Source organism: Xenopus laevis, chromosome 4S (genome assembly GCF_017654675.1).
Source record: "Xenopus laevis strain J_2021 chromosome 4S, Xenopus_laevis_v10.1, whole genome shotgun sequence".
In the NCBI taxonomy this organism is placed as follows: Eukaryota; Metazoa; Chordata; class Amphibia; order Anura; family Pipidae; genus Xenopus; species Xenopus laevis.
Window position 1 is genome coordinate 7822908 of NC_054378.1, and position 50862 is coordinate 7873769.

Sequence of the window (50862 nt, forward strand, 5' to 3'; positions counted from 1 at the left end):
CCTGCTATTTATCCTATAAAGATTACACTATCATCAAGCTAAAGTTTTTATTTGGACAGCAATGTTAAAGGGATACTGTCATCGGAAAACATGTTTTTTTCAAAATGAATCAGTTAATAGTGCTGCTCTAGCAGAATTCTGCACTGAAATCCATTTCTCAAAAGAAGAAGCAGATTTTTTTATATTCAATTTTGAAATCTGACATGGGGCTAGACATTTTGTCAATTTCCCAGCTGCCCCCAGTCATGTGACTTGTGCCTGCACGTTAGGAGAGAAATGCTTTCTGGCAGGCTGCTGTTTTTCCTTCTCAATGTAACTGAATGTGTCTCAGTGGGACATGGGTTTTTACTATTGAGTGATGTTCTTAGATCTACCAGGCAGCTGTTATCTTGTGTTAGGGAGCTGTTATCTGGTTACCTTCCCATTGTTCTTTTGTTTGGCTGCTGGGGGGGAAAGGGAGGGGGTGATATCACTCTCACTTGCAGTACAGCAGTAAAGAGTGATTGAAGTTTATCAGAGCACAAGTCACATGACTTGGGGCAGCTGGGAAATTGACAAAATGTCTAGCCCCATGTCAGATTTCAAAATTGAATATAAAAAAATCTGTTTGCTCTTTTGAGTAATGGATTTCAGTGCAGAATTCTGCTGGAGCAGCACTATTAACTGATTCATTTTGAAAAAAAAAAAATGTTCCCCCATGACAGTATCCCTTTAAGGGTCAAAATGGGCAGATCCTCTGACTGAGCACCCTGGCCAATACTACAATCATATGCAGACCCATCAAGAGATAAACTTGACTATGGTCTGATGCATTTCTCCCCAAGATATCAGTAAGGGAAACTGTCGTTTTTACAACATACACGGACCAATAAGCTGTCTGTTGACATGCCAATGTCACTGCCAGAAATCTGAAAACATGATCATCAAGAGGTGATTTTTTAACTTCATGTTTGTTAGATTAGATCCAACCCTATAAAGCCAAACTGAAGCAATATAGTAAACTGAATACTCTTTATAGGGGACCGATATAGCCCACATAACCCCATGTCTACTTTTATGCCACTTTAGTTTCCAAGCTAAGATATCCTGGGCTTCTGCTGAGCTATGTATTTTATGGAGTCATGTATATTCCTTAGGTCTTATGCTCACCAAAAATGACTCAGCAGCACGGGCAGAATGTGAAAGGGGAAGTAAAGTGGAATTGGGAAATACACCACAGTTTGCTGATGCTGACATCTATAGTTTCTCAATGTTGCAGCAGCTTCCAGCTCGACTGTAGATAAATACACGGTGTGCATTTAATTTATATTCCTATATAAAGTCAAAAAAAAGAAATAGGTTTACATTAATTCGCATTATTAGGCTTACTGATAAGGGTGGGAGCAGCCATGATTGTTTTAAAGAGGTAACCTTGTTTGGAATAATAATTTTACCTATTCAGAGAAATCATGGCTGCTCCCATCCTAATTATGCAGTTAAATTACAGTTGAATCCCCAAATTGAACAGAAAAATTGTGCATGCATTAACACTATTGATAAAATTACTTGCACCAATACACACACCTTGTGCTTGCGACCACTTTTTTTTATTTTTTTTGAAAGCCCACGGTCGTGCATTTATCCAACCCTTAAAGGGATCCTGTCATCGGAAAACATGTTTTTTTTCAAAACGCATCCATTAATAGTGCTACTCCAGCAGAATTCTGCACTGAAATCCATTTCTCAAAAGAACAAACAGATTTTTTTATATTCAATTTTGAAATCTGACATGGGGCTAGACATATTGTCAATTTCCCAGCTGCCCCTGGTCATGTGACTTGTGCCTGCACTTTAGGAGAGAAATGCTTTCTGGCAGGCTGCTGTTTTTCCTTCTCAATGTAACTGAATGTGTCTCAGTGGGACATGGGTTTTCACTATTGAGTGCTGTTCTAAAGCTGGCCATAGATGCAAAGATCCGATCATACGAATCATCGTACATCGGACTTTCCCATCTCCCGACCTGCCACTAACCATTCAGATCAAAGTCTTACCAGTCAGATTAGTAAAAGAACAGATCAGCAATGTTCTGCCCCTGACAGCAATCGTACGATATCAATGTCCAACCAAAGCTAGTGACAGTCTCCCACTGAAAATCGTACGATCGGCAATACACGCAGAGATATTATCAGCAGCCGTCAGAAATTTTCTACCCTGTCCGATCGACCAAACGACCGATCTCCGCCGGATGAAAAGTGTCGGGACACTACACACACGTTCCGAAAATCGTACGAATCCTCGATTCGTACGATCAGATCTTTGCATCTATGGCCAGCTTAAGATCTACCAGGCAGCTGTTATCTTGTGTTAAGGAACTGTTATCTGGTTACCTTCCCATTGTTCTTTTGTTTGGCTGCTGGGGGGGGGAAAGGGAGGGGGTGATATCACTTCAACTTGCAGTACAGCAGTAAAGAGTGATTGAAGTTTATCAGAGTACAAGTCACATGACTTGGGGCAGCTGGGAAATTGACAAAATGTCTAGCCCCATGTCAGATTTCAAAATTGAATATAAAAAAATCTGTTTGCTCTTTTGAGAAATGGATTCCAGTGCAGAATTCTGCTGGAGCAGCACTATTAACTGATTCATTTTGAAAAAAAATGTTTTTCCCATGACAGTATCCCTTTAAGTGCACAGAGCAAAGTGCAGTAAGGTTGCCACCTGTCCGGATTTCACCTGGACAGCCCAGTGTTTGAAAGGGCTGTCCAGGTGAAACCTTCCTGTCCGGATTTCCAAATTAGGAAATAATAGGAAATTGGAAATAATGACATGGCGATCAGCTGATTTTCCGGCCCCAGAAATGGTGGCGAGGAAACTTCGGGCCGTGCCGCGCGTGCTTTAGCGCAGACGACTTTTCATCATAGCGGATGGGAATACACGAGGAGGCAGTTCGGGGAGATTGTCGCCCAGAAGAAGAGACGATAAGTCGTCAGGCGACAAAATCTCCCCAAATCTCCTCGTGTGAAGTAACCCTAAAGTGCAGGGTGCCCTGAGTCCTACCCGAAGGCATGGGCTGCAAAATACTCAAGAGCCCCAGGCTGAAAGAAGCTGAAAGCATCTACAGTCTGTGGGCTAACTCTGATATATAAACTGTGCACCATGCTCTCTTTCCTTTTAAATGTTTACTACTAAGACATTGCATTTGTAGACACTTCATTTTTTTACTGCCAGGGCACTGTTGTTTCTGCATTTGTACTGCAGGGGCTTTTATACTTGTGGGACAAACAGGGGAATATTCAGGGTAGCTACTGTGATGAATAGGGGATAGACTTAAATCCTTTTAGTGCTACATGAGAGTACATGAGGATAAATGGAGAAGGCTAGATTTTGCTCCGTAAGCAGGAGTTATGGAAGATAATTTGGGTGAGGGGCTTGGGGGTAGGGTTGCCACCCGGCCGGTAAAACACCTGCCGAGGCCGGGGCCGGTATTACAAATTTACTGGCAATGTAGCTGCCGGTAAATTTGTAATACCCTTAAAAAGACCCCCTCAGCCAGCCCCCAATCCCCTGTAAACTTACCTTGTCCTTCGGTTCTTGTCCTGTCCGCGCCGTGGCCTCTCCCCTTTGCGGCACAACCCCGCCCCTTTGATGTCACGCCACGCTACCCTTGTGTACCCGCCCCCACCAGCCGGAATTTTTTTTGGCAAAAGGTGGCAACCCTACTTGGGGGTCATTTTTGCTGCTGTGCAAGCCTATAGTTTGCCTCCTGGCTGCCTCCCACTACCAATCCACAGTTCTATAGCTACATCATAAAACTGGACAACTCTTGTTATGAGCTTATAAAAGGAACATTGGGAATCTGGGATTACAGGCAAAACAACGGATAATATTTCCCATGTAAAGAAGATTCCATACAATAAAGGGCCGATTTACAGGTATGGGACCGGTTATCCAGAATGCTCGGGACCTGGATCTTTCTGTAATTTGGATCTTCATACCTTAAATCTACTAGAAAAGCATTTAAACAGTAAATAAACCCAATAGGCTGGTTTTGCTTCCAATAAGGACTAATTGTATCTTAGTTGGGATCAAGTACAAGCGACTGTTTCATTTTTACAGAGAAAAAGGAAATCTTTTTTTTTAAAATTGTATTATTTGATTATAATGGAGTTCATGGGAGATGACTTTTCCTGTAATTTGGAGCTTTCTGAATAACAGGTTTCAGGATAACGAATCCCATACCTGTACTAACATTTGTTTTGTTTTTTTTAGTTTCCCCAAACTGAACTTTTAAGCACTAAATATTGTGTATTGACTGTGAAAAATATAAAATTAATTAAATGTAATAACCACAAAAAACTCAAATACAATCTACAAGCTGGCAAGGTCATGTAGAAGTCAATGAAAAGAGTACTTCTCTAATTGTAAAATCTTTTTCTTTGCTTCAAGGTTTTAAATGTTTTGATGGTTTTATTTGGCTGTAATCAAAAGAAATTTCTTCTTCTTTCATATCCTAATTTGTATTTATTACGCGTTTTTGTCCTTTTTTTTTGTTCATTCACACTTTTTATAGTCAGATCTTGATACATAACCCTCTTAAAGGAAAAATCACTAGTGTCACAACACAATAAAAATATAGAGAACTCTCACTTATCTATTAAAGGGGTGGTTCGCCTTTAAGTTAACTTTTAGTATGTTATAGAATGGCTGATTCTAAGCAACTTTTCAATTGGTCTTCATTATTTATTTTTTATAGATTTTTTAATTATTTCCCTTCGTTTTCTGACTCTTTCCAGGTTTTCAAGCTAAATAGCCACAAATAATATAAAATGAAAACCAATTGCAAATTGTCTCAGAATATCACTCTCTACATCATACTAAAAGTTAATTTAAAGGTGAACAACCCCTTTAATCAATATATATATATGTAGAAAGTGATATTATGAGACAATTTGCAATTGGTTTTCATTTTATATTATGTGGGCGTTGAGTTATTTAGCAGCAATCCAGTTTGCAATGTCACCAATCTGGTTGCTAGGGTGCAAATTACCCTAGCAACCACGAACTGATTAGAATAAGAGACTGGAATATGAAAAGGAGAGAACTGAATAGAAAGATGAGTAATAAAAACTAGCAATAACAATAAATTTGTACCTTTAGAGAGCATTTGTTTTTCAGAGAGGGTCAGTGTCCCCCATTTGAAAGCTGGAAAGGGTAAGAAGAAAAAGACAAATAATTAAAAAAAAAAAGGGGCTTAACTAAAGAGGAAGCAGACCCTGTGGCTGCAGGGAGGCCCGGAAGGTATTGGGTGCCCCATAAGGCACTAACTAACAAGCAATCTCAATGTATTGGTAAAACCAGATATCCTCAGGATATTTTGGGGGGTCCAGTAACATCTAGTTACGCTACTGTAAAAAAAACAAAAACTATAAAGATAGGACTACACGGGCGTTTTCTGTGCGATCCGACGCACTGCGCAAAAACGCAGGCGTCAAATCACATGCAACGGAAATAAGGTAAGTGAATGCATTGTCGGATGGTGTTGCAGCATTGATCTGACATGACACGACTGTTGAATGCAGATGCAGCGCCATCGGACAATGCATTCACTTACTTTATTTCCGTCGCATGCGATTTGACACCTGCGTTTTTGCGCATCGCGTCGGATCGCACAGAAACGCCCGTGTAGTCCTACCCTAAGAAAATAAATGATGAAGACCAATTTAGAAGTTGCTTAGCCTTGGCCATTCTATAACAAACTAAAAGTTTACTTAAAAGGCGAATCACCCCTTCCAGCCCGAGCCAATTAACATACACCTGTAAATAATTCCCTTTTTTAAAGGCTAAGTGGCAGCTATAGGCAATATTTGGCTACCATTTGTACATGAGAAGCACCGTTGTGCCAGTGATCGGTCTAACCCACACTCCGGAGTTGCCAAACTACTATAAACGATTAAAAAGCCGATATTTGTATACAAAAAGAGAAAAATTGCCAGCACACGGTTTGCCTTTAAAAATCATTATTACAAAAAATGAGGTGTTAGTACCACTCTTTGACCAAAATATGTAAGCTCACATGCCACGTAAAGGCCCCTCATTGTACGTCAGTCCTACACTATCCATTAGCATATGTAGTGTATTTAAAATCAAGTCCTCCAGCAAACACTCTCCTCATTAGTATGCCAAGGAGAAGGAACCCTGGGGGAAAAATGTCTTTTCTTCCAATATTTTCAAACAAATGGAATTCTCTATAGGCCTCTGGGTTTTAAAGAACAGGCAAATTACATTGCAGTTCTCTTGCCAGTGGCATAAACAGATATTACTGGGGTCCCACAGCAAATTATTTTTTAGGCCCAAAAATGTTTAAAGGTTGACGTGTTTTACCAATATTTATTGAAACTGTATATGAATCATACCTCCCAACATTTTGAAAAAAAGAAAGAGGGACAAAAAGATTTTTTGATCATGCCCATTTTGTGACCAAACCCCCTAATAACCATGTCCATTTTACACAATTTGAAAAGTTTGAACACATTTCTATGTTTTTTTTGTGTTATTACAGTTTTGCTAATGAAGGTAAATTGCCCTTTAGTGTAAGGTTACACTGGGAGATTCGGGGAGATATAGTTTCCGTGTGCGGCAACTTCGGAAAACGAAGCGCCGTGAATGCCATGACGCAGGCGATTTTTCATTCTAGCAGGCGGACGACAGGGGGAAGCAGTTTGGGGAGATTAGTTGCCACAAAGAAGAGGTGATTAGTCGTGGGCGACAAAATCTCCCCAAAGCTCCCAGTGTGACCTTACCTCTTAGTTCTTATCTTATCTAAAACTGTTACAAAAGTATCTTAAAGGAGAAGTAAACCCCTTATTGAAAAAAAAACCCCTACTCCCTACCCCCCTCCCCCTCAGCCTAGCTGCTACCCCGGGCAAATGGCCCTAACTTTTTACTTACCCCTCGGTGCAGATTCACGGCACGAGTTCACGGGCGCCATCTTCTTCTTCTTCGGTCTTCATCGGGTCTTCTTTTGGGGTTCAGCAATTTTCCTGACTTTTGGCTTTGGGGAATATGTAGGGTAGGGTGTTTTTTAATAAGGGGCAGGTCCGGACTGACAATCTGTGGGTTGTCAGAGGGGCTGCTATAAGTAGGGTTGCCACCTTTATTAAAAAAAATTTACCGGCCAGTGGGGGTGGGCACCAAAAGGGGATGGTCCGTGATGCTAAAAGGGGCGGAGCTATGCGGTGTGCTGCAAAAGGGGCGGAGCAACATCGCACAGCGCTGGAAAAAAGGTAAGTTCCTTGCGATCTTTGCGAATTGGGGGCAGGCCAGGGGCTTTTTTTACAGGGTATTACAAATTACCGGCAATGCACAAATTTGTAATACCGGCCCCGGCCTTGGCAGGTGTTTTACCGGCTAGGCCGCTAAAATACCGGCCAGGTGGCAACTCTAGCTATAAGGTGCCATAGAAAGTCACTATTTAGGGGGCTGGTGGGGGATGTTTGGGCCTCTGTGTGGGCTGATTGGGCCTCTGTGTACCTAAAATGCCAGGGCCTAGTTTAATTCTCAGTTCGGACCTGATAAGGGGTTTAATTCTCCTTTAAGTATCTATTATGGGCCCTCTGCCAAGAGTTAAAAACTTTGAATCTTTTTCTGGCTGTTCAGTGCAGGAGATGAAAGAGAAACAAAGGACATATCAGTACAAATCCGGGACTGCCGGTTAAGCTGTCAAAAGTGGGACTGTCCCTCGCAAAACAGGACAGTTGGGAGGTGTGTTAAATGAATTAGGGCCTCATGGGGCCCCTATACCTTCTGGGCCCCCTCTGCAGCCGCAGGATCTGCTTCCTAAATGGTGAAGCCCCTGCCTCCTGCCCTGATGCTTGGGACTCAGTCAGGCCTGGACTGGCAATCTGTGAGTTCTGGCAAATGCCAGAGGGGCTGCTGTAAGATGCCATAGACAGTAATTATTTAGTGGGCTGGTGGGGGGATGTTTGGGCCTCAATATACTTGAAATGCCAGGGTCTATCTTGAATCCCAGTCAGTGTTGGACTGGCCCACCGGTATACCTGGAAAAGTCCCGGTGGGCCAAGGTGTCAGTGGGCCCTTATGCTGCTAGACATGTGGCCTTTTTAATGGCCATTCCCTATTTCTATGAAAACAAAGTGGCTAAAGAGATGGAATATTATATTATAGTATTATAGTATGTAAAGAAAAGAGACTAGGAGAATAGAGGTTGAGTGAGGAGAGGAATAATAATGCTACTAAGAGTGGGCCCCTGGTCTAAGATTAATTGGTGGGCCCCTAGTCAAAGGTTTTTGGGTGGGCCCCTGGTGTCACAATCCGACACTGATCCCAGTTGGACCTTGAATAACTATTTCTGCTCCAGGGCCTGCCTCTTGTTCCTTTCCTGTCTCATTTGGAAATTCACAATACATTTGAAACCCATTTTATTTTAGCATGTGGAAAACATTCCATTCAATAAGCGACAACAGGTTAACACCACACAGACATAAACAAGCTCCCTCTGTGTCTGAGCCGGACACAAACTGTCGCCTTTAGCCTACAGGCCGCGCCCCCTCGCTCACGTGACTGGCCAGTCAGCTGACACATCTCATGAGCTTCCAGAATGCTGGGTCATTGCAAACACCCTCACACACACATAAATAGACTGAGCAGAGACCGAGTCACGCACTGGTACCGTTATGGCTTCCTTGCAGCTGCTGTTGTGGGGAGTTCTGCTGGGCAGCTCCCTCCTGCACCCTGGCTCTGCTCTCATCAGGTGAGACAACAATGGCTGCCATGTGGATATTTTGCACCTAATTGTATTTGTGTGTGTTCAGTTATTTCTCATTATAGATTGCCCTCTCCTTGTGCTTTTGCTTTACGACTCCCAGCATCATCATTCCCTGGCAGACAGAGGCTGCTGGGAGTTGTAGTTCAGTTTAGAGGGATAAACTTGATTTTGCTCATGCTTTGTTATTTATCTGCATAACTCATCCCCATGCCCAAAATTCCTGTCTTGCCATATTATTATTATTATTATTATTAGTTGTTATTATTATTATTAGGAATTATTTATTATTATTATCATTATTATTATGATTATTATTTATTATGATTATTTATTAATATTATTATTTATTATTACTGTAACTGAAGATGCCTCTTAAAGGTTAACGCACATTATCAGGCGCTAATTCTCTCACCGTTATGTGTCGCCTAATCCTTTATAAATAGCTCCCGGCAGTAGACAAGTGTATGATTAGTATAATGTAAAAAAAAACTGCTGCCGGTCATCGTATGTTGTGCTGATAATTAAAGGGCAACTAAATGTGCAACGTAAGCTGCTGTATAAACTGATTCATTGGCATCATTCACCAATATATATACGCAAAGTTATATTGGAGATATGAAGCTTTCTATGAATATCAGACTTCTACGTAAAGGCAGCCACACACTGGCCAATCGGGTGTGTGTTCTCATCCGACGGGTTGATGGACAGACAGACACACATGGCATTGACCCTTTCTATTGTTTTAATCGGCAGAAAGTAAAGAGCACCGTCTTCTTTACTAGGGTCTAGTTTGGAATCGCCACAAATGGTTTCCTTTATGGAAAGTAAAGAAGTAGGTATAAATGTTGTACATGATGTTTTGTGCTTTTGTACCAGCCCAAGGCAACCACAGCCCTTTAGCAGTAAAGATCTGTGTCTCCAAAGATGCCCCAGTAGCTCCCCATCTTCTTTTCTGCTGATTCACTGCACATGCTCTGTGCTGCTGTCACTTACTGAGCTTAGGGAGCCACTCACAATATACAGTACACATAGAATAGAAATGTCACAATATAAGGCTGATTAGTAATTAATACACATAATTACTACATGGCAGCACAGAAACCAGTGCAATTAGCATCAGAATTGAATAATCAGCAAACCTGTAGCATCAGCTTATATTACAGCCAGGGAAGCTCATTTTCTGCTGGATAATTAGTGACGAGCCCTAAGCTTAGCTTCTCAACAGCCAATCAGAGCCCACTGAGCATGTGAGTGTCACAGACACTTTCCAAGATGGTGACCCCCTGTGACAAGTTTGAAGTCCTGGATCATTGCTGCTATTGACAAGCTCAAACTTAAGCCTCGTGCAGTACGTTCACTATATAAAATATGACCATTTTTAACCATATTCATTTTTAGGGTTTAGTTCTCCTTTAAAAAACCCAATAGGCAGCTAAGTTGTACAAGTAAGCAGCTGCTAATCTCCGGGGTTCAGGGGGCCTCGTTTAAAACCTGCTACCCTCACTGATGTAATTATTTCCCTACATTTACAGGTATGGGGGGGGGGTAAGCATTATTGTAGCAGGAATATGTTGGCACAGTGTAAAAGATAATAATATTGTGTTATGAGCCAGGGAAGACCATGACCCAAAGTGGAACTGAAACCCAAAATCCTGCTTTTATAGTATACTCATACAGTGTGAAATATATATATATATATATATATAATATATGTTTTTTTTTTTTATATATGAAGTTATAGGAATCATTACAGACACATAAATTATAAGTGAAATGTACCATTTTCTGTAAATTATATAGGGAATAATGTTACATAATTACATAGTTAGTTACATCGTTTTCAAGGGATGAAAACATAATTCTGCCTCTTTATAGGTCCCTGGTGAGGCCTCATCTGGAGTATGGGGGCAGTTTTGGACTCCAGTCCTTAAGAGGGATATAAATGAGCTGGAGAGAGTGCAGAGACTAAGTGCAACTAAACTGGTTAGAGGGAGGGAAGAGTTAAATTATGAGGGGAGACTGTCAAGGTTGGGGTTGTTTTCTCTGGAAAAAAGGCGCTTGCGAGGGGACATGATTAGACTTTACAAGTACATTAGAGGACATTATAGACAAATAGCAGGGGACCTTTTTACCCATAAAGTGGATCACCGTACCAGAGGCCTCCCCTTTAGACTAGAAGAAAAGAACTTTCATTTGAAGCAATGTAGGGGGTTCTTCACAGTGAGGACAGTGAGGTTGTGGAATGCACTGCCGGGTGATGTTGTGATGCTGATTCAGTTAATGACTATAAGAGGGACTTGGATGATTTCTTGGACAGACATAATACAAAGGCTATTGTGATACTAAACTCTATAGTTAGTATAGATATGGGGATATAGAATTTATCTGAGCATATGGAGGGGTATGTGTATGGGGCTGGGTTTTCATTTGAAGGGGTTGGACTTGTCTTTTTTCAACCCAATTTAACGATGTAACTATATAACTCTTAATTGTTTATAAGGATGAATGGAGTGAGGCTAGCCCAGGCTCTGATATAAAAGCTCAGAGTTGCAGGCTGGGCTACGAAGGTCATGGAATACGGAGGGTTGATTGGCAGTTTTCCAGAGGACGTTGCCCTCTCACTTATAACACAAGTGCTACTTATTGAACCAAGTACTCCGGTTAATTATTAGTAAGGACATTCTGCGTTTCACACTAGGCAACTTATCTGTCTGCAGAGCCAGGTTTTTATAAAGAGCTACAGACTGAGAGTCATGTGAACTACATCTCCCAGCACCCCCTAACAGCTGAAGTTCAAGAGGAGTACAGGTTAATAGTCCTGACTTACATGCTTTCAAACATCATTTATGTTGCATCTAAGGATTATCTGAACTGTCGTCCAGCAACACTTTTGAGGCTGCAGGTTGGACCTTAGTGTTCAGAATTTGACAGTTGGGGGGTTAATGATCAAAATCCGAAAATATCTTAATTATTTTCTGAAAGCTACTCCGATCAATTCCGTACAGGTTTTTTCCCCCCCCTTATTTATCAATACATTTTACCGAAAATTTCTTGTTTGGGGAAATCTGAAAAACTCAGTAAAATGGTGAAAAGAAATCTGAAATTTTTTTTTCCGTATTTGATGCCAGAAAATCACAAAATCTTCGGATTATTGCAGGAAACCCAGCGCAGATCAGGATATGTTCGGGATTTCTCCCATTGACTTATACATGAACTCAGCAGGTCTCAGTTGGGAGTCCTTTTTTATCCAGACATTTTACGCCGTTGGGGTTTAATAAATCCTGAAAAATTTGAGGTTTTTTTTTTCCCCACGAAAAAATGGTGTTTTACCCCTTTTAAAAGGTCAAGTAGATAAATTTGGACTTTGATAAAAAAAAAAAAACTTGGTCTTATTAGAGAGGCCCTGGTTTGAATTATATTGTTGGTTGCATGTGACTGAGGACTTCTTGTGCGCCCAAAGAAGTCATCCCTTGTCCTTGTAAAATGTGCTGTCTAAATGTTCTCCTTTCCTCTTTACTTACAAATGGGGGTTGTAGTTTCCCTTTAGACTATACAATAAAATTGTCTATGAGCGCAGGAAGTGAGTGGATCCCAACTGAAGCAGAAAGCACTCAGACAAGCTGCATTGTGTGTGCTAAACCCTATGACTTGTGGTTTCATGTTGCCTCGCCTCATGCTCACTATCTGTCATCTTCCCCGTGACTCCTCTCTTCGCAGCCGATGTGTAAAGTCGCCACACTCACACTTCTTGTTAAAAACATCAACATTTTTTAAAGACTTCGTTTAATCAACTTCGACCAATCCCAGTGTATGAGAAATAATCATTTTCTTTATCTTCATCATGTAGATCTTGTTGCATCAAGAAAATCCATGTCAGAGGGATGGTGGTAGCTGTAGTTCTGCAGCAGCTGGAGTATGAAAGGTTAACTATCCCTGTAATCACCTTGTTTGGAATTAACATAATATATCATGCTCTGGACCCATATCCGTGCTTAAAGAAATAGTAAAACCAAAAAAAGAAAGTGTTTTAATGAAAATATAGTACTGCACTGGGTAAAACTGGCTGCTGTGTAGCCATGGGGGCAGCAATTCAAGCACAGGATACACAGTAGATAACAGATAAGTACTACTATAGTTTATATAAACAAGCTGCTGTGTAGCCATGGGACAGCCATTAAAGTGCATGATACACAATAGATAACAGATAAATACTACTATAGTTTATATAAACACGCTGCTGTGTAGCCATGGGGGCAGCCATTCAAGCACAGGATACACAGTAGATAACAGATAAGTACTACTATAGTTTATATAAACAAGCTGCTGTGTAGCCATGGGACAGCCATTAAAGTGCATGATACACAATAGATAACAGATAAATACTACTATAGTTTATATAAACAAGCTGCTGTGTAGCCATGGGGGCAGCCATTCAAGCACAGGATACACAGCAGATAAAAGATAATCTCTGTAGTATACAATGGGATTCTTCAGAACTTATGTTATCTACTGTGTATCCTGTGCTTGAATGGCTGCCCCCATGGCTACACAGCAGCTTGTTTATATAAACTATAGTAGTACTGATTTGTTATCTACTGTTTATCCTGTGCTTGAATGGCTACCCCCATGACTACACAGCAGCTTGTTTATATAAACTATAGTAGTACTTATCTGTTATCTACTGTGTATCCTGTGCTTGAATGGCTGCCCCCATGGCTACACAGCAGCTTGTTTATATAAACTATAGTAGTACTTATCTGTTATCTACTGTGTATCCTGTGCTTGAATGGCTGCCCCCATGGCTACACAGCAGCTTGTTTATATAAACTATAGTAATACTTATCTGTTATCTACTGTGTATCCTGTGCTTGAATGGCTGCCCCCATGGCTACACAGCAGCTTGTTTATATAAACTATAGTAGTACTTATCTGTTATCTACTGTGTATCCTGTGCTTGAATGGCTGCCCCCATGGCTACACATCAGCTTGTCTATATAAATTATAGTAGTGTTCCTGAAGCAAACACACCAGTTTTACCAGTGCAATGCAATACTACGTTATATTTTTATTAAAACAGGGATATTGTTTGCAGGGTCAAAAGCATGATATATTATATTAAGGCCAAACAAGATAATTACAGGGATAGTTAACCTTTCGTGCTCCAGCTGCTGCAGAACTGCAGCTACCGACATCCCCTGGCCTTATCCCTCTGACATTCATTTTCTTGATGCAACAAATCTATATGATGAGATAAAAAAAAATATATATTTCTCAGACACTAGGTTTGGTCGAAATTGGCTACGAAATGTTGCTGTTTTTATATATATTTTCATTAAAACACTTTATTTTTTTTGGTGTTACTATTTCTTTAAGCATGGATATGGTTTGCAGGGTCCAGAGCATGATATATTATATTAATTCCAAACAAGGTGATCACAGGGATAGTTAACCTTTCATACTCCAGCTGCTGCAGAACTACAGCTACCACCCCCCTCTGACATCTATATGATGAAGATAATGAGTATTATTATTTCTCATACACTGGTATTGGTCGAAGTTGGTTAAACGAAGTCTTACAAAATGTTGCCGTTTTTAACAAGAAGTGTGAGTGTGGCGACTTTACACATCGGCTGCGAAGAGAGGAGTCACGGGGAAGATGACAGATAGTGAGCATGAGGCGAGGCAACATGAAACCACAAGTCATAGGGTTTAGCACACACAATGCAGCTTGTCTGAGTGCTTTCTGCTTCATTTGGGATCCACTCACTTCCTGCGCTCATAGACAATTTTATTGTATGGTCTAAAGGGAAACTACACCCCCCATTTGTAAGTAAAGAGTAAAGGAGAACATTTAGACAGCACTTTTTACAAGGACAAGGGATGACTTCTTTGGGCGCACAAGAAGTCCTCAGTCACATGCAACCAACAATATAATTCAAACCAGGGCCTCTCTAATAAGACCAAGGGTTTTTTTTTTTTTATCAAAGTCCAAATTTATCTACTTGACCTTTTTAAAGGGGTAAAACACAATTTTTTTTGCGTGGGGAAAAAACTAAAAATTTTCTGGATTTATTAAACCCGAAGGGTGTAAAACGTCTGAATAAAAAAGTACTTCAACTCAGACCTGCCGAGTTCATGTAGATGTCAATGGGAGAAGTCCCGAAGATATCCTGATGTCATATATAGATAGATAGATAGAGATATATATTTATTTTGCACAGCCTATATATTTACCCAGTTTTTATACTGAACAATTCCTTTAAGACAGCAGACCCAGCAGCTGCTTGGGACCCGTGGGTTAGAGTCCTGCGCGGAACCAATTTGTTAAACCCAAACCCGCAACACGCATACTTACCCGCTACCTGACCCGCAAGTACCTTATCCGCAATCTAATTTGGAACCTGCTGATCATCAAGAAACGGGAAGGGCTGTCATTGTAAACCAGAAGTAGGCGTGATCAGAAAAAAAGGAGTAAAACTCCCTATTGAGAAGATCCGCAAACCTGGAGATCCGAGTCTATACCTGCTTCCGAAATTTCTACCGGCAACCCGCATGGTACCGCAGGTTTTTGCGGGTAACTTGTGGGTACCCGCGGGTTCCCTACCCGCTGCAGGACACTACCGTGGGTGCAGTGGACATTACTGCGGTCTTAATTAGTTTGCATTCCAGTATTTGTGTGCGTAACAAATCCCATTCATTCAAACTTGGGAACTGGGGTTGGGGATAAAAGATATATAAAAAAGGATTCATTCTTGAGACTCCGTGCTACAGCTGCTCTCGTGTACCCCAGTAGTGCTGGCTGAGATAATGAATCTTGCCGTTATCTCTTCCTGTTGCATCTCGGCAACGCAGACCACAGATCCTGATGAGAACAAAAAAATAATGTTGTTCACATTCTAGCCTTGGGCATTCGTTTGCCCCAACTACATCAGGACAACCAATTAAAAATGGCTTTACATTAATCAGACTTGACTAATCAGTTTTGTTTGTTGCTGTGGGTTACAGTAACTATACATTTAGCAACGTTTTATTGTCTCTATTGAACTTTAATAACATAGAACCGTGATCCCCAACCAGTGGCTCATGAGCAACATGTTACTCACCAAGCCCTTGAATGTTGCTCCCAGTGGCCTCAAAGCAGGAGCTTATTTTTGAATCCCAGGCTTGGAGGCAAGTTTTAGTTGCATAAAAAACACATTTAATGCCATACTGAGCCTCCTGTAGGTTGACCGTCCACGTAGGGGCTTCCAAATAGACACACAGCACTTATTTAGCACCCCAAGAACCCCATTTTTCATGTTATGGTTGCTTTTCACCTCCTTTTACATATGAATGTTGCTCATGGGTTCAAAAGGTTGGGGACCTCTGACAGAGTAAGCTCAGACATGTTGAGCTCAGAAGGTTGTGGAAACTGGAGGTTTGGTGTCCAAAGACCTGGCAATTGTACAACTGCTCTACCTATTTATCCAGGACGTGGGGTTTGAAGTTAAAGAGAAATAAACCAGACAGGGGCCTTGGGGAGACAGGTGTTTTAGAAGTATTGTCTCCAATCAGAAGGCTTTCTACCAACCTCCCATTGAGACCTTGAGAAAATTGCCTTTCTTGGATTTTTGCAGAAAGAATTGACTGGTTCCTCCGGGGAACCAGAAGCTTCATCATTAATGGAGGGAGAACCACCAAGTAAAGATGATTGGAAATCAGGGTAATGGAAATTGGTAGGGCTAGGCTAAGCCCCTTTCTTTGTGAAGGCCATAATGGTGTTGAGGCTTATGCTATTGTGCAGAGTTGTTATTGGAAGGCCATGCCAGAAACAAAAGGACAACAACAGTATTAGAAGAGTGCAAGTAATGGCGTCTCTCTCTTGTTCTTCCATATTTCTATAGAATTTTAACACTAGATTCAAGTTATTCTGATCTTGTAGCATGGTGCAACATGCCTAAGCCAACAACTGTTTTCTGTCTGCAGGATCGCATTAAAGAAATTTCCTTCTATCCGGCACACCTTGACTGAAGCTGGTGGGGATGCGAAGGAATTACTGGGAAATGGGATGCCTTTGAAATATTCCACTGGATTCCCTCCCAATGGGAAAGCCACACCCGAGGCTCTAATGAATTACTTGGATGTAAGTACTAGATGGGATGACATTGACTTCTGACTTTGGAAACCAGGCAATAGCTAAAAGTGTCAATTGTTTGAAAAGATCAGCCAATTAATTCTAGGGGTTCATTAGAGGAGATGTTAAACTTGATTGGGGCCCCCTATCCCTGCTTATTAGGCAGCAGGAATGTAATTACATATGCAAGAGAATTATCCAATTAGAATCTGAGAACACTGAGCTCTAACACACCATACAGCAGAATGGTACAGCTCAAAGCAATCCCATACTAGATGAAGGCAGTGACTAGATACTCTTAGATGATCTATGTAAGAAGATGTACAGAGATATTTATCAACGACACACAAGTTGCTGTTTACATGTTGTTGTTTTTATCTGTAATAATGAAAATCAATAAAGTGCCAGATCTTTGCTCAGAAGTGTCTGATTTGGGTTATTTATCTGCAGGCTCAGTACTATGGCGAGATTGGCATTGGCACACCTCCCCAAACCTTCACAGTTGTGTTCGACACAGGATCCTCCAACCTCTGGGTGCCTTCAGTCCACTGCTCTATGTTTGATATTGCTTGTTGTGAGTAACCTGATCAGCTGCAACAGTTGCTTACTCCATGCAATTAATTTTATGTCTCATAAATGCCATATCCAAATAACATGTAGCCAAATGTGTAATTTAGCTTGAGCCTCTGTGAACAGAGCAATTATTTATGCTCCAAAAGCCCTATAAGAAGGTTGTTTCTTTAAATATAAAACACCCTAGGTTGTAGAACTATACATAACCAGATGTAGTCCACCCACTCTCTCTCCTTTAAATCCGCAACTATTGGCCTATACATGGGCCCGACATGAAACGCCTTCCACGACTTCTATTTCATCATGGGACCATTCTGATTTTGATTGGGCTGACCAAATGTCAAAATGATAAAATCAGCCCAATATGGACCCACCACTTAATTGGCCAAAGACGGCTCATTTGGAGATGAGGTCACATTTCTGCTAGGTTTAGTGTCCCTTTAATTTAGACACACATGTCTGTGCTATACCTTTGCTGAGCCTTCTCTTTCTACTGCAGGGATGCACCATAAGTATGATTCTTCCAAATCCTCCACATACGTGAAGAATGGCACAGAGTTTGCTATCCAGTATGGCACTGGGAGCCTCTCTGGATACTTGAGTAAAGACACTGTAACGGTGAGTCGGATGTGGCCCCTAAATGAGAACTAAAGCTTAACTAATGAAGTAGGTAGAAATGTTTTGGGCTTGTGTACCAGCCCAAGGCAACCACAGCCCTTTAGCAGTAAAGATCTGTGTCTCCAAAGATGCCCCAGTAGCTCCCCATCTTCTTTTCTGCTGATTCACTGCACATGCTCTGTGCTGCTGTCACTTACTGAGCTTAGGGAGCCACTCACAATATACAGTACACATAGAATAGAAATGTCACAATATAAGGCTGATTAGTAATTAATACACATAATTACTACATGGCAGCACAGAAACCAGTGCAATTAGCATCAGAATTTAATAATCAGTAAACCTGTAGCATCAGCTTATATTACAGCCAGGGAAGCTCATTTTCTGCTGGATAATTAGTGACGAGCCCTAAGCTTAGCTTCTCAACAGCCAATCAGAGCCCACTGAGCATGTGAGTGTCACAGACACTTTCCAAGATGGTGACCCCCTGTGACAAGTTTGAAGTCCTGGATCATTGCTGCTATTGACAAGCTGAAACTTTAGCCTCGTGCAATAAGTTCACTATATAAAATATGTAATTTTTAGCCACATTAGTTTTTAGGGTAAAGTTTTCCTTTAAGGAGATTTTATGGCCCCGGTATGCCTTATTTACTTATTTTTTTTGTAGTAAACTGGTCCGGAGTAGTTGACCCATGGGATGAGTGAGAAAAGAGAGCAACCCCAGTGGGCCAACTTCTAATTAAAGGATAAAGGAAAGTAAGGTTATTTCTGTCAGTGGAGATGCAGAAGGGTAGATGGACTGTCAGATGAATGAGTACAAGTAGCAGTCAGACTATTAATGGACATTTAGTCTACCTTCTAACACTTTTTCTCTTTCACTCATGGAAACAGATCGGAAACCTGGGCATAAAGGAGCAGCTTTTTGGAGAAGCTATAAAGCAGCCTGGTGTCACCTTCATTGCTGCCAAGTTCGATGGCATCTTGGGCATGGCTTACCCCATAATCTCTGTGGACGGGGTCAGTCCTGTGTTTGACAACATCATGGCTCAAAAGCTGGTGGAGTCCAACGTCTTCTCTTTTTACTTGAACCGGTGAGAAAATCTGCTATTAATACGGAGCAAACCGTCTAAATGGGCGCTTGGATAAGTTAAGTTTAAAGGGCATATAGTATTCATAAATAGTAGAATTTCATACTTGCTTTAGCGCAAGTACCAGCATTGCCAGTTTTTGATGTCCTCAACATGAGTTCAATGAAATCGGGATTGTGCTGAACATAGTTTTTGCCTAATGTTCATTCATAGAAATCCAGACAAAATCAATTTTTTATTTCTTGGGCAATAGGGAGATTGAAGTTGGTCCTTGTGAGATCGTTGCAAAGATAAACTAATATCCATTTTGCAGGGGGATTATCTGTGCCCTGGTAATCCAATTATTTTTACTCGCTAAGCGCACACCTGGAGCAGTTCCAACGTCCCTGTTTGTCTTACAAAACCCAAAGATTTTGTGATTCAAGTAAAAAGAATGTTCACAAGCCCTATTCATTATACTGAACAAGGGCGTTTACTGTCCATTTAACAGCAATTCTCTTACTGATGAGCAACAAATATAGTACAAATCAGATTCATGTCGTTATGCTTTAGAATGATTAATTCTAAGCAACTTTTCAGTTGGCCTTTGTTTTACCTTTTTTATAGTTTTTGAATTATTTGCCTTCTTATTCATTTTTCAGCTTTCAAATGAGGGTCACTGACCCAGTATAAAAACAAATGCTCTGTAAGGCTACACATTAATATTTATTTATTGCTCATCCTTCTATTCAGTGCCTCTCCTGTTCATGGTTCCGTGTCTTCTTCAAATCAATGCAAGGTTGCTAGGGGAATTTGGATCCTAGCAACTGGATTGCCAAAATTGCAAATTGGAGAGCTGCAGAATGCTAAAAAAATAAACACACAAATAAAAAACGAACAGCAACTGCAAATTACACTCTACACCATACTAAAAGTTAATTTAAAGGTGCAACCCCTTTATATAATATAACAAATGGCTATTGGAAATATTTGCTTATTTCACAACACAGGAAGGGTTTTCTAGAGAAGGAATGAACACTGCACATGGTATGTTCCCAAGGTGAATAAAAGACTGATAAATCTTCCTTATTACCCTTGAGTCTTATGACGGTTTATGATGGTTACTGATTAACCAAGATGACTTACATTTCTGTACATAGAACTTCATATTTAAGCTCTTAGAAATTGAATAATTTTCTACATGAAGGAATCTCACACATTCTTAGATGTGGTTCTTTGCGGTGCGTTATAGCCAAAAAAGGAACAGAAACCTTGGTGCCAAGTTGATTGATAGGATTTTACCATGTATGGCCAGCTTTAATAATACAGGTTTGGTATCAGTTATCCGGAAACCTTTTATCCAGAAAGCTCCGAATTACGTAAAGGCTGTCTCCCATAGACTCCATTACAATCAAAAAAAAATCCAGATTTTGAATTGATTTCCTTTTTTCTCTGTAATAATAAAACCGTAGCTTGTACTTAATCCAAACTAAGATATAATTAATCCTTATTGGAAGCAAAACCAGCCTATTGGGTTTATTTCATGTTTCCATGGATTTTCTAGTAGATTTAAAGGGATACTGTCATGGGAAAAAACGTTTTTTTCAAAAAGAACCAGTTAATGAAAATCCATTTCTCAAAAGAGCAAACAGATTTTTTTATATTCAATTTTGAAATCTGACATGGGGCTAGACATATTGTCAGTTTCCCAGCTGCCCCTGGTCATGTGACTTGTGCCTTCACTTTAGGAGAGAATTGCTTTCTGGCAGGCTGCTGTTTTTCCATCTCAATGTAACTGAATGTGTCTTAGTGGGACATGGGTTTTTACTATTGAGTGCTGTTCTTAGATCTACCAGGCAGCTGTTATCTTGTGTTAGGGAGCTGCTATCTGGTTACCTTTCCATTGTTCTTTTGTTTGGCTGCTGGGGGGGAAAAGGGAGGGGGTGATATCACTCCAACTTGCAGTACAGCAGTAAAGAGTGATTGAAGTTTTTCAGAGCACAAGTCACATGACTTGGGGCAGCTGGGAAATTGACAATATGTCTAGCCCCATGTCAGATTTCAAAATTGAATATAAAAAATCTGTTTGCTCTTTTGAGAAATGGATTTCAGTGCAGAATTCTGTTGGAGCAGCACTATTAACTGATTCATTTTGAAAAAAATGTTTTTTCCCATGACAGTATCCCTTTAAGGTATGAAGATCCAAATTACGGTAAGATCCGTTATCCGGAAAACCCCAGGTCCTGAGCATTTTGGATAACAGGTCCCGTACCTGTACAACAATTGTGCCCACCAGGTGGGCCTTGCTTACATAAAAAAGATGGCTGAACATAGCAGAGTTGCTGCATTATAAAAACAAACCTACTTAATAAAATAAAATATTTTTGGCCCCAGTGCTTTCTTTCTATTTTTCCCTTTTTAAGGATCCGGATCAAAAACTACCTCCCATTTATCTCCTAATTTGGAGTGGTGAGGGTTTTTCTAGAAGTTGTTAGACCCTATCCAACGTTGCTACAGCTCTCGAAATTGCTTCTTGGAATATTCCTAATGTTTGCTGCTTTCATTCATAGAAATCCAGACACGCAACCTGGGGGAGAGCTGCTTCTAGGAGGCACAGACCCCAAATACTACACTGGAGATTTTCACTATTTGAACGTGACTCGTAAGGCATACTGGCAGATTCACATGGACCAGTAAGTAATAAATGCTTCGACTCTGTGCTTCCTCGTGCAGATAATTGTGCAGATAATTTGGCTAGTTAATACCAGTTTGATCTGTGGTTCCATATTACAGGTATGGGATCTGTTATCTGGAAACCCTTTAGCCAGACTCCATTTTACCCAAATAATCCAAATTTCTTTTAATTTCCTTTTTCTGTGTAACTTGTACAGTAGAACCCCCATTTAATGTTTTTCAGGGGACCAGGAAAAAATTATTTTAAATACGGGAAAAATTGAAAATCAGGAAAATGTGCTAAAGGAGAACTAAAGCTTAACTAAAGAAGTAGGCTAGCAATGTTGTACATTATATTTTGTGCTTCTGTACCAGCCCAAGGCAACCACAGCCCTTTAGCAGTAAAGATCTGTGTCTCCAAAGATGCCCCAGTAGCTCCCCATCTTCTTTTCTGCTGATTCACTGCACATGCTCTGTGCTGCTGTCACTTACTGAGCTTAGGGAGCCACTCACAATATACAGTACACATAGAATAGAAATGTCACAATATAAGGCTGATTAGTAATTAATACACATAATTACTACATGGCAGCACAGAAACCAGTGCAATTAGCATCAGAATTTAATAATCAGCAAACCTGTAGCATCAGCTTATATTACAGCCAGGGAAGCTCATTTTCTGCTGGATAATTAGTGACGAGCCCTAAGCTTAGCTTCTCAACAGCCAATCAGAGCCCACTGAGCATGTGAGTGTCACAGACACTTTCCAAGATGGTGACCCCCTGTGACAAGTTTGAAGTCCTGGATCATTGCTGCTATTGACAAGATGACACTTTAGCCTCGTGCAATAAGTTCACTATATAAAATATGGCATTTTTAGCCCTATTTATTTTAAGGGTTTAGTTCTCCTTTAAAGTATATTTTTCATCAAGTACTGAAAGATTATAAGCACAGGAGTCGGTTTTACTTTGAGATACAATATTTACTGTGTTAATAACAAGGGTAAACATTGCAGTGTTAACGTTACACTATGGGGGGCAAGTGCAAGACTCTGTCACAACCTAAAGCAATAAGTGATTGGTGCAGGACTGTATAAGGGGCAGAACGGAGTATATACTGTACATCTGGTTAGTATTTTAAACCTTTTTCACAAATAATAACATTTATAGAGGAAAAAAGCAGTTTTTGGGTACATCTGGACAGCATTTTGATGTAAAATCCAGGAAAAGATAACTTAAAATCATGGAAATGCACCCGTTAAAATGCATTATAAATTAGCGGGACCACAAATAAAAAATGTAAAATGCGGGAAAACTCAAAATCGGGGGACTTTAGGGTAAGGGCACACCTGGCAAGAAGATTTAGTCGCCTGGCAACTAATCGACTCTTCTTTGGGGCTACTAATCTCCCCGAACGGCTTTCCCCTGTCTTGCGCCGGCTATAAGGAAAAGTCGCCTGCGGCATGACACGCGTCGATTCGTATTCCGAAGTTGCCCAAAATTTCCTTGTGAGGCGAAGCGCCGCGTGTGCCATGTGGCAGGCGACTTTTCATTATAGCTGGCGCAAGACAGGGGGAAGCCGTTTGGCGAGATTAGTTGCCCCAAAGAATCTTCCCGAATCACCAGGTGTTTCCCTTAGCCTTAAAATCGAACTTTCACTGAACTTGATTCAAACGAAGATATAATTAATCCTTATTGGAAGCAAAACCAGCCTATTGGGTTTATTTAATGTTTACATGATTTTCTAGTAGACTTAAGGTATGAAGGTCCAAATAAGGGAAAACCGCAGGTCCCGACCATTCTGGATAACGGGTCCCATACCTGTTGTACTTCCTTTTAACCAATGCCTTATGTTGTCATGCACTCCAGTGTAATCCAGTGCGTAATGTCATGTAATGCACCACAATGTCCTTGGATAACTCTCCATGGCGTTACTTCTACAGGTTGGGAGTTGGGGATCAGCTGACACTGTGCAAGGGGGGCTGTGAGGCTATTGTGGACACCGGGACTTCATTGATCACTGGTCCTTTGGAGGAAGTGACAGCCCTACAGAAAGCTATCGGTGCCGTCCCGTTAATCCAGGGACAGGTGAGAAAGTGTTTGCATTAGGACAATGGCCGACATGGTGTATATTTGTCACAGATATGGTTATTGCTGAGATTATTCCATTTCCATGATCTGTAATGGAGGCAGACTGAGACAACCTTTGATTTTATGTTCTCCTCTTGAGCTGAATGAATCACCAGTGTAATCTCTTTTGCAGTATATGGTGCAGTGTGATAAGATCCCCACGTTGCCTGTTATCAGCCTGACACTCGGGGGACAGGTTTACACCCTGACAGGGGAGCAGTATATAATGAAGGTGAGTACATTTCAGCTTTAGTGAGTAGGGAGCAGGCCTGGACTAGCATTACAAATAATTAGGGTTATCCAGGATTCCGTTCGGGATTCGGCCAGGATTCTGCCTTTTACAGCAGGTTTCGGAGTCGGCCATATCCTTTTTCCCGGCAGAACCGTATCGGAATCCTAATTTGCATATGCAAATTAGGGACGGGCGAGAAATTGCATTTTTCCCTTCCCACCCCTAATTTACATAGGCAAATTAGGATTTTGGTTCGGTATTCGGCCAAATCTTTCACGAAGGATTCGGGGGTTCGGCCGAATCCAAAATAGTGGATTCGGTGCATCCCTACAAATAATCCCTGGGATTCAAGTACACCGAGGCCAACCCCAGCATCTGACTAAATAGTGATTATCTATGGCCCCCCAGCGACAAATCTCCTGGCGACAATCTCCCCGAACTGCCTTCCCCTTCATTTTAGCCGGAGGGCAGATCGGGGAGATTTGTCGCTGGGGGGGGGGCGACTAATCTCCCCAAATCTGCTTGTGTGGCCAGACCCTTAAAGGAACAGTTCAGTGTAAAAATAAAAACTGTGGAAAATAAATAATATTTCTAATATAGTTAGTTAGGCAAAAATGTAATGTATAAAGACTGGAGTGAGTGGATGTGTAACATAATAGCCAGAACACTACTTCCTGCTTTCAGCTCTCTAACTGAGTTAGTCAGCGACTATAAGGGGGGCCACATGGGACATAACTGTTCAGTGAGTTTGCAATTGATCCTCAGCATTCAGATCAGAAACGAAAGCAACAGTTATGACCCATGTGACCTGCATGGAATCCACTATTTTGGATTCATCCGAACCCCCAAAAGATTCAGCCAAATCCTAATTTGCATATGCAAATTATGGGTGGGAAGGAAAAACATTTTATTTTACTTCCTTGTTTTGTGACAGTCACGCAATTTCCTCCCACCCCTAATTTGCATATGCAAATTAGGGTTCGGCCAGGCAGAAGTATTTGGCCGAATCCTGCTGAAAAAGCCGAATCCTGGATTCAGTGCATCCTTACTGCCTGGTAACCAATCAGTGGAAAGCTAGAGAGCTGCAAAGCAGGAAGTAGTGTCCTGGCTGTTATGTTACACATCCAGTCACTCCAGCCTTTGTACATTACATTTTTATTCATTTAACTATATTCGAAAACATTTTTTTATTTTGCACAGACTGTCTATTTACCCAGTTTTTATTTTTATACTAAAAAATTCCAAAGCAGCCACTCTGGCATTTGCCAAAATCTTAAGGTTGGCAGCCTGGGCCTGTTAAGAGGAGGGGTTACTATGTTATATAATATGCTAGTGACTTATTCATACTGTGGTTGTGTGACAAGTAATGTGGCCCCTTTTATTAGATAGTAGCATAACCTCATTCAAGTCAAGACTTTCCAATGAAACATCGGCAACTCGAGTGGCCAGTGTCCCTTTATCTATTATAAGACGTTGGGAATATTTGGCACTGCCCTCTATGGGGCAAATTTACTAAAGGGCGAATTTTTGCCTTGGAAGGCTCCGCCACACTTCTCACAAACTTTGTTAGATGTTAATTTGCAGCGCATATGCGTATTTATTAAAGTGCAAAGTTACGTCTCGGCAGTCAGCGCGAGCATTTCTAAGTGAACTTTCGATAGCGTTACTTTCTTCCTAGAGAAACTTTAACACACTTAGGGGCTGATTCACTAAGGGTCGAATATCGAGGGTTAATTAACCCTCGATATTCGACTGGGAATTGAAATCCTTCGAATATCGAAGTCGAAGGATTTAGCGCAAATAGTACGATCGTACGATCGAAGGATTATTCCTTCGATCGAACGATTAAATCCTTCGAATCGAACGATTTAAATCCAACAATCGAAGGAATATCCTTCGATCAAAAAAAGTTAGCCAAGCCTATGGGGACCTTCCCCATAGGCTAACATTGACTTCGGTAGCTTTTAGATGGCGAACTAGGGGGTCGAAGTTTTTTTTAAAGAGACGGTACTTCGACTATCGAATGGTCGAATAGTCGAACGATTTTTACTACGAATCCTTCGATTCGAAGGTCGAAGTAGCCCAAAACATACTTAGAAATTCGAAGTTTTTTTTACTTCGAATCCTTCACTCGAAGTTAGTGAATCGGCCCCTTAGCTTACGTCAATTTTAATATGGCGGGTCATATATATGTGTTTTTAGTAGTGATGTTGGTGAAATTGCTTGAAGTGGCCACTTATTAAAAATGTTCAAGGAAGCGAAATAGGGATGCACAGAATCCAGGATTCGGTTCGGCCATTCTCAGCAGGATTCTGTTCGGCCGAATCCTTCTGCCCGGCCGAACCGAATCCTAATTTCCGAATCTTTTACGCCGAATTCAGGATTCGGTGCATCCCTACAAAATAAAGACAAGAGAGATCCTCTATTGTCCTAGGCATGAGCCCACCCTAAAACAAATTTACAAATTTTGTTTAAAAAATATATTTACCAGTCTAGCGTTTTTTTTTTTTTGTTTTTTTTAATGACTTTTCGGCATACAGGATATGATGTCACTGACATAAGATTAAGGTGGATGTAGTTTCATCTTATCAGTTCGCTAGGTATAACCTGGCTAAGCAGACTCTGGCGATAGGGGAAACGTAATGGAAACTTCGCATTTTGATGGATTTTCGGAGTAACGATCGTTCGCTTGGGTGAAAATTCGCCTGGCAAAAGGGAGCAAAACTTCGTTAGTGCTGAGCATTTTCGTAAATTAGGGATGTCCTTGTGAATTGCTGTTTTGGTGATTTTTTTTTTTTTTGTTTTTTAATTCTCTCGTTAGCAACTGCCACTTCGCCCCTTAGTAAATTTGCCCCAATGTATCTGTCATTGACAATAAGGCTGGCTTTGTCCTAAGTAGATCGCAACAACCTTTTTTCAACCATTCTATTATAGAGGAGTACAAAGTATAAGCACAATGGGCATTGCCGTGACAACACTGACTCTTCTGTTTCTCTCTTCCGCCCCCAAAGGTATCCCAACGGGGCAGTACCATCTGCCTCAGTGGCTTCATGGGTCTTAACATCCCTCCTCCTGCCGGACCCCTCTGGATACTTGGAGACGTTTTCATTGGCCAGTATTACAGCGTCTTTGATCGTGCTAATGACCGCGTTGGATTTGCTAAGTCTAAGTGATGTTCTCCCCCTTATATAATGCTTTCAGTGCAATAGCTACTCCTGCCAGACTACTGCAATCATTAAAGGATAAGTAAACCTTTAAAATAAGTGAATGTAAAATTGATGAGGGCGGCTATTCTAAGCACTTTAGGGATACATGTACTGTTAATATGAACACATTTTGTTACAACAGCGCCACCTGCTGGTCAGTTTCCCACCAGTCTGACCACCAAGTAGTCAAGTAAGTTGTCAGGCGAAAGTAAGAGGCTGCTCTGATCTGCTTAGGAATAAAAACAAAATAAAAAATGAATGTACATTGCAAAAGTTCTTAGAACAGCACCTTCATCAATTTTACATTCACTTGTTTTAAAGGTTTACTTCTCCTTTAACCTGTTCTCCTGACTACAGAGCCCCCAAGCACCGGTCCAGCCAGCCACCAAATTCATATGTTTTATTGATCCATACAAAATCGACTTGATTAACACTGAGGGCAAGGTACTGCTCTGATACTTGTGAAGTCTTAGCCAACCAGCTATTGCACAAATACTTCCTGTACTGAAATATTTAACCCCTACGTTCCAACAAGTCTGAGAGCAGTGCATGCCAAACCACTCTGGGAGAGAAGGTACCAACTGAGACCGCTGTACAATCATGAGCAAGATCATCCGGCTCGTTGGTACTGGTTACATTTAAAGGGCAAGTAATGCCTAAATGCACATGTAAATTAAAGTTATACTGTCATGGGAAAAATGTTTTTTTTTCTTCTTCAAAATTTATCAGTTAATAGTGCTGCTCCAGCAGAATTCTGCAATGAAATCCGTTTCTCAAAAGAGCAAAACAGATTTTTTTTTTTTTTTATATATTTAATTTTGAAATCTGACATGGGGCTAGACATATTGTCAGTTTCCCAGCTGCCCCCAGTCATGTGACTTGTGCTCTGATAAACTTCTTTACTGCAAGTTGTTAGCAGCCTAACAACAGAATAATGAAGGTAACCAGATAACAGCTCCCTAACACAAGATAACAGCTGCCTGGTAGATCTAAGAACGACACTCAATAGTAAAATCCAGGTCCCACTGAGACACCTTCAGTTACATTGAGTAGGAGAAACAACAGCCTGCCAAAAAGCAGTTCCATCCTAAAGTGCTGGCTCTTTCTGAAAGCACATGACCAGACAAAATGACCTGAGATGCACCTACACACCAATATTATAACTAAAAAAATACACTTGCTGGTTCAGGAATGACATTTTATATTGTAGAGTGAATTATTTGCAGTGTAATTTAGCAATAAAAATCATGACAGAATCCCATTAACAACCTTTAGTGCTGGTAAGACATCCAGAAATATATTGGTTAATAATTGTTCATATGCTCAAGTCCTGTAAATAAAAGCTTTGTTATATATTCTCTATCATATTACCAAAACAGCCCATTTGCACCCTGCCCATAGGCAACACAGGTTTGAGAATTCATAATCTAGTCACGTTATCAAATATGTGGTGAGAACAAAAGAGAGAAGGCAATGACCGCCGGCTACTTGCCCTTTAACTAAAGGCTATATGTTATGTCGAAGCATGAGCATACGGAGTTTTAGACATGTTAAATTATTTTCTATCTGGAATAAAATACGGTTAACCCTTTCCTGTCCCCTTCCCCTAGAAATATTTGTAGAATAAAAAAAAGTTTGGTTTCACAAAGTGTGAGATATCTGATGGAAATGTCCAATAAAGAGTGGAATAAAACATTTGTGTTGTCCTGGTAACGAGCTTGTCCCTTAGTGCAATGAGCAAGATCTGGAGCCCGGGGAACACTGGGATTTATAGAGCAGGTAAGAGGTGCCTAGAGAGGCGGAAGGAAATTTAAAGGGCACCTGTTGGGTAAAAATGTTATGCCCAACCAAAGATGTGGGCTAATAACATTAGTGGGATAACAGTAGTTTTTTTTTTCTTTTTTAAGTGCTTTAATTGTTGCGCTACTCGCACCTACGTACGGTCACTCGTATGTTTCATAATGAAAATGTGCCACAAATCGATTAAAAAAAAAAAAACTACTACTAAAAACTACTGTTATCCCCAACCGGAATGCAGGCTCTATTAGCCCACACCTTTGGTGCCCTTTAATCTGGAATTAACCTTACCAGTTACGTGCTTGTATACTGAACTCCTCCAGATCTGTAAAGCAGAGACACATGCGTTCATTTGTGGAAGGGAATAAAGATTACAATAATATATATATTTATGTCCTGCTGCAGAGGCCATGAGGTTTACCCACCAGAATCTGCTGCACCCCAAATTAACCAGAGAACCTCCCCTTTTTTTTCTTTCTTTAACAAACACATACTCAACTGGGGGTGGTATTATCTACTCTACACTAAGGGGCACATTTATTATGGGTCGAATATCGAGGGTTAATTAACCCTCGATATTCAACCATCGAAGTTAAATCCGTCGAAGGATTTACCGCAATTCATTCGATCAAAGGAAGAATCGAACGATTAAATCCTTTGAGTCAAACGATTCGAAGGATTTTAATCCATCGATTGAACGATTTTCCTTCGATCACAAATTGCTAGTGATCGAAGGCTAACATTGGTGCTCGGTAGGTTTTAGGTGGGCGAATAGAGATAGGCGAATTTTTTTCGCCTTGTTTTGCTGAAAAAATGACGCCCATAGACCTGTATGGTGTCGTGCGTCAAAATAAAAAGAAATTTCGCTGCGCGACAATTTTTTTTGACGCCCATAGACTTTAATGGGTGTCTGCGACATTTTGCCAGCGGCGAATTTTTGGCGAAACGAAATGGGTTAAGTTCGCCCATCCCTAGTGGCGACGTAGGTGGTCGAAGTTTTTTTTAAAGAGACAGTACTTCGACTATCGGATGGTCGAATAGTCGAACGATTTTTAGTTCGTATTCGTAGTCGATGGTCGAAGTAGCTAAAAAAATACTTCGAAATTCAAAGTATTTTTCATTCTAATCCTTCACTCGAGCTAAGTGAATGTGCCCCTTACCATCAGATGGAAAATAGTTGCGACTGATTTATTAATTACTTAATAATTCCTCTCCAGGTCTTTCTTTTCTATTTTGTTTTGTTTTTTGAAAATTCTGCTTTTCTATTTCGTACCCAACACTTAACATAATTCACTGTAGATGGGCAATGTAAAGCTTCACCAACATACCTGTTCCTTTCCAGGTTTCAAACGGGGGTCACTGACCCCATCTAAAAACAATTGCTCTGTAAGGCTACAAATGTCTTGTTATTGTTACTTTTTATTACTCCGCTTTCTATTCAGACTCTCTCCTATTCATATTCCAGTCTCTTATCCAAATCAATGCATGGTTGCTAGGGTCATATGGACCCTAGTTACCAGATGGTAAATAGAGATTGGCTGGATCAAAAGTAATAAATAATAAAAACCAATTGCAAATTGTGTCAGAATATCACTCTGTACATCATACTAAAGGTTATCTCAAAGGGGTTCAATTTGTATTTGGTTTTCATTTTTTCTTGTTACCCCACTGATCCCTGCTGTAAAGGAAAGCTGCGCTGCTGTTTTTCTCTCCGAGATAAGTTGTATTTTATATATACAAAGAGTGATATTCAATTTGTATTTGTGGTTTTTGATGTATTCGGCAGCTCTCCAGTTTCCAAACAGTCTGGTTGCTAGGGTCCATATGACCCTAGCAACCATGCATTGATGTGAATAAGAGACTGGAATATGAATAGGAGAGGCCTGAATAGAAAGATGATGAATAGTTAAATAAGAAAATTACTAAAAAAATGAAAACCAATTGGAAATTGTCTCAGAAAATCTACTGAAGGAACAACCCCTTTACATAGAAAGCCCAAAATGCACCAGAAAGCAAATACACATTAGAGCCAGCAGGGGGCGCACTTGTACATTCAACGTAGAAGGAAGACGAGTATTTGTCCCTCTCTCAAATCTGTAAGAATGTCAGCCCGTTGCAATGGAAGCTCATTTGGATTTGCCGCCGGCTTCGCCTCTTGTGAAAATTGACCCGCGTTCATTAAAACTTGGCCCAGCCTTCAGCTCTCGTGATTGTGTTCGCACCCGCCCCCAGCCGGTCACGTGACAGCGCTGTCATCTGACTCTGATCACGTGGTCTGCCTGCTAGCGTCGCAGAGGGGCGATATATAAGCGCGCAGTTTCGGGTTTCCGGGTTCCTTCAGTCGCTGCTATGGCTTCCGCACCGGTGTGGTCGCTTTTATGTCTCTGCTGCCTCCTGTTCCAGCCAGGCTCCTCGCTCGTCAGGTGAGTGTGTGAGGAAGGTTTATTTCACTGCTCAACTTCACAACGCCAAGTGCCTGCTGATTGGCTAATTCTTGTCCTCTACTCCTGTCTGTCACTAGATCCTTATTGTATTTGTGGAAGGGACTATCTGGGCCTCTTGTAGGGGGGGGGCTTCCAATGTATCCAACTACTTGATTGGGCCCTTTGGGGGGTATTGGGTTAAAATCTTTACTATTGTCCCAGTTTTAAAGTTGTTGTTGTTGGACTTCAACTCCCAGCATCCTCCCTGCACTACCTGGGCTTAGCGAGATGCTCTTCTTTCCTTCCTCACTGCAGAAATAGTTTAATTGGCTGCCGCATTAAACTGACACTAGTGTGGGGGGATCAGTGTTTGTTTTATTGTTTATTTGTGACTCTGTGGGGGGCTAGTGGGTCTCATGCAGAATGTCTGTCAATATCCAGCAAATGCTTAGTAGGGGGTTAGTCAGATTTACATTACAAAACCAGCCAAAGACCATCAAAATACTAGCCCACGGCCATTTTAAATGTAGCCCAAAATAGCCACATTTGCACACTGAAAAAACTTAATAAATGCATGAATTGACTGCACCAACTTTCAATAAAAACCTGTTTAAAAGCTACTTCAGTTAGTGTGAAAAACAAGGAGATGAGAAAAAAACTAACAGCACAGGATACACAGTAGATAATAGATAAGTACTATTATAGTTTATATAAACAAGCTGCTGTGTAGCCATGGGGGCAGCCATTCAAGCACAGGATACACAGTAGATAACAGATAAGTACTACTATAGTTTATATAAACAAGCTGCTGTGTAGCCATGGGGGCAGACATTCAAGCACAGGATACACAGTAGATATCAGATAAGTACTACAATAGTTTATATAAACAAGCTGCTGTGTAGCCATGGGGCAGCCATTCAAGCACAGGATACACAGTAGATAACAGATAAGTACTACTATAGTTTATATAAACAAGCTGCTGTGTAGCCATGGGGGCAGCCATTCAAGCACAGGATACACAGTAGATAACAGATAAGTACTACTGTAGTTTATATAAACAAGCTGCTGTGTAGCCATGGGGGCAGCCATTCAAGCACAGGATACACAGTAAATAACAGATAAGTACTACTATAGTTTATATAAAGCTGCTGTGTAGCCATGGGGGCAGCCATTCAAGCACAGGATACACAGTAGATAACAGATAAGTACTACTATAGTTTATATAAACAAGCTGCTGTGTAGCCATGGGGGCAGCCATTCAAGCACAGGATACACAGTAGATAACAGATAAGTACTACTATAGTTTATATAAACAAACTGCTGTGTAGCCATGGGGGCAGCCATTCAAGCACAGGATACACAGTAGATAACAGATAAGTACTACTATAGTTTATATAAAGCTGCTGTGTAGCCATGGGGGCAGCCATTCAAGCACAGGATACACAGTAGATAACAGATAAGTACTACTATAGTTTATATAAACAAGCTGCTGTGTAGCCATGGGGGCAGCCATTCAAGCACAGGATACACAGTAGATAACAGATAAGTACTACTATAGTTTATATAAACAAGCTGCTGTGTAGCCATGGGGGCAGCCATTCAAGCACAGGATACACAGTAGATAACAGATAAGTACTACTATAGTTTATATAAACAAGCTGCTGTGTAGCCATGGGGGCAGCCATTCAAGCACAGGATACACAGTAGATAACAGATAAGTACTACTATAGTTTATATAAACAAGCTGCTGTGTAGCCATGGGGGCAGCCATTCAAGCACAGGATACACTGTAGATAACAGATAAGTACTACTATAGTTTATATAAACAAGCTGCTGTGTAGCCATGGGGGCAGCCATTCAAGCACAGGATACACTGTAGATAACAGATATGTTTTGAAGGATCCCATTGTATAGTACAGAGCTTATCTGTGAGTGTCTGGAGGGTCACTAGGGGTTGCAAGCACCATTGCACCCCAGTAGTTCTACTCCTGTAAAGGAAGGAGTTTCAATCTGCTTGATGTAGAGCACAGACACACCCTGGAAGCAAGTACAAGCAAGTGGACCGGTCATCCAAAAAAACTATTAAAAATCCTATTTCGTCACGTTAGTCAAGTAAAATAAACTTTAATTACACTATATAAATTATTTGAATCTTGTTTACTTTGTTCTGGTAATTCATAATCATAACAAGGAGGTAGGAGACATATTTCTAAACCAAAGCGGTAATAACAAGGATGCCTGTGCAGTAATGCTTTTTTTTTTTTTTTTTTTGGTTTTGTTCTCCTTTAAGTCTATTTATAACCAGGCAGGAACAGACTTAAAAGTTTGAAGTTAAAGGGCGTGTGTCTTTTTTTCCAACCTAAATTACTATATGGAGGGCCATTAAGATCTGGTCTTAGTTCTAATGAGGTGTAAATTCCCATTGTGCCTGGGAAGCATTAGTAACTTGTGATTAAGTGCAGCTTTGTACTAGCAGCTCTGCTGGATGTGTCTGGCTGGTTCAACTAAAACTCCCAGCTTTTCGCTGACACCTGTAGATGGGGAGGATGCTGGGAGATTAAAGGGATACTGTCATGGGAAAAAAAATTTTTTTTCAAAATGAATCAGTTAATAGTGCTGCTCCAGCAGAATTCTACGCTGAAATCCATTTCTCAAAAGAGCAAACAGATTTTTTTTTATATTCAATTTTGAAATCTGACATGGGGCTAGACATATTGTCAATTTCCCAGCTGCCCCAACTCATGTGACTTGTGCCTGCACTTTAGGAGAGAAATGCTTTCTGGCAGGCTGCTGTTTTTCCTTCTCAATGTAACTGAATGTGTCTCAGTGGGACATGGGATTTTACTATTGAGTGCTGTTCTTAGATCTACCAGACAGCTGTTATCTTGTGTTAGGGAGCTGTTATCTGGTTACCTTCCCATTGTTCTGTTGTTTGGCTGGTGGGGGGGGGGGGAGGGAGGGGGTGATATCACTCCAACTTGCAGTAAAGAGTGATTGAAGTTTATCAGAGCACAAGTCACATGACTTGGGGCAGCTGGGAAATTGACAATATGTCTAGCCCCATGTCAGATTTCAAAATTGGAATAGAAAAAAAAATCTGTTTGCTCTTTTGAGAAATGGATTTCAGTGCAGAATTCTACTGGAGCAGCACTATTAACTGATTCATTTTGAAAAAAATATTTTTTCCATGACAGTATCCCTTTAACCCCTAGATATGCAGCTAAATAATGAGTCATAGGTTGTAAGTGGCAAATATGTGATTTTTCTCTGCTGCAGCTTCCAGGTTTCCCAACACACAACTTGCAGTTTATTAACAAGTGCTCAGGGTCGGGTAGATTTGACTCTGACGCAGAAATATCTTTGAAGTCACTTAAGCAGGTTGTGTGTCTGAAGTAGTGATGTGGCGTAACTAATGTAAGTGCCCCGTGTCTCTGTCACAAGTGTGTGCAATTCAGTTTGTTGTCCCCTTCCTCACACAGAACCTGAAGTGCATTTCCCAATGATGTCCTTTAAACGTTTGTCCCACTGTTGCAATGGAGTCAAGCTGCAAACACTCGAGCCCTAGGATTAATGACACAGGAGCAATAAGAGAGCGCTGGGTGTCTCCCATATTCTGCACCCACAATTATCAGGTCACGTTGTTTTAGGAGGTTACGGATGCATCGGCAGGGCCACCATCCGAAATCACGGGAGCCCATTGGTCCCCTCCCACCCACCCCACAGTAAAAGTTCACACAGACAACAATGGTCGCCAAGGCCCCCTATAAAAGTTTTTTTAAAAAACATTGGTGTTCAGGGCCCCCCTACAAGCTAGAAAAAAACATTGGTGGTCAGGGCCCCCTTTCCGTGGCTTTGGCTCTTTTTGCCGCTTTGGCTCTTTTTACAGGTTCGGGTATTCGGCTTTTTTCGGCATTTCGGTGGTGCGTCACTTAAAGGGATACTGTCATGGGAAAACATTTATTTATTTTTTTCAAATGAATCCGTTAATAGTGCTGATCCAGCAGAATTCTGCACTGAAATCCATTTCTCAAAAGAACAGATTTTTTTTTTTTTATATTCTATTTTGAAGTCTGACATGGGACTAGACATATTGTCACTTTCCCAGCTGCCCCTGGTCATGTGACTTGTGCTCTGATAAACTTCAATCACTCTTTACTGCTGTACTGCAAGTTGGAGTGATATCACCCCCCTCCCGTTTCCCCCCAGCAGCCAAACAAAAGAACAATGGGAAGGTAACCAGATAACAGCTCCCTAACACAAGATAACAGCTGCCTGGTAGATCTAAGAACAACACTTAATAGTAAAAACCCATGTCCCACTGAGACACATTCAGTTACATTGAGAAGGAAAAACAGCAGCCTGCCAGAAAGCATTTCTCTCCTAACGTGCAGGCACAAGTGACATGACCAGGGGCAGCTGGGAAATTGACAATATGTCTAGCCCCATGTCAGATTTCAAAATTGAATATAAAAAAAATCTGTTTGCTCCTTTGAGAAATGGATTTCAGTGCAGAATTCTGCTGGAGTAGCACTGTTAACTGGTTTCTGATGACAGGATCCCTTTAAGGTGGACCTGGCTAATTCAAAAACTGCGGCACAGCCGGCCCCCCTTCAGGCCTGTGCCCAGCACAGTTGTGCCTCCCTGATGGCGGCTCTGGGCATTTGTTTGTGTCGGACTTTGGGCAGACATGGGTGTTTCAATCAAAATGCTGAGTATCTTTACCCACTATTCAGGCCTGCTAGTAACCCATAGTGTCCCTTATGGTATTGTATTGTTGCTACTCTGATTTCACCAGTTGATGATAAATTGCAATTTTAGTTTTTAAGCCCTTGTTCTTTAAAAGCTCTTTCGTGCCCTCCTTCCCATCCCCGCTCTTCTGTCCACAGGATCCCACTGAAGAAATTCACTTCCATACGTCGAGCGATGTCCGATACAGACAAGGATTCACTGAAGCTGAGTGGAAATGAAGCAGCCACCAAATATTCTGCCTTTCCCAAAAGCAACAATCCCACCCCAGAGACCCTGCTGAATTATTTAGATGTAAGTGGTGAATGCTCTGTAGTTCTCTGGTAATGACATGTCCCACATCGTCTGCCTACAGGCAAAATGACTGGCACATCTGGTTGGATACAGAATTGGCACAACTGTTAATTTACGGTAGAGAGGGGCATTTTATTTATGTATACATTTTATTATACAGCTTTTTGTGTCTTGGTGACAGGTGCACTTTAAGGAGAACTAAGCCCTAAAAATGCCTCATTTTATATAGTGAACTTATTGCACGAGGCTAAAGTTTGAGCTTGTCAATAGCAGCAATGATCCAGGACTTCAAACTTGTCACAGGGGGTCACCATCTTGGAAAGTGTCTGTGACACTCACATGCTCAGTGGGCTCTGATTGGCTGTTGAGAAGCTAAGCTTAGGGCTCGTCACTAATTATCCAGCAGAAAATGAGCTTCCCTGGCTGTAATATAAGCTGATGCTACAGGTTTGCTGATTATTAAATTCTGATGCTAATTGCACTGGTTTCTGTGCTGCCATGTAGTAATTATGTGTATAAATTACTAATCAGCCTTATATTGTGACATTTCTATTCTATGTGTACTGTATATTGTGAGTGGGTCCCTAAGCTCAGTAAGTGACAGCAGCACAGAGCATGTGCAGTGAATCAGTAGAAAAGAAGATGGGGAGCTACTGGGGCATCTTTGGAGACACAGATCTTTACTGCTAAAGGGCTGTGGTTGCCTTGGGCTGGTACAGAAACCCAAAACATAATGTACAACATTTCTAGCCTAAATGTCTTCAGTTAGGCTTTAGTTCTCCCCTAAGGAGATTTAGCCCCACAGTTTGGTCTTGCCGAGCTGAATGCATAATGATAGATACGCTTCAGAGTTGTGTGATCCTCGTTTGTTTGGCAGTGAGCAGGAAATGATTGTGGAAGAATGTCATACCCACATGACTTATCTAAGAACATTGAGTTAATAAATTGTTCTTGCCCTCACATGCTTTTTCTCTTCATCTCTTGCAGGCACAGTACTATGGGGAGATTAGCATCGGAACTCCTCCTCAGCCATTCACTGTGGTGTTTGACACGGGATCCTCTAACCTCTGGGTGCCCTCGGTCCACTGCTCCTTCTGGGACATTGCCTGCTGTGAGTTCTAGAGATATCTGTGTCCCTGTCAGTCGTTCTGTCTCCGTGTAATGTATAAACGTGGGAGCACTTACCTGTCAGAGTTCAGCTCCAGCGTTCTGCACAAACACTGTGATCCCACACAGCCAAGTTCCATATAAAGCACGAGAAAAATGGAGCATCAAAGGAGCCGATCATTCATCCGTTAAAAAATAGAAATTTATTGAAAAATCATTAGAAACGGTGAAGGCATGGCCAGAACATATTTTAGGCTGCCCGCTTTACACGTTTTTAATGATTCTTCAATTCATTTCTATTTTTTAAATGAAGAATAATCGGCTCCTTTGGTTCTGTCTCCGTGTCCCCCTCAGCCCCCTGCATGCTTCAATTTAAAGTTGCGATGAAGCGTGAGAGTTGTAGTTCACAAACATCTAGGGTTCTAAGTTATAGAAATTAGGGCTTTCCATTGTACAACTCTGCCCTTTTCTCTTTGTACAAAAACCCAGATTCTGTATATTTTCTAGACAAACAAAGATTGCTCCGTTTTAATAAAAACATAAATACGTTAGTTCTCTTGCCTTTTTGTTTTGCCCAGGGCCCTCCAGGCAATGTTCACTCCAATTCCTTCTCGGCTGTGTGCTCCGAAAAAACCTTTTGCGTGCACATTTTTAAAAACCATGTGCTTAGGTCAGAATAAATGAAATTTATTTTATTTTTTTTACACAATTCTTTGTGCGCACCACAATTTGTTGTGTATATGATCGCTTCAATATCGCACCTTAGAGGGAACATTGCCTCCAGGCACAGTTTTTAGATCTACTTCCCATTTTTATATATACACAAGATAACTCTGTGGTTTGTTTCAGTATAATTGTGGTTTTTCCCCGTCTCCGGGTTGGTGCAATATTTACATCCTGTTTCAGAATCCGTTCCTTGTTTCATATTGGGCTTTATTCCTACTCTCTCTCTTTCCAGGGTTGCACCACAAATACGATTCTTCCAAATCCTCCACCTATGTGAATAACGGCACAGCGTTCGCCATCCAATATGGCAGTGGGAGCCTGACTGGTTACCTGAGCAAGGACACTGTAACGGTGAGGGAAGATCCAGCCACCCCTTGTAAATAAAGTACTCAGGCAGTGAAAGCCTTAGCCTCCACCTCCCTAAAGCTGGCCATAGACTCCAAGATCCACTCGTTTGGCGACATCGCCAAACGAGCGGATCTTTCCCCGATATGCCACTAAACTGCGTGGCTATATCGGGGGTAATTCGAACGTTCGGCCGAACGATCGAATCACGATTCGCCAAGCGGCTCCGACAGGTCGGTCGGGTAAAAATCCAACCTTCCCGATCGATATTGTGGCCAGATATTGATCGGGAAGCCCCCATACACGGGCAGATAAGCTGTCAAATCGATCCAAACAACCGATATCGGCAGCTTTATCTGCCCGTGTATGGCCACCTTTAGCCTGGCAGTCATTCAACCCCTCCCTCACCTTGTTCCATGATAATAGATTTCGGAACTGGAATTCAGTCTGCTTTCCAGAGAATCTGTGCACCACCTTCATGGAAAGCAGGAGGAACTCTGTTGCAGTTTATGCACCTTTTTTTACCAACTGAATGAACTCGTCAGAAAGTGGGGTATATTTCCCCTTTACACGGCAGGATGGACACCAGACTGGACACTGACGATGCAGCTATAAGGAAGGACAGGCATGAGACATTGCTAATTGTGTCCTTTCTCTCTCATAGATCGGAGATTTGGCAGTAAAAGGGCAGCTTTTTGCGGAAGCCGTCAAACAGCCTGGTATTACATTTGTAGCAGCCAAATTTGATGGTATCTTAGGCATGGGCTACCCCAGAATCTCTGTGGATGGAGTCCCTCCTGTGTTTGACGATATAATGGAGCAAAAGCTAGTGGACAGCAACCTCTTCTCTTTCTATCTGAATCGGTGAGTGTAGGCATGGTATGTAGGGCAGTGACACTGCTGCTTCCTACTCCTCATCTTGTCTCAGCCAGTCACTAGAGTCCTGCAGCGGGTCGGTTACCCGCAAACACCTGCGGGTTGCGGGTAGAGGTTCCGGGTGCGGGTATAGACGCAGGTCGATGGTTCTGCAGGTTTTTACTCCTTTTTTTTCTGATCACGCCTACTTTCGATGATGTCGCTTTGCGTCTATGGCCAGCTTAAGGTTGCGGGTACGGGTTCCAAAAAATGGACCCGCGCAGGACTCTACCAGTTGCAACCTAGCGAGGGTTGGATCAGCCCACTGCAAGATAGTAGAATGTATTTTCACAAGGGAACTATATTTTGTATAATTGTGGGGCTGTTGGTGACAAAATATGGATCATTTTATTTCTGCAGGGCCCATTTAAACATGGAGCCAAAAATCATGTGGATATGCATTCTGAGAGTTCTGTGACCAAGGGGCATGTTTACTAACATTGGAGATAAATATCTGGTGAGATGTTTCACACAGCAACCAATCAAATCTTTGCTTTCTTATAGGTGGCTGTTTAAATCTAATTGCTGATTGGTTGCCATGGGCAACATCTCCAGAAATCTCTCCAGATATTTATCTCGCCATAGCCCGTAACTTGCCTGTCTTAGGATGCAGGGAGCTCTAGTTCCCACCAGGTGGAGCACCTGCACCATTTTCAAACTGATCACTGCAAAGCAAGACGGTTTTCTGCGCCTTGGTCAGATATTTTCTGCCCCTTGGTCAGATATGTAGTATAGAACTTTTATATTGGGGTCACCCTCTACTCCATAAATATGTCCTGGACACTCGACAGGCTTGCACCCTGTTGCACCTCTAGAACCGCATGCAATTAAAGCTAATATACATGTCCGGGGACACTGCACTAGTGCACTGCTACTATTTGCAAATTGACGGCCATGTTTGCCAAACCTAATTATTATTTAAGAAGAGATTTCTGCACTCACAAGTCTTATGAAAAAAAAAAAGGAAAGATGTGAGAAAGGTTTCTAATTTTATTCCTAAGCAGAAGAACATCAGAGCAGCCTCTTTCTTTCTCCCGACAACTTCCTTGACTACTTGGTGGTCAGACTGGTGGGAAACTGACCAGCAGGTGGCGCTGTTGTAACAATTCATTCATATTAACAGCACATGTATCCCTTAATATCTTGGAATAAAAATATACATAAATAATGAAAGTAAATGACAAAAGTGCTTTGAATAGCCCCCTCATCAATTTTACATTCACTTATTTAAAAGTTTTACTTATCCTTTAAAAGGAGAATCTCCCTTTTTATCCTCGAAATTCTGAAGCGTTTGTGGCCTCCGTGTTTCCAGGGTCTGTATTTGCCATCAAGCACTTTGCCCACAAACTCAAACCATGTTAAAAATTTTACATTGTACAGGTAAATACAAGCATTCTGCTTCTGCACTAGAAAGGTTTTATGCATAGGGGCAGATTTATCAAAATGTGACATTAGAACTCGCCACGCAAAAACGCGTGTTCTATTCATTCCTATTCCTACGGAGTTCATCATTTGATAAATAGGCTTTTGATAATCCCATTGGAAGGAATAGAACATTAAGTGAGTTTTATTGTGGGGAGTTACAAATTCACACTTTGATAAATCTACTCCATGATGCTGTGTTCTTTTTTAGCAATTTATCAAACGTATTTGCCTGATGAGTCTAACCTAACTCTAGTCTCACTGTTTTATTGTGATCAGGAATCCAGACACCCAGCCTGGGGGGGAGCTGCTACTGGGAGGCACAGACCCCACATATTACACTGGAGACTTCAGCTACATGAATGTGACTCGTAAGGCATACTGGCAGATTCGTATGGACCAGTAAGTGACTTCTGATTGGGTGTTGTGTCAGCTGACTGGTATTTGAGATGTAATACTTTAACTCTTAGGGGCAGATTTACTAATGGACCAGAAATCTCATCCGCAGGGATAGTGGCGATTTACTAACAGGTGTAGATGACAATTTGCTAGTGATAGAGACCGTCGCTAGCTTATATCCAAGTGATTCTAAAACAACTGGACTTGCTGAGTAATCGCTGAAAAAGTTTCACTACTCATCCGAGCTGCTTCTCTCTTGGCTTTCTAGGAGTTGCATGACACACAGGATTATCCAGTGTGTCATGCAACTCCTAGAAAACCATAGGATTATCCAATCACAGTAACGACACCGAATCAACACCTCTGTGTAACTCTTCAGAGAGGTGACATCTGAAATTGAATGTGCCATTGTGATTGGATTAAAGGAAAACTATACCCCCAAAATGAACACTTAAGATGGCCATACACGGGCCGATAAAAGCTGCCGACAGACCGTGTCGGCAGTTTATTGGCCCGTGTTTGGGGCCCCCTGACGGGCTTCCCCGATCGAGATCTATCTCGATCGGATGGATTGAAAAATCCCGTCAGATCGCGGCCGCATCTATTCGTTGATGCGGTCCCGCAATCCGACCGTCCATTACTATTCGTTAGTATCCGATCGTTGGGCCCTAGGGCCCACAATCGGATCAGCCCGATATTGCCCACCTCAAGGTGGGCATATCGGGGAGAGATCCACCTGTTTGGCGACCGCCAAACGAGCGGATCTCTCCGTGTATGGCCACCTTTAAGCAACAGTTTACATCATATTAAGTGACATATTAAAGAATCTTGCCAAACTGGAACATATATTTAAGTTAATATTGCCCTTTTACATCTCTTGCCTTGAACCACCATTTTGTGATGGTCTGGGTGTTGCCTCAGAGATCACCTGACCAGAAATACTGCAGCTCTAACTGTAACAGGAAGAAGTGTGGAAGCAAAAGACAACCTTTAATTGGCTCATGTGACCTAACAAGGATGGTTTGTTGGTATGTTTGTGTGAATCGTACGATCCCAGGGGGCGGCCCTTATTTTTAAAATGGCAGTTTTCTATTTAGGATTAACCAACAGCACATACTACTAAAAAAGTGTATTATAAAAATGTTTTATTTACATGAAACGGGGTTTTACACATGAGCTGTTTTATGCAATATCTTTTTATAGAGACCTACATTGGGGGTATAGTTTTCCTTTAAGCATGGGACATGGAGAATAACAGCACAGTGCTCTCTCTGTCATGGCTGCTCTCTGATTCTCCTTTAAATGGAAGTAAAGCTTGCAAAATAAATGCAACAAATCTACTGTGACTCACAGTACAAGACACACTTTTTGTTTCCTTTTACATCTCAGGGATATTTCTTTAAGATATCCCCCCCCCCCCATCCAATGCTGATTTTATTTCCTCCAAGAAGCCTCTGTCCTTGTGAATTGATTGACTCTCACCGCACATCAATAAATTGATTTCTCTCTAGGCTGAGTGTCGGGGATCAGCTCACCCTCTGTAAGGGCGGCTGCGAAGCTATCGTGGATACAGGAACCTCGTTAATCACCGGGCCGGTAGAAGAAGTGGCGGCTTTGCAGAGAGCTATCGGTGCTATCCCACTGATCCGCGGAGAGGTGAGAAACCCGGAGGGCAGATCTACTAGCATTGAGCCCGTTTTTATTCGTGCATTTACCTCTAATGAACAGTTTTCTGATCTGTGTCTGCTGCAGGGTTGCTACACTGAGACCCATTTACCCAGTGTTAAAGGGGAACTATTGCAAAAATTAAAATTTAATACATGCTTACTCATTCTGAATTAAGAAGCTTTCTAATTTAAAAATTCTGCATTGTTTCTGAAATAATCAAGTTTATAATACACAAAAGCCATGAATATCCTGTAAATTATATCCTTATAAACGGTGAGTTCTGATGTCTTTTCTGTCACATGACTCATTGAAATTTGTGTATTATAATAAAGTACCCCCAGTTGTAAAATATGAGGATATTAGAAGTTACCTCGGAGTTCCATGACCTGTATAAAAACACTCGGCCTTCCGCCTCGTACTTTTATATGGTCATGAAACTCCTCGGTGACTTATAATATCCTTATATTTTACAAGAGGGGGTACTTTATTCACTATAAATTCACTATTCCTCTCTCAGCATCTGTTTCTCTTCATGCAGCCGTTTGGTGTCAGATATTCACTGACAGTTAGATCCAATATATCTTATAGGGGGGGTCCTTTCCTAGCAGATGTATTAGAGCTCACTCAAATAACCGATTCCAGTACAAACAAAATCTAACAATAATTGCCTTTTGCACAAATTCTGCATGTAGACATGTCTAGTGAGCTCTAATACGTCTTATAGGCAAAAAGAGCCCCCCCTATAAGATATATTGGATCTAACTGTCAATGAATATCTGACGCCCAACTGCTGCATGAAGAATGAGGAGAACTTGATTGTTTCAGAAACGGTACAGAATTTATTCGATTGCATTTAGAATGTTTCTTTCAGTATTCTGAAGCCAATATTAAATTTTTGTGATCGTTCCCCTTTAAAGGGTAAGAATCTTTAAAGTAAGTGCCCTTTTGTCATTCACATTTATTTATATTTTAATCCAAGATATTAAGGGATACATGTACTGTTAATATGAATGAGTTTTGTTACAACAGCGCCACCTGCTGGTCAGTTTCCCACCAGTCTGACCACCAAATAGTCAAGGAAGTTGTCAGGAGAAAGAAAGAGGCTGCTCTGATGTTCTTCTGCTTAGTTTTAAGCAGAAGAAGTTTCTTAAATAGTTCTATAATTTTCCTAATTATAAGAACATCAGAGCAGCCTCTTTCTTTCTCCCGACAACTTCCTTGACTACTTGGTGGTCAGACTGGTGGGAAACTGACCTGCAGGTGGCGCTGTTGGAACAAAATTCATTCATATTAACAGCACATGTATCCCTAAATATCTTGGAATAAAATATAAATAATGTAAATGACAAGTGTTTAGAATAGCACCCTCGTCAATTTTACTCTAACTTTAAAGGTTTACTTATGCTTTAATAAATAAACGCCAGGATTTAGTGCAAGTGCTCTCTGGTTTCATCTCTTTCAGTATATGATCCTCTGTGATAATATCCCATCGCTTCCTGTCATCAGCTTCACATTTGGAGGTCGGGTATACTCTCTGACAGGGGAACAGTATGTCCTAAAAGTAAGTTTTCACTGTGATGTTCTGCTAAGCTATAGAGCTTTATATATGTCTCCGTCTGACCTCTCTCGTCTCCTCACAGATATCAAAGGCTGGTCGCACCGTCTGCCTCAGTGGCTTCTTGGGCCTTGACATTCCTCCTCCAGCCGGGCCCCTCTGGATTATTGGAGATGTTTTTATTGGCCAATATTACACTGTTTTTGACCGTGCTAACGACCGCGTGGGTTTTGCTAAAGCAAAGTAATCTCCCTCTTCTCCCTTTAAAGGTCTATTTCTCCATTAAACGACTAACCCCACAAAATCAACCTGCCCTAAAATGCATTGAAGCATAATGTTCCCTTAGTCTGCACTGCTGACAATTGTGAATCATGTATAGAATGTTTATTTATCGGTGCCTAGATTTCTCTTTTATAGGGCTCTTAGACCCACAACTTTAATAAAATGACACCGCACTTAAAAGGCATTAGATAAAGGATGTCTGCAGACTTTTTTTTTTTTTTTAGACTAATCTTAATTGGTGGATAAATTAACTTAAATTTGATGTTTCGGTAGTACTGGTCCTTTAACTCCCCTTTGTAAAGGGGAACTATTGCAAAAATAAATGTAATACGCTTCCTCAAACTGAAGTAAGAAACTTTCTAAATACAATCTATTAAAAAATCTGTATCGTTTCTGAAATAATAAAGTTTATCTTCACTATTCCTCTCTCAGCATCTGTTTCTCCTCATTCTGTCTTCATGCAGCAGTTGGGTGTCAGATGAATGATCCAATATATCTTGTAGGGGGATCTTTTTGCCTAGAAGACGTATTAGAGCTCACTCTATTAAAATCACTAGACATCATGTCTCTCTACATGCAGAATTTGTGCAAAAGGCAGTTATATTGTGTTTGTACTGGATCCATGCAGGAGTTGGTTGTCAGATATTCATTGACCGTTGGATCCAATATATCTTGTATAGGGGGGCTCCTTTTGCCTAGAAGATGTATTGGAGCTCACTCGATTAAAATCACCAGACATGTCTCTCTACATGCAGAATTTGTGCAATGATACATCTGTGGTATTGGGGTCTTTGGAAAAGGGGCCCAGGTGCACCGCCCTCAGCACGGGGAGCGGACAAACCGAAAAACCAATTGAGAGCAGGCATTCAAAGAAGGCAAACTTCCACCAGGCCAGTAGTTCAAAGTGAAGAAAGTTTGTGTCTACAGCCTTGCGCGTTTCGGGTCATGAACACTTAATCAAAGGCATTTGTGCAAAAGGCAGTTTTGTTATATTGTGTTTGTACTGGATCCATGCAGCAGTTGGGTGTCAGATATTCATTGACCGTTGGATCCAATATATATCTTATAGGGGGGGCTTCCTTTCCTAGCAGATGTATTAGAGCTCACTCAAATAACTGATTCCAGTACAAACAAAATAACTGCCTTTTGCGCAAATTCTGCATGTAGAGAGACAGGATTTTAATAATAAACTCTAATACATCTTCTAGGCCAAATGAGCTCCCCTTAGATATATTGGATCATTCATCTGACACCCAACTGCTGCATGAAGACAGAATGAGGAGAAACAGATGCTGAGAGACGGATAGTGAATATAAACTTTCTGAAACAATGCAGAATTTTCAATTGTTTGCATTTAGAAAGTTTCTTATTCCTAAGCGAATACTGAATTTTCATTTTTGCGATAGTTCCCCTTTAAATGAGAGCCTGCCGTGTGGTCTGTCTTTAGAACTTTATCATAAAATCAGCTGAGCAGTGGAACTGATGCTGCATAATAAATATTAACTAGTTATGGGTTTGTAGTACTTCATGCAGAATATCTTGCATTTTCTCTTTAATGTCTTTCACAGGGTTAATTGTGCATCTTTTGTAGTGGAGCAGAATAGTTTGGGATAACTTAGTAGGTTCCAGTGATCTTTAAAATCCAGATCAGAGCCACTTGGGTGTGATCAGTCCTTGCAGGAGCAGGTTTGCTTGGCCTTTAAAGCTCTGCTTCCTCGTGCCATTTATGAATGCATTGTTCTCGCTTCTCGTCTTTGCTCAAGTCCAATTCCCAGAGCTCCATGTTTCCTTGTTGTTCCACATTCTTGGCGCCAACAAAAGAAATGCACCATCAAGGTCATGAGCAAAACACTGTCCGGGGACGGGAGTTTAAAAGAAACTGAACCAATTACTGGAGGTGTGTCGTAGATCATACCAAATACACTAGGGGGGGGGGATCAGAAAAGAAACCTTAATAGGGTGTGATTGTTATAAGATGTATTCCTTTTTTTATATGGGTGAGGACAACTTTGTATAAAGAGCATTTGTAAGCCCTATGTAGTTTTCTGCCATATGCTTAAAGGAGAACTAAAGCCTAACTAAATAAGTAGCTAGAAATGTTGTACATGATGTTTTAGGCTTCTGTACCAGCCCAAGGCAACCACAGCCCTTTAGCAGTAAAGATCTGTGTCTCCAAAGATGCCCCAGTAGCTCCCCATCTTCTTTTCTGCGGATTCACTGCACATGCTCTGTGCTGCTGTCACTTACTGAGCTTAGGGACCCACTCACAATATACAGTACACATAGAATAGAAATGTCACAATATAAGGCTGATTAGTAATTAATACACATAATTACTACATGGCAGAACAGAAACCAGTGCAATTAGCATCAGAATTTAATAATCAGCAAACCTGTAGCATCAGCTTATATTACAGCCAGGGAAGCTCATTTTCTGCTGGATAATTAGTGACGAGCCCTAAGCTTAGCTTCTCAACAGCCAATCAGAGGCCACTGAGCATGTGAGTGTCACAGACACTTTCCAAGATGGTGACCCCCTGTGACAAGTTTGAAGTCCTGGATCATTGCTGCTATTGACAAGCTGAAACTTTAGCCTCGTGCAATAAGTTCACTATATAAAATAAGACATTTTTAGCCCTATTTATTTTTATGGTTTAGTTCTCCTTTAATTGTACTCAGGGAAGTGTAAGGTATAGACTGCAGGTATTGGAGACACCCAACGGTTTTGTGTTTGACATGATTTCTATTTATTGCTTTTGGTTCTGAATACCCAGGACAAACCTTCATAAGGGTTCTTTCAGTAGGGACACTGTACCAGTCTGGATATACAATTTGGAGGAGCTTTTAAACGGTTTCAGAAGCATTTAAAGGATAAGTAAACCTTTAAAATAAGTGAATGTAAAACTGATGAGGGGGCTATTCTAAGCACTTTTGTCATTTACATTCATTATTTTTTTTTTTTTTATTCCAAGATATTAAAGGATACATGTATTGTTAATATGAATGAATTTTGTTACAACAGCGCCACCTGCTGGTCAGCTGTAACAAATCCATTCATATTAACGGTACATGTATCCTTTAATATGTTGGAATGGAAAAAGAATAAATAATGAATGTACGTGCTTAAAATAGCCCCCTCGTCAATTTTACGTTCATTTTATTTTAAAGGTTTACTTATCCTTGAAGTATAGTTCCCAAAAATGTAGTTCTAATTGACTAACACTGGGCAAGCCAATCAAATTGCTGCAGCTGGCTTTAAAAAGCTTATCACTGATTGGTTGCCCACTGTTGATAAATAACCAGGCAGTTGGTTGTAGCGATTGTATGAGATCCCATGTTTGTGAGGGCAGTTGCACAGAGGGCACTGATTAAATTAAGACTAAGCACTTTAACTGTGTTCATTTTCATTAAGGGGCAGATTTATCAAAGGTCGAGGTGAATTTTCGAATGAAGAAAATTCGAATTTCGAGCTATTTTTTTGTGTACTTCGACTAGGGAATGGTCCAAATTCGATTTGAATTTGATAAAAATTGGAATATCTAAATTTATCATGTACTGTCTCTTTAAAAATTCGACTTTGACCATTCACCATCTATAACCTGCTGAATTGCTGTTTTAGCCTATGCGGGACCTCCTAGAACCAATTGGTGGACTTTTTAAAAATCTAAGTTTTCGACTTAATTTCGGTTGGTCTTTTTGAATTCGAATTTGGACCATTAATAAATATGCCCCTATGTCTCTGGTAGAGGGCACTCGCTTCCTATGACTGTGCTGGGATCTTTGGATGTTTGTTGTGCTGCTATTATTACAAATAAAAGCTGCTGCTTCTCACTCGGGCTGCATTGTGCGTCATTCATTGGAACACTGTAAGCAGAAGTTCTCCCTAAATAAACTGAACATGTGATGGGCTTGCAGCTTTTCTATACCAATAGCAAAACCTTGAGGGGAAACTCAGATGTTCTGGATAGATCATGTTTGTGTTCATTATACATTGGGCTGTGTCATCAGCTTCTTTGAGATATAATATGGCCCCCCTGTGCTCTCTTATTAGCATGGAAACTTGATTAAAAGGGATCATTCACATTTAAAGGGGAAGTAAAGTCTAAAATAGAACACGGCTAGAAATGCTGTATTTTGTATACTAAACATAAACATGAACTTACTGCACCACAAGCCTAATCAAACAAATGATTTATGCTTTCAAAGTTGGCCACAGGGGGTCACCATCTTGTAACTTTGTTATACATCTTTGCAAGACCAAGACTGTGCACATGCTCAGTGTGGTCTGGGCTGCTTAGGGATCGTCATAAATGATCAAAACAGCACAAGTCAAATAATATCTGCCAGAAGCCGATACAGCAAGACTGATTAATAATCAGAATATACAGACTGCACTGGGTCCTGTGTTGTCATGTAATCTAATGTGGATTTTATAGTTTTTGTATTGTTTAATACAAACTTTCTCCAACTCTGCAGAACCAGTGGCTGCAGCAAAATAATCCTCCAAATAGAATCCCAGTTTATCTGTTTAAATCTGGCTCCATGATCTTTATCTCTGCAGCTGGAGTTGGAAACAGTAAAGGGGATGTAAAGGCAAAAATAAAATCCAATACAAATCTCTACACAGTCGCCGACTGCTCTACAGGGAAACAAACAAAGCTGCTTGAGTTCTGCATGGCTGGGAAGTAAGGCGGGGGCTCCCCCTGCTGTTCATAAGTATGATTGTTTCCCTGCAGAGCAGTTAGGGACCGTCTGACAATTCCTATCCACAGCAGTAAATGAAGGGAGAATTTCACTGAATACAGTCAGGTTTCTTATAAAACTGTACATATTTTAATTAAAGTATATTGGAGATAGGTTTCTTTTTCATTAAAGAAAGTAAAAATGGGATTTTATTTTTTTGCCTTTACATGCCCTTTAAGTTAAATCTTGCTCTAGAGTGGATAATACTTTTCAATTGGCCTTAATTTTTTTTTTTTAGTCTTTCAATTATTTGCCATCTTCTAACTCTTTCTAGTTTCAAATGGGGGTCACTGATCCCAATCTAAAACACGAATGCTCTGTAAGGCTACACATGTATTGTTATTGCTCCTTTTTTTTTTAATTACTTTTCTATTCAGGCCTCTCCTCTTCATATCCCAGTCTCTTTTACAAATCGATGTATGGTTGCTAGGGGAATTTGGTTGCTAGGGTCATTTGGACCGCAACAGGATTGCTGAAACTGCAAAATGGAGAGCTGCTGAATAAAAGACTAAATAACTCCGTAGCCACAAATAAAAAAAAAAAATGAAAACCAAATGCAAATTGTCTCAGAATATCACTCCCTACATCATACTAAAACACTTACTTTGCCCAATATGTTTAATAATATTAATTTTTGTACTGAAGGAAATGTAAAGTGCATAGTTTGGGTCATAAAACCCCACAATTTAGTTAAAGGAGAAGGAAAGGTTAAAAGTAAGTAAGCTTTATCAGAAAGGTCTATATAAATACACCAGTAAACCCTCAAAGTAATGCTGCTCTGAGTCCTCTGTCAAAAGAAACAGCACATTTCTTTCCTTCTATTGTGTACTCATGGGCTTCTGTATCAGACTTCCTGTTTTCAGCTTAAACCTCCAGGGCTAGGGCTTGAGCATGCTCAGTTTGCTACTCCTCCCTGCTGTAATCTGAGCTCAGAGCTATGAGTGAGCAGGGAGAGACTCAGGCAGAAAGTGATGTCACTCACATTTCTTTCCTTCTATTGTGTACTCATGGGCTTCTGTATCAGATTTCCTGTTTTCAACATAAACCTCCAAGGCTGGGGCTTGAGC

The 50862-nt window shown here is 40.9% G+C and overlaps 2 protein-coding genes across 2 annotated transcripts; both read left to right on the plus strand.

Annotated features, from left to right (window-relative positions):
* Positions 1-8666: 8666 nt before the first annotated feature.
* On the plus strand, positions 8667-28072 carry MGC82347 (protein; the record flags this gene model as incomplete). The annotated part of the gene is given in 9 exon segments (NM_001091934.1): positions 8667-8747; positions 16728-16884; positions 17326-17449; positions 17948-18066; positions 18958-19157; positions 21704-21826; positions 23749-23893; positions 24069-24167; positions 27179-28072. Coding segments are annotated over 9 exon segments (1206 nt in total). The 3' UTR covers positions 27341-28072.
* A 3447-nt stretch (positions 28073-31519) lies between these two features.
* Positions 31520-45472, plus strand: ctsd.S (cathepsin D S homeolog). Its single transcript, NM_001091839.1, is given in 9 exon segments — positions 31520-31593; positions 36480-36633; positions 37621-37744; positions 38699-38817; positions 39476-39675; positions 41428-41550; positions 43059-43203; positions 44678-44776; positions 44856-45472. Coding segments are annotated over 9 exon segments (1200 nt in total). The 3' UTR covers positions 45018-45472.
* Positions 45473-50862: the final 5390 nt, after the last annotated feature.